Source organism: Camellia sinensis, chromosome 5 (assembly GCF_055761805.1).
Source record: "Camellia sinensis isolate YWXY chromosome 5, ASM5576180v1, whole genome shotgun sequence".
NCBI classification, from domain to species: domain Eukaryota; kingdom Viridiplantae; phylum Streptophyta; class Magnoliopsida; order Ericales; family Theaceae; genus Camellia; species Camellia sinensis.
In genome coordinates, this window is record NC_138965.1 from 146,926,870 (window position 1) to 146,998,958 (window position 72,089).

The 72,089-nt window shown below is 37.0% G+C and overlaps 2 protein-coding genes and 1 non-coding gene across 4 annotated transcripts; 2 read left to right on the forward strand and 1 right to left on the reverse strand.

Moving 5' to 3' along the window:
- The first annotated feature begins 1,445 nt into the window (after positions 1-1,445).
- Positions 1,446-23,214, forward strand: EDR1 (Protein kinase superfamily protein). 2 transcript variants are annotated; one of them, XM_028231810.2, is made up of 14 exons: positions 1,475-2,081; positions 2,701-3,123; positions 6,006-6,109; positions 9,093-10,261; positions 10,705-10,745; positions 11,684-11,768; positions 13,727-13,815; positions 14,066-14,166; positions 19,393-19,471; positions 19,566-19,664; positions 20,915-20,983; positions 21,103-21,152; positions 22,210-22,386; positions 22,744-23,214. In XM_028231810.2, the coding sequence occupies exons 1-14, from the start codon at positions 1,656-1,658 to the stop codon at positions 22,877-22,879; spliced, it is 3,048 nt and encodes a 1,015-aa protein (XP_028087611.2). In that variant the 5' UTR covers positions 1,475-1,655; the 3' UTR covers positions 22,880-23,214. The 2 variants fall into 2 exon arrangements, with proteins under 2 accessions (XP_028087612.2, XP_028087611.2); XM_028231811.2 differs by lacking the exon at positions 11,684-11,768 and having other exon boundaries at positions 1,446-2,081; positions 13,747-13,815.
- Positions 23,215-26,261: 3,047 nt separating this feature from the next.
- LOC114288314 (uncharacterized) lies at positions 26,262-30,625 on the reverse strand. Its single transcript, XR_014331178.1, has 2 exons — positions 30,365-30,625; positions 26,262-26,664 (listed from the first exon to the last, which is right to left on the reverse strand). It is a non-coding gene; the product is annotated as an uncharacterized LOC114288314 (transcript).
- LOC145791766 (uncharacterized) lies at positions 30,509-54,105 on the forward strand. Its single transcript, XM_082872203.1, has 9 exons — positions 30,509-30,521; positions 48,715-48,803; positions 50,066-50,194; positions 50,458-50,898; positions 53,010-53,101; positions 53,188-53,287; positions 53,389-53,484; positions 53,576-53,680; positions 53,782-54,105. The coding sequence occupies exons 1-9, from the start codon at positions 30,509-30,511 to the stop codon at positions 54,004-54,006; spliced, it is 1,290 nt and encodes a 429-aa protein (XP_082728329.1). The 3' UTR covers positions 54,007-54,105.
- The last annotated feature ends 17,984 nt before the right edge of the window (positions 54,106-72,089 follow it).

Genomic DNA, 72,089 nt, shown 5'->3' on the forward strand with positions numbered 1-72,089 from the left:
GGTTTTGGTGGTTTGAATTATTTTTATATTTTAAGAACCACAGATTGTAATACTTTATGTGGATGAGGCATGCTGTGATTGTAGTATGTGGATGAGGCATGCAGTGATTGTGATATTCTAAAGTTTCAAACTTTTTTACTTTGGATGAGGCATGCAGTGATTGTAATATTTTTTTTAAGTCATTAACTGTAATACTTTTTTTTTTCTTTTTTTTTGAAAAAATGCACAAGTTAAATTATGTTGAAAATTTATAAAATTTTAAACCGCCAAACCGCTTCGCATCCATCCGCCAAATCGTCAATCCGCTCAATCCACATCCGCTGGATTGGCGGACGGATACAGATTAATTTTTTTCAATCTGTCAATACGACGGACGAATTGTGAATTAGAGATTCTGTGGCCACAGTCGACCCACGCCCGCCCCTAGATGGAGTGGCAAGATGAAAAAGGTGTAGGGTGGTGAAGAAAAGTAGACGATGGGTTGCGCAGGTTAAGAGAGGGCAGTGAAAAACATGGGTTTGAAAGAAAGGGACAAACAAGCCTGTAAAAAAAAAAAAAAAAAAAAAAAAAAAAAGGACAAACAAGTAAAAAATATACCAATTAGTATGCTTGATTTCAGTTTTTTAAATTCAGTTTTCTAAAAATTAAATTTTTTATTTTTTGTTTTTTGTTTTTGTTTAAAGTGAATATTTTTAAAATTTTAAATATATTTTTTAAATTTTTTTAGATGTAAGTTATTTAGATGTATCTAAATAGTAAAATATTTATAAAAAAATATTTTAAAAAATTAATAAATACACAAAAATACAAAAAATGTAAATTTTAGTTTTTTTTTTGTATTTAGTGTATTTTTGAAGAATTTTTTTCATAAATATTATATTTTTTAATTGTATTTACATTAGGTGTGTTTAAATATTAAAAAAATTTACTTAAAATATTTTAAAAAAACATTGAAAATATTAAAATACTAAAAAAAAAAAAAAAAAATTTTTTAAAAATCAGAACCAAATAAGCTAAATATTTTTATAATTATTTTTTATTTCATATCTATTTATAATGAGTAATGATAAAGATAATTAAAAAAAAATCATAAAATACTTTATAAATTTTTTTATTCTATTAATATATGAAAAATATTTATAAAATATTTCATAATATTACTCATATAAAATATTTCATAATATTACTCATTTATAATTATTTTCTCAACTTCCTATTTTTGTTTTTTTGTTAGTATTTAATGTAAATTTCTAAAAAAAAATGGAAACAAGGATAGAATCACGAACACTCACGCGGTTAAGAAAGCAAAGTCCCTCTCTCTCTCTCTCTCAAGTGGGCCCACCACAATCACCAACCCACGCGCTAGTTTGCGCGTCAAACTCCACACACCTTAGCGTATGAAAAGGTCCAGGGTATTTCCGTAATTCCACTCAAACTCCGCGTCCATTTCTATACCGTCCATCATATACACAACACAACTCCATTAAAGTTTTCCCTCCTTTCTCTCTCACCTTGGTCTTGACTCTCCTCTAGAGAGAGAAAGAGAGACTAATAGAGAGATATAGAGAGAGAAAGGAACAAAAAGAAGGTAATATAGATATATAGAGAGAGAAAGTGTAGAGAGAGAGAGAGAGAGAGAGACTGCGGAGGGAACGATGAAACACATTTTCAAGAAGCTTCACATAGGGGGCAATCACGACCCTAATCGATCCAACGAAGTTCCTTCGACTGTCTCCCCTACATGTGGCTCCGATCATCGCGTAGCTTCTTCCGGCCAGACCTCCGCCCAATCTCCGGCGAGTCCATCGACCTCTTCTTCTCCTTCTACCGCCGTCTCTCCGGCGACTGTGACGACCACTCCGGCCGAATCGGCGGTCAATACGCAGGACTACTACTCGTCGGAGGAGGAGTATCAGGTTCAGCTAGCCCTAGCTCTGAGTGTTTCGGGGCGGGAATCTGGGGACGATCCCGAGAAGGATCAGATCCGAGCTGTGACGTTGCTGAGCTTGGGGCGCCACGGGAGTAATTCGATTCGGGAGAGGGATGAAGCTGCTGCGGATTTGTTGTCGCGGCAGTACTGGGTGAGTTTGGTGTGGTTGAATTTTATGAAATTTTTAAGTGTTGCATGTACTGAATTATACTCTTGTGAGCTTGATTTAGTGGGTTTTCTTTGTTTTTGGTTGTTAATTTGGCTTCGGATTGGGCAACTTCATAATCTAAGTAGTTTAGGTCAGTTTGATACAACTTGAATTTTGATAACTCGGTGTCCGACCCACTGGACCGACTAATCGGGGCACCAATCTCGCCGTCCACTGGACCGACTAATTGGCACACCAATTATACCGTCCACTTGCGGCGTGGATTGACACTATTAAATTATTTGCACCTAGGAGGTTTCGAGTGAGCGCACAGGCCCAAGGTCTTGACCACCAGGCAAACCATTTGAATGTTGCGCAGTATGCCCCATTTGGGAATTGACTATTTTATCTGGTATCTTGACTTTTTATGAAAATATGTACCGAAAGTAGACGGAAAGTAACAGAGTAATGTGATAAACGTATAATGAGTTTTTTGCTTTTTGTTTCCCCAACTTTTGTAGATGCTTTTCAGTGTTAGTTGTTGTAAGGCAATAATTACTCTGCCAATTTGTTTATAATGAAAAAAATAATGTAAGTTTTCTTTTTGTTTTTGTCTCATCAGGGTTATAGTGTCCTTGACTACGAAGAGAAAGTAGTGGATGGTTTCTATGATGTATTTGGGCTATCCACAGATCCAGCAACCCAAGGGAAAATGCCATCTCTCGCATATCTTGAAACAAACCCTGGTAGTTCTGGCTTTGAAGTTATTATAGTTAACCAAACAATTGACCCATCGCTGCAAGAGTTGTTGCAGATAGCACACTGTATTTCACTAGATTGCTCAGCTGGTGAGGTTAGTGTTCTGGTACAGAGGCTCGCGGAACTTGTTACAGATCACATGGGTGGGCCAGTAAAGGATGCTAATATCATGTTAGCAAGGTGGATGGAAATAAGCACAGAGTTGAGGACATCTCTTCACACTAGCGTGTTGCCTATTGGGTCCCTAAAGATTGGGTTGTCGCGGCATCGTGCTTTACTTTTCAAGGTAAGCTATCAGAATGTCATTTGCCACTGCCCTTTCTGGGGGGACAGAGCTTATCCAGTGTAGACTATTCATTGCTATTCTGATTTTGGAATTTTAGGCCTAAAAGGATAGGTGCCATGTGAGATCTTATTAGATAAGTACTCTGCAAGAACTTATACCTTCCAATCTTTGGTGGTTACATGCTAAACTATGGCAATATAAATATTTTCTGCTTATTTCCAGGTACACTAAGCATGTGGCAATTGTGCTTGAATAATTTGGCTGCCCCTATTGTTAAATTAACCAAAGTTTTTAAAGGTGAATGCGTATCTTGAGGTATTTTACCTCTCGTGAGGCAAGGCGTAAGCCTCAAGGCGTTGAGGCGTAAGCATTTCAAATTTTAAATATTAATACTTAGTGAATAAATTAAATATTTTAAAATAGTAAAAAAATGAAAAACAAAATTAAATATAAATGTAAGTTTGCCTTCAGTGAAAGTGAATTGATATTTTTAACTTTAGTGATCGAGCTTCTCAACCATTTATTGTGTTTTTCTTGATTTGATCATTTACTTAATTTTTCCTGTTAGAATATAGTTGCAAAAAAGGATTCTTTTTATTTTTTGTTTTTTTAATGTTTAAGCAAGTTTAACAAAAGCCCAATGCAACCTCTGCTGCATATGCATACTCTCATATGCTTATGCACAAAAAGCGTACAAAGCACAACTAAAGTGCATGTCTCAAACTGTGATGTGCAAGCCTTTGGGGAGTAATGCCTAAAATCAAAGCCTTGATGAGTTTTACCTTAGCCTCGAGGTGAGGCGAGGCAAAGCCTTTTACAACTTTGAAATTAACCCCTTTTCTCCAGCTTACTATTTTGCGTTTGTATCATCCATATCCAAGCCGTATCCAATCTATCTGAGGCCAATGTAACACTGTTCACAGTACCCATGTCCACTGGATAGGACCACAAGGGTAAGGGTGTGGGATATGTATCAACCACCCATAGCCAACTTAGACACTTGATTCTCCCAAAGCATTCTGGCATCTTCCTCCTCTGTTTTTGAATGACATAATATTTTTCCTAAATCTCATTTAATTTCAAGTCATCTCTTAATTTTTTATACGGATATTATATAATGTGCAATATATATGTGTTTGAGATATGTGCCCGTTTAGGAATGTTTGACATTTTGACATGTCCCCATACCTTACAACTACACCCAAGTTTTGGATACATATCCCATAACTTAGGCTGATGATTGCACCCTCACCTGCACCAGCACCACCCTATGCTCGTACCCTAAGTCTAGATAACATAATCTAAGCCGTGTTTGAAAGTGAAAAAAACTAAAATGATTTTTGAATACTTTTTTGAACGTATTGGATACATTTATGGCATCTTTTTGGAGTATCTGTCCTTCATAGAGTGGTTAGTCTGCAATATACACAATGATAAAAGGCACAAAATGCATCTATGGATGTATGATTTAATCAAATTTATATAGGAAATTTAGTGCTTGGGACACTTAAAGCCTAGTAGGTTAAAAAAAAATAAAATTGAGTGCCTTTTAGTATATTTCATGATATTGAAAATTTTTGCCAATTCTAATTAAACAAATTCCTCTTGATTCATATTGAGCAAATATTGGTTTTTAGGGAAAATTACACTGACCTCCACTGAGGTTACTACTGAATTTCATAGACATCTCCATGTGGCTTTTAAAATGACCGCACCACCATACCCGCCAGCCCTTCCACCTCATATACGGAACTACCACCCCTGTTTCAGCCCCAACCGATAAAAGCTTCAGCCAATAAATGTGATCTTCATGTACAGAATTGTGAGGACCAATAATGGTTCCTGTCCAAGAATGCATGTAGATGTCACCTCTATAGTTCACAATACCATCTCCACCCGCTTCTTCATGCTTAAGTTCTTCTTGCAATTTGAAAGCTCGAGGGACCACGGCACTCGATCCTCCTAAGCCAAACATCATTGTGACTATACAATTTTGCCTTAGATGAGTTGTGTGGAGATCAATCTATTCAAGGGGGGAAGATGGTGGTGGTGCATAGTTGGTGGATGGTTTGATGGTGGGTGAGGAGTTAGGGAGTAAGTCTCTGGGGAGAGGGGTTTGATGGTGCATGGTTGTGATGGTGGGTGATTACATAGTGAGTTGGTTTGGGGAGGGGCTGGTGTTGTATTGATCTAAAAAAGAAGGGTGTTTTCAATATGCAGCTCATGCAAATACTTGGTCGTTGTCGCTTAAGAGAAGAAGCTAGTTTTCTACTTAGATCCAGAAAGGGAGAACCTGAAGATGAGCTCAAACCAGCAAAAGGTAAGGGATCAAGAAAGAAAGAGAGATGTCCAAAATCTTTTGATATCCTGTGGAGATGGTGGAATGGGTTAGGGAAGTGACGGTAAGGATGTGTTAATATCAAGGGCATTTTTGTCTTTATAATGTGGGGACAATAAGGGCATATTAGTCTTTTAAACATATTTGGTCTTAATGTCCAAACATAAGAAACAAGGGAAAATGCAAAATGAATTTGAAATTTATACTGCTCTCAGCATCTTTCGTTTGTCATAGTAACAGAACAGTCAATAACAAAAGGGAGAATCTAAAACTAACTAGTGAAGCAAAAGAGAGGACAATGTCATTTCAGCAACTAGAGGGGAGGTCCTTGAAATTGTCAGTAACCTCAAGGAAGGTCCTTGAAATTGTCAAGAACCTCAGGGGAGGCCAGTAGTGTAATTTGCCCTTGTTTTTATTATACAAGTACTTTTCTAAATTAGGTCATATATGTTCTTAGGGTTTATCTTTTTCTTATCATGTTATTGTAATATTCATATTGGGAACATGAGCTGTGCTTTTATTTTATTTGTTGTCTGTAATGCAGGTATTAGCTGACAATGTTGGATTACCTTGTAGATTGGTAAAAGGTAGTCATTACACAGGTGTTGAAGATGATGCTGTCAACATCATAAAGTTGGCAAATGAAAGGTAAGGAGCTGAGCTTTTTTCAGGTTTGTTGGTTTTATGTATCATATGGTGGGTCCTTTGCACCATTTGGGCAACCCCATTAAGTGTATTGGAACCTTATAATGCTTCTGACATATTGTTCTGCATTTCTAATACTGTACTACAAGACCTGCAATTTTTTCTCTGAGGAATTTTCGGTTCTTAACATTGAAATTCTCTTCAGTTTTCCTACCTACTGGGTTTCTCTCATTGGAAACTAATTCTAAACGATTATGCAATTTATAAATTTCACATCAGATTGTTCACAAATAATTGTTTTTCTTCTTTTACTTTAGTTGTTTTGGTTTAATGTTGGAACTTAATTGTCTGGTTAAAATTGGAACTGAATCATAGACTGTTAGCCTTCCATGAGATCAATTGTTTCCTTCTTATGTACTCACGATGGGAAGAGTACATATGAAGCCATTTTCTATGTGAACATCAGGATATGTATCTGTGCTTTGTGCTCATATTTGAGATCAGGGAAACACATTTAGGCCTTGTTTGGGATAAACTAAAAAAGCCAAAAAGTCAAAAAGTTACTAAAAAAGCTAAAAAGCTAAAAAACCTATACTATTCAAGGGTAGCTTGTGGAGGAAGCCACTAGGACAAAATTATTATTTTACCCTTTGAATTCAACTATCCAAAAAGTCAAAAAGTTAAAAGTCAAAAAATCGAAAGGGTAAAATTGTCATTTTGGATTTTGCTACAGTATTTTATTACACATCTTTTCGTAAAAAGTCCAAAAATTATCCCAAACGTACATATTTTTTTCTCTACTTTTTTAACCAAAAAATTAAAAAGTATACTTATATAGCACATCCCAAACAACTACTTAGAATTTTTTTAATAAAAACAATTATTATGGTTCTCCTTAGCTACTTGCAATGTTGAGCTAGTGCTGTCGTGTTGTGTGACTAAAATATTTAGGTGGTGTGTTTGTTTCATTTTATTTTATTTATGCAAGAAATTCTTGAAATAATTCTTGTTTCCTTTTTTGGTTACTTTTTCTAGTTAGTCCATCAATAGCAAATCATGTGCACTCTGCATCTTTATAACTGGGGTAAATTACACTTTGCACCCTTGCACTTTGCACCAAATTTTACTTTGGCCCCTACATATGAAATCATGACAGTAAATTCCCTGCACTTCTGGTCAAATCTCACGTTGGTCTCAACACATAAAGTTGTGACAGTCAACCCTGTGTATTTTCAGTCAAATCTCGCTTTGGTCCCTACACAAGTGTCAATGTCCCATTTCTGTTACTTAATTGTTTAAATCTTTAACAGAATCTAATCACATGACAAGAATGTGACTACGACATGAGGGTAAGAGAGGAAAATCATCTATATTTTACACCAACACACACACTTTGTCCCAAAATTTACATCAAATTTCGATTGTATTAGGCTAAAACAAAATGCAGATTATGAACGATTAAGAAGAAGAACTAGGGTTGCGTTTGGTAGACTTTTGTAAATATGATTTGAGAATATGAGTTGTATTTTGAGTTTGTGAGTTTTGAAATTATGATTTGAGTGTAGAAAATTTGTTTGGTGAATTAGTTTTGAAAAGAGTTTTTGAATTGAGTGATGTGACATAATTTTTATACAAAAACTTACAACTCATAACCAAACACAACCCAAAATTCTATTCAAAACTCATAAAAAAATTGAAAATATTTTTTATTTAACATATAAAAATAACAAGTGCAAAAAAAAAAAAATTTAAAATAAAATAAATACAAGAACACTGTTCCAGTCAACTGGCCGGATGACCGGCCGGACGTCCGGGTACACTATTTTTCAAACGTGAGTGTGGAAATGTGTTTTGAAAACCGTAAACAAACGCCACAGTCGAACTTGTGTGTAGAATCATGATTGAAAAGCTGTACCAAACACAACCTAGGATTTTGCATAAATTGGAATTATGAAAATCACTTTGGTCTGTATACATGAAATTGTGACAGTTAGCCCTCTGTATTGTTGGTCAAATCTCACTTTGGTCCCTACACAAGTATCAATGTTCCATTTATGTTACTTAATTGTTTTAATCTTTAACCGAATCTAATCACATGACAAGAATGTGACTACGACATGAGGGTAAGAGAGGGAAATCATCTACATTTTACACCAACACACTTTGTCCCAAAATTTACATCAAATTTCAACTGTATTAGGCTAAAACAAAATGTAGATTATGAACGATTAAGAAGAAGAAATAGGGTTTTGCATAAATTGAAATCATGGAACTCAGTTTTTCACAGTAACACAGTTTTTTGTCTATTCATTTTCCTTTCTCTTTGATTTCTTTGTTGCATTTTTTTATTATCTCAAAAGCTCTATTTTCTTACATCGTCATCCCAATTTTTAGCATACGGACACATATATATTGTATTATATACCTCTCACATGCTTATCACGTAGGACAAAGTATATTGTTAGGAAACATGGATGATTTTCCTCTGTTACCCTCATTTTGTAGTCACATTTTTGTCATATGATTTGATTTTGTTAAAGATTAAAAAATAAAATAACAGAAGAGAGAGATTGACACTTGTGTAGGGACCAAAGTGAGATTTTAGCAAAAGTGTAGGAGGTTGACTGCCACGATTTCATGTGTAGGGACCAAAGTGGGATTTGATCAGAAGTGTGTTATGATTTCATGTGTAGGGTTCAAAGTGGGATTTGGTGCAAAGTGTAATTTACCCATATAACTGAGTTCAGCAGTATCATTTTTAATTGGCTAACTGAAATGCAATTCACAATTTTATATAGATGGTTGTTAATTGTTTATATTTTAGAGTCTAGACAACATCACTTAAGCAGAATTACTTGCTGTGGAGCTTATTCATGCATACAGATATTTAAAAATCCATACAATCACATGTTTTTATCTGTTTCAACTTTCAAATGTTTGTCTGCATATTCTGAGTCTGAATCTGATGTATATGTTTTGCTTTCAGTGAATTTTTGGTTGATCTCATGGGAGCCCCTGGGACACTTATACCAGCCGATATTCTAAGTGCAAAGGATACATCATTTAATTCATTCCATCCAAAATTAAGCAAACTTCCAACTCTTCAGACAGCTCATGACTCTGAAGTTTTTTACCCAATACCGAGGCCACTACTTGGCGACTTTGAAGGCAGCAGTCAAAGCTCTGTGGTTGAAAATAGTTTGCCACTGGGTAGAAAGGCAAGTTCTGAAAAGACTGTACTCCCGAGTGCAAGTGGTGATACTGGGGTTGGTTCTTCTGGAATTAATAAAGTAGCTCCGGCTAAACAGTTAGATCATGTTCCCTCACTGGCAATTGGAACTTCTCTCCATAAAGGCAGTCGTGGGCCCAATGCATCTGGTGATGGTTCAAGGTTGAATGTTAACATAGTTCCTTATAACCAGAGTACCACAGAGGACTCCAAAAATCTTTTTGCTGATCTTAATCCATTCCAGATAAAAGGATCTGGCAAGGCTTCTGTACAGAGCAATCCTGCTTGGAATAAAGTTGATGAGTTTCGAAGGCCGAAGAATGAACTTGTCTCTGGTCGACCTCCTGCATCATTAATGTGGAAGAATCGCCAGGCTTGCAATGAGGTCCCTACAAGAAAAGAATATGATTTTGCGGAGGGACTCCTTCCTAGAAATAATCGTGAAGTTAATGATTATAATATGTCATCATCAGCTTCTACCAGTTCTACTGGATCAGAAAAAGTCTACCCTAATATTCCAAAATTACAGAATAAGAATTATCCTACCCATAGAGATATCGGGGACAAAAAAATTTCGATTGATGGCAATTCATTGTTAGCATCTATGGAGAGTCAATTTAATAGGTTTTCTTTGGAGGATAATTTAAACATTAATCATAAGGAAGAACATCACAGGGATGAGGAGGTTCGGCAAAGTGATGGGTTACACATGGCAAAAGAACATGGAAGGAATGCCATTGGAGTACATGATCATAGGAAGTATACACGTGATAGATTTATGGGGGCAAATTTAAAACTAAAAGGCCCAGAAAGTCCAAGCTCATCAGTCGATTCTAGTGCAGTTCAGGCTGATCCGGTAATGGATGATGTTGGGGAATGTGAAATTCCTTGGGATGATCTAGTAATTGGTGAAAGAATTGGACTAGGTAAACATGACTGTCCAAGCTCAAATTTTTTCTGTTTTAGTTCTTGCTGAAAGTGATGCTTTTGAGAGTTGTGCGCTACCTCTTAAGCTAGTGCATGTTCAAATCAACTGTTTTTGTCGAGTCCTCTAAAACTTTAATATAGCATTAATCTGGCTCCTCGGGACAGCTTTTCATTCAAGAGTAAGAACCTTTTTCTCCTTCCATCAGCAGGGTCTCTGTATGCTTGTGTGTGTGGTATTAAAGAATGAAACAAATTAAAGGTGGATATCAATGCGGTTGCCGTTATTATTATCACTATTTTCATTGTTGTCATCTTCTCATCACCAATTTTATCAATATTTTTGTTGTTAGTATTAGTAGGTTTGTCAATCTATCTATCCTGCTTCAGAATTTTACTTTATTTTTTAAAATTATATTTCACATTTTCCCCCCTCCCCATGTAGGTTCATATGGAGAGGTCTACCGTGCTGATTGGAATGGCACTGTGAGTACTGTGACTTCTGCTACTGCTACCAATTATTATTATTATTATTATTATTATTATTATTATCCATCACTTGTGGTTCTGTCAAGGGAACATAAACTATTTGCTTGATTATTTTGCGCTTTGTAGTGTCTTATTTTTTAGGTTTTAAAAGTACTTCATGTAAAAGAATTTATGTACCTTGTTTGTTTATATTTTTCATGTGCCAAACATTTTAAAAGTGCTGTATTTGATATTCTAAAATTGTAGATCACATGTTGTATTCGTTTGTCTTTAGCTATCACCATTACTCTGGACTAAACCTGAGTTATCAGAATGTTTACTGCTTAGAGCAACCAAAGTACTCTTCTGTTTTCATATTACCCTAATCCTCTAACCCTCCTTTCGTTGATAAGAAATAGGTAATCTGGACAACCGATTCTGTTTTCATTGTTTGGATCATATCAAATTTTGTGTGCTTTTCCTGCTTTATTTATCCATCACAGTATCTGAATGTTATAAGTACATGGTCTTCTATGGCATATTTATCCTAAATCTCCCTTTAAGGTGGCTGCAAACTAGTCAGATATCCTGTGAATGTCATCATTAGCCTTTTTTGTGAACATGCTTGAACCATATTAACTGATCCTTTTATTTGGAGTAAATTACACAGGTCTCCCTAGACTAATGGTGAAAATACAGTAAGCCCTATAAGTTTGGCATAATTGCGTGGCATACCCATCTAATAATTGTAGAATAAATAGAGCTAACAAAATATATGAAATTATTTTTTGCCCTCGCATATTTTGTGTTTTAAAATTTTAATTTAGCTTCAATGAAAAATGATGTAATTACTGTTCATTGTCATCATCATCTCCATTTTTTGGCCCTAACCATCAGGCCAGTTCACGCTCTCTCCTCCATCTGTTTCCTCTTTTTCCCCCTCCTTTCCTCTCCAGCTTCAGCAGTGGCTATACTCACAACCACCCTACCGGTGCACAGCCACAATCGCATGGACAGGACCAGCCACAGGCCGCCACCATGGTATGAATGCTGATTGATGACCAAACAAATTAGTGAAGCATTTGTGCAAGCATTCACTTTACCATTCTCAAAAAATTCAGCAAAAACTTTCACCAATTCACTCTTAATAAACATCCCAACACTCTTGAAAGACAACCATAGTAAAGCCATTAGGCCTTTGAGCCTTATCCCTTTCATTCTAAAAAAATTGCCAATTTAATGTTCTCATCAAAAGGTCTCTCCAAACAACTAGAATTACTAACCTTGATTGGAGACCACACCAAAACCTCAATCCCTAGCCTTTCTACCCCATACGAAGAGTACAAACTTTAATAAAAGGAAAAAAATTCTATTAATTATCTGGTATTCCCTCTCCACAAACTTCCTAGAGTCTCTTTTCAACCTCTTAATAAATTTCTTTTCCCTTTTCCCATTTGCAACCCTATGAAATAATTTCGAAATATTATCCCCTCGTTTAACCACTTGATCTTTGTTTTTTGGGCTCATGAAATTTGCTCCCGAAACATCACTTTCTTAAATTTGACCTTTAAATCCTATCTTTCCTTCAGACGAGACTCATCAAGACCTCCCTTTGCTTCTAAACTACCCAACTCTTCTACTCTTCTCAAAATTTCAGTTTTACCTCCTTCAAATTACCAAACACTTCTTATTCCAACCCTCAACTTATCTTTCACTGTTCTGAGTTTGTTCATAAATTTAAAACCTTCCCACTCACAAACCCTACAATTGCCACACCACTCCTTAAAGTATTTCTTGAATGATTGATGCTCTAACCGCATATTCTCAAATCTAGAAGGAGTGAGACCCCATTTAAATGGACAACTCTCCAAAACAAAACCACATGATGATGATTCACTGCTACTCGAGGAATCACCTCCAGTCTGACACTTAAAAATCTTTTTTCTGACTCCACAGATTATAGAAATGTGTCCAATTTACTACACACCAAATTAGTTTGGAGATTTGATCATGTGAATCCAACATTTTGGGAGAGCATAACTAAACCATAAAGACATGCTTTGGGTAACCCTATTCCCATTGAGCTTCTCCAAGTCCAACCTAATGACACTAAAGTCACCCTCCCTCTTCCACCAATTGGGAGAGCATAAACCATAAAGTCAAGCTAACTCCTCCCATCAAGAATTTCTTAACCAAGGGCTATTAGCGTCATAAACTCCTGAGTCCTGTTAGACGGAAGAAAGATTACCTTTTGCTTCTAGAAAGCCCGAGAGAAAGGGTTACTTTCAATCCATTCTATCGCAGTCTATCCACTCACTATTATTTACATTACTAAATCTTAAAAGACAATGAACACTCCCCTACTATCATTTCGAGCTCATCAACCAACCTCTCATCTTAAGCAATTAAAGCCCCCAGGGCCAGATGTGTCACAAGAAGTTAAAGCCGCTGATCTCCTATGTCAATCAATTTTCTATCTAATACTCTAATTTTTGTTTCTTACAAAATAACAATATCTGGTTTTGTCCAACAAAAGCGGTCATGACTGAAAATGCTATTATAAGAGAAGCGATGTTGTAGGCTTTTAACAATCTCGGTGCTGTGCATGGAATGCATTAAATATTAGTTCAAAATACTTTCATATTTTCGTCTTGCATTTGCAATTCATGAATGTTTTGAATTATAAGATTACTCATGACAATTCACAAGTGAATTTTTTTTCACCTGCTTTTGCCTTTGTTATCTTTAATTGTTTCATATTGTCAACCCTGAACCTTGTTAGACCTATGCTGAATTTTTATGTTAATTGCACAAATTTTGCTTCAATTGATTTCAAAATTTATTTTATGTATAATATATTTACATATATATAGATAAGTAAATAAACTTATATATTCATTTGGCAGAGCCTTTTCATGGGGGCATAAATTTATTCTTTTTGTTAATTTTGTAATGCTTTTCCCTGAAAATGAATTTTATAATTTCTAATTCTCTGGCAGCTGGATTGTTCTTGATGCAGGAGGTTGCTGTGAAGAAGTTTTTAGACCAGGATTTCTCAGGTGCAGCTTTGGTTGAATTTAGGAGTGAAGTAAGAAATTGCCCCTGAGATTTATATATCTATTCTCAATATATGTGTTGGCTAAAAAAGCGCCATGGCATGGACTCATATTTATCATATTGAGTGTAACAGAATCTCGGAGAATAAATTTTTTGGTCGTTCTCCCTGTTCTGTTTCAGATTGTTTCCGAGGTTTAGAATGAATGTTTCTTTGCACTAAGGCTATTTTTTTTTTTACCAAGGGAAAATCATTGACCAAGCACCATGGTTTTGTATGTCAGGTTCGCATAATGCGTAGATTGCGTCATCCGAATGTTGTTCTTTTTATGGGTGCTGTCACTCGACCTCCAAACCTTTCTATTGTCACTGAGTTTCTCCCCAGGTATAATGGTTTGCTTATCTAATTATATTATCTGATGATTTGAAGTCCCCTTTAAAGAAGCATTGGTATGTCCAATATGAATTCTGCAATTTTAATGTCATTTTGAACCTGAGCGGGTCAACCTAAGTATTAATTGTAACAACTAAACATCTTTGTTTTCACTCTTAGCCTACTGTTTTCCCCTGTTGTTGATGGGAAACTCCAAAACTGCAATTGGTCATCTGTCAATTTGGGCCTCTGTTAGAATTAGGATCAAAAGTCATGGAGAATTCTTCATATTTTGGATCTTGTGATTGTTTGATTGGTTTCTTCATTGCGAAGCGGATCAAAAATCAAGAATCTGGATGGAAGCTTCTGGATGTTTAAGGATGTGTTTGGACTTTCTGATGGATTTGAAGGTCCAATGACAATAATAAGTTTCTACTTAAACACCCAAACCAAACCAAACCAAACCAAACCAAACCAAACTAAGCCTTAAGTTCCATCAAATGGGGTCGGCTACATGAATCTTTCTTCTCTACTCAACTCTATCAACGACCATTTGATTAGTCAAATTAAGGAGATTCATATCTCTATTTACTACACTCACCCACATCAATCTAGATCTCTCCGTGTCCCTGCCCCTGCCCTTTCCCCTAACACTTTTATCTACCATTACCGTATCACATCTCTTCACTATTGTCTCTGTTGGTCTCCGTTGTATATGACCAAATCTCAATCTATTCTCTCAACTTATCTTCTATCGGTGCTACTTATATCTATTCACGAATATACTTATTCCTAATTCTGTCTTTTCTAGTCTTGCTATACATCTACCTTAGCATCCTGATCTCAGCAATACTCATTTTATCTACATGTTTCTTAGTTGCCAACATTTCGTTCCATACAATATTGTTGGTCTAATAGCTGTTCAATAGAACTTTCATTTTAGTCTAGTGGGTACTCGTTTATCACACAATACCCCAGACACACTCCTCCACTTAAGCCACCCTGCCTTAATTGTATGGACCACATCCATTCCAATCTCCCCAACAATTGTGATAATCGATTATAAATAACGAAAATGTTGACTCTTAGATAGTTCTTGGTTTTCAATCTTTACTTCTCCTCTGCTTTCATTGTTACTGTTACTAAAATTACACGCCTTGTTCTCTGTTTTAATTTTGCTTATTCTAAATTTTTTAGATTTAAGTATTATTCTCTAAGTGTCTAACTTAGTGTTAACTCCTTCTCTAGTATCATCCACTAACACGATATCAGCTGCAAAAAGCATACACCATGGCACATCATCTGGAATATTTCTTATCAACTCATTCATAACTAAAGCAAAAAGATAAGGATTTAAGGTTGATTCTTAGTGTAACTCTACAGTAATTGAAAATTCACTTGTCTCTTCACTAGACGATCTAATAGTGGTGACCATATTTTTATACATGTCCCTAATCACATCAATGTATCTTTTTGTCACTCATTTCTTCTCTAACACCCACTCGATTATATCCCAAGGCACTCTATCATATGCTTTCTCAAGATCGATAAAAACTATATGAATGTCTCTTTTTTTCCCTCTATACTTTTCTATTATTTTCTTCAAAAGATAGATCGCTTTCATTGTTGACTTACCCGACATAAATTCAAATTGATTCTCTGACACCTCTGTGGTATCTCGTAATCGACGTTCCATTATTCTCTCTCACACTTTCATTATATGACACATTAGCTTGATTCTTCTATAGTTATTACAATTCTGGACATCTCATTTATTCTTATAGATTGGCACTAAAATACTCTTCCTCCACTCTTCTAGCATTTTCCAAGTTAACAAAATCTTGCTAAATGACCTAGTCAACCAAGCAATCCTCTTTTTACCCAAACATTTTCAAGTTTCAATAGGAATATCATTGGGTCGTAAAGCTTTATTCGATTTTATCTTCTTAAGTGCAATTTCCACTTCAAAGTTCTTAATCTTGCGATAGAACTTGTAGTCTTGGTTTTTTTTATTACTGGCTACATCCTCCTTTTTTAACCTTCCTTCATGTTCCTCGTTTAATATCCTCTCAAAATAGTTATTTCACCTCTTCTTAATCTCATCATCCTTCACCAACACTTTAGAATCCTCACTTTTGATGTATTTAACCTGATTAAAATCTCTTGTTTTCTTCTCTCTTATCTTAGCATGTTTGTATATTCTCTTCTCTCCCTCCTTATATCTAGTTTAGTGTATAGGTCTTCATAGGCCTTCAACTTAGCCTCTCATTATTTTTTTGACCTCCTTATTAGCTAATTTGTAGCTCTTAATATTTTCCTCAGTTCTATCATTCTGTCACTTTTTAAAGTACTCTTTTTTCGTCCTTACTACCGCTTGAACTTCTTTCATCCATCACCGAGTTTCCTTGGAGCTGGGTCCCTTTCCTTTTGATTCTCCGAAGACTTCCCTTGAGATTCTTCTCATATAATTGACTATCGAGTTCCATATAATGTTAGCATCATCTTCCAAGTCTCAAGTACCCTCTATATCCATTTTCTTCTTAAATATTTCTAGTTTTCCCTTTTGTAGCCTTGCCATCTCGCTCTACGACACCCACTATTCTTCCTAGCTTGGTATTGCTCTTTAAAGCTTAAATCTAGTACCAAGATCCTATGTTCGTGAGGCTCTTTCCAAGAATCACCTTACAGTTGCTACATTTTAGACGATCCACTTTTCTTACTAAAAAGTAATTTATTTTGCTCCTAATTGACCCACTCTTAAAGGTTATCAAATACTCCTCTCTCTTCTTATACGATGTGTTGGCAACCACTAGGTCAAAAGCCAACGCAATATCTAAAATACTCTCTCCAACCTCATTTCTATCTCCAAAACCATACCCATCGTGAACCCTCTCATAACCTAGTTTATCGATTCCTACATGGCCGTTGAAATCTCCACCTATAATTAGGTTCTCTCCTACGGGTATATCCTATAGTACCTCATCCATTTGTTCATAAAAATCTCTCTTAGTTTAATCATCTAATCCTACTTGGGGGGCATATGCACTAATAACATTCACTATATTCTCTCCAATAACTAGTTTAACTAATATAATCCTATCACCTTTCCTAATGACCGCAACTACATTTTTTACAAGACCCTTGGCAATTATTATTCCTATCCCATTCCTGTGTCTATCCTGGCCAGTATAATATAGTTTAAAACCGGTATCCTCTATTTCCCTAGCTTTCTCATCCGTCTACTTAGTTTCTTGTACACAAGCTATACTAACTCCTCCTAATCTTGACATCTACCATCCCATAGTCTTACTAGTTAAAGTTCTTACATTCCATGTGGCTACTCTAAACCTATAGTCTTGGACTAGCTTCTTTATCCGCGCTTGTCCAGAAAAACTCGCAACCTTTGCTTATTTTTCACCGCACCCAGACATTGATACAACACTTCTTTCTTACTTTTAGAAACACCCGAAGACATGCGCAACGTGTCACTTAAGGGGAACGACCTAGCACTTGAATCAATTCAAAGTAGGATTCATTTTCATAACACACAACCCTCTTCCTTTATCCAGGTTTGGGACCGATGGAGTTGTTAAACAGCCTCGGTAGAGTTTTCTACTTAAAACACCCAATAAAATAAATTTGAGCAATTGATTTTATATTTTTATTTTTCAAGATGTTTGAACATCTTGCAAGTGTGAAGATATGTCAATTTTGAGTCTGATTAACAATAATGCAAACATGTCAGCCTATATTTGGGTATATTTTGGTAAATTATGACCTCATGATACCAGACAATTTATGAGAAACTTTACAAGTTGTGCCTTGGAGTTGAAGTGAATAAATCTAGCTTACAAAATGTTCTATTAGATCCTGATTTACTTTTTTACGAAGATCAGTTTATACACTTATTCCCACTTAATGAGTTCTCGAATGGATATTTGAATTGTGAGATAGTGGAAGTTGCCTTCATAAACAATATATGAATGAGATTTTTAGTGGAATGCTGTCATTAGCACCCCATCAATTATTTTGGACCCCTCATTTCTTTGGACCTCTATTTATAAATTTTTTAACCCTTAAAATTTCTTCTCCCCCCAAATAATACAAAAATTATCTTTGTGAAAACATTCCACCCATTTAATTGAATGCACACTTTCACACCCCAAAAAGCCTCTCCCAAAAATTCTAACAAAACCACGAAGGTGATTATTATTTTATCTCCACATACTTGTTCATGACCTGAGAAAATAATGTAGGGCTTTTTGTTGTTGATTCAAAATTCCCCTTTTGTGGGTTTTGCGATCTCCACAAATTTCGATTATTTGTTCCCGAACAAATAAGAGATGTTCTGTTACCTGTTCCCGAACAAATGAACAATGTTCGGACCTGTGTTTCCGAATTTTGGTCATATGTTCGGGAGTTCAGTTTCAAAAAAATGAGAAACAATTTTTATTATTTTTGCTATTTTTTTAAGAAAGTTACCCCTCATAGAAGGTCAATCTCCTCTGAGCTAAGAACAACATCAAAGCTATGAACCTCCTCTTAGTTTTTATTGTTGTACTCCTCTCGTTTCTTGGAGTTGTGATTGTCGGGAAAATTTCTACTCATTGTCATTGCCGGAGAAGTGTAGGTAATCAAATGGTTACCACTGCTACTGCAGAATATTGCTGTCAAAGGGTTTTCAAGGTTTTGAGGATGGGTAGGTTTTGAATGTGGGATTTGGAGAAGATGGATGGATGGGTGGATGGTGATGGAGGTGGGTGCTCTCATAAATCCTAACTCATGATGTAGTGGGTGCTCTCATAAATCCTAACTCATGATGTAGTGGGTGTGTGGGCTTAATTGTGAGATGGAGTGTTCCAAAATTATTGATGGCATTTTTAGTAATTTCATTTGAGGTTATTATTGTAACAAAAGAAAAACTAAAAAATGGAGAGTTTAAAATAATTGATGGAGTGCTAATAGCAACACACTTTTTTAGTATTGTTGTTATTTTTTAAAATAGTCTTCCACATCCTCACATTTGGAGTTAAGAAGATGAGTGGTCATGATTAATTGTCGTCCAATGTAAGTAATTGATAGGACTACCAATATACAACTCAATTCTACACCCCTTTATACCAATCACTTGGTTTGACTACTGATATATAATGCACGTTTCTTAAATTCTGTATTTTTGTGCTTCATGTTTCAAGTATTGTGAGATGATTCACTTTCTGAGTATTTTTGGATTTCCAGAGGAAGCTTATATCGGATTATTCATCGTCCTAATTGTCAGATTGATGAGAAGCGTAGAATTAAAATGGCTCTTGATGTGGTATGAGATAATTAACTAAACCTTTATTTTTTTGTTTTAATCCCAAATACATCATTTTTATACTGTATATAATTTTGATGGCCCTATTCTGCAGGCGAAAGGTATGAACTGCTTGCATACCAGTATACCAACAATTGTTCACCGTGATTTGAAGTCCCCAAATCTGTTGGTTGATAATAATTGGAATGTCAAGGTATTGTTTCTCTCAATTTTTCGGCATTTACTTGGCTAGTTGTTGAAATCACTGCCTCGAACTCAAAGCTAGAATTTGGCTTGTTAAGACTGGGAAACTATGAAGCACGGGTACTCCAAAAATAGTGCCGTACAAGTACCGGGTACTTACCGGGTACGGGTACGCGTACCAGTACGGCGGTACGCGTACTCGGTACGGCGGTACGCGTACTGGGTACGGCAAAAGAGGGTCCGGTACGTTTGGTTCATTCGGGTACGGCACGGGTACGCCACAGGTACGCCATGGGTACGCCTTAGGTACGCCTGGGCCTTTTTTTTTTGTCCTTGCAAATTAGCAATTATTATTATTATTTATTATTTTTTTTTGGTGCCCTTGCAGATCAGTAATTTTGATGTTTCTCTGTTGTCCTGTCTGTTTGTATAAATTGTATAAGCATATCAACAAATGATTTTGATGTTTTTAAAAAGCAATTTGAACAAAAAAAAATAACAAGGCCTATAAAGGATAGTTATGTGTATGACTATGCATTATGCTTTTACTTCAGATCCTCTTAGAATTTCTTTATAAAATCTTTAATCATAACAAACTTTTAAAGTTTATGTGTAAAATATTAAAAATTGATACTGTATTAGTTGATTAGTAGTGGTTGGGAATGATGCAATTTTATGTATTATGCAAATTGCAATTGACAGCCTGCCCCAATTGAGAATTTTTTTTCCTTTACTGTTGGCAATTAACTTTAAATCTTTCTTTGGTCTCCTGTTATTTCTTTGGTCTCACCTTATAAAAATAGCAAATTGATGAGCAAAAAGAAAGATTTTAAAAATAAATTATGATCACAAATTCACAGTGCATAACATGTCAAAGTGAGAGATTTTACAAATATTATTTTTAACGCTTTAATGGTTTTAAATTATAGGAAAATGAGTAATTTTTTATTTAGTTTTGATATTTAATTTTAATTTGTAGGTTGGATCCTTTAATCATAATTATATTTAAAAAAAATAAAAAAATATCGGCGTACCGCAACTGTACCTGTATCGTACTTTTTTTGAGTTTTGCCGAATCGGCGTACCCGCACTCGTACCCGTACTCGTACTCGTACCCGCACCCGTGCTTCTTTGCTGGGAAACAATCTTCAGCAAGCTGGTTTCTGGGGTAGACTTTTGCCGTTCACGGAGTAGATTCTTTGGTTTCCTGTTGATGGTTGTATTTCTAATTCTTTCATATTGTTACTTCTAACCCTGCAGGTAGGTGATTTCGGGTTGTCACGCTTGAAGCATAACACGTTTTTGTCATCCAAATCGACGGCTGGAACGGTGAGAAACTCTAGTTAGCATTTGAGGATTAGTTCTAAGATCTAAATCACGACTTTGCTTCATATATTTGCATTCTTTTTCTCAAGCTATTTCTTCTGAAGTGCTCTTTCTTGCTTTAGCCGGAGTGGATGGCTCCAGAAGTTCTCCGCAATGAACCTTCAAATGAGAAGTGAGTTAATTACTCATTTTTCTTATGTTGATGAAAATCGATGATCATCATGAAGTTTCTGTTTTGCTTTTATCTTTATTCAATGTCTTTCTTTTTGCACTTGGCAGTACGTATGCCAATTACTTAATTAGCTTGCTCATGTGCGCGCACAAAAAAAAAAGGAGAAGGAAAAGGAAAAGGAACAGGAAAGAAAAGTAAAATGAATGATTCTCATGTATTGGTTCTAGTTTTTAATATACATATTTACAGAAAATATTAATTATGCAAAATAGATGATCTACTTAATGCTTCGAAAAAAAAAAAAAAGGTATGATGCTGAAAAACATGACGACATTTCAGGGGAGCTATTGTTACAACAAAATACGAAAGTGGTTTTTTTTGATGCGCCACTCGACAATCACTTTTTAACCAAACGTGACCACTTAGACATTTAGGCCTCGTTTGGGAATTGGCTTTTTTAGTGGTTTTTTGGCATTTTATGAGGTGGAAAAAAGTTAATATGTTTGGGAATGACTTTTTTTAGTTGTATCGAAAACTCTGAATTACTGAGATGTTTTGACTTTTTTTTTAGTGACTTTTTGGCTTGCCAAATGGGGCCTCAGATTCCGGTGTAATTTTATTTTATTGTACTAATTAGGATGTAGATATCATCACAGAAGTAAGTAATATTCGGCTATTGTAGTTAAATCTTTGGGCTATTTTGTTTGTGTGGTGACTGCAAAGATTCACCGTTATGTGATGTAACAAATCTTGTACATTGCTATTAACCAGTGGACAAAAAATAGCATTACCTAGCTTTCACTAAAGAGGAAGCTAATTTAACCGACTGGGGCTAGCTCAGTTGGCCAGAACCCCAACACCTCACTAGGAGATCAAGGGTTCGAGACTTGACAGAGGAAGACTCCGCCTTCACTAGACTACGGGAAAAGAGGAAGCTCAATTTAGTTCTCTCATCCAATGTTTTGGAAATGTATTTTTGGAAATGTATTTTAGTTGTTTCTCCCTTTCACTATAATTTAGTTTTGGAAATTTATTCTCTCACATGTTTATTTTGCAGGTGCGATGTGTATAGCTTTGGCATCATTCTATGGGAGCTTGCAACTTTGAGATTGCCTTGGAGTGGGATGAACCCAATGCAAGTTGTGGGTGCGGTAGGTTTCCAAAATCGTCGTCTTGACATCCCCAAGGAAGTTGATCCTTTGGTTGCTAGGATAATTTGGGAGTGCTGGCAGACGTAAGTTCCTATAAATGTACTTTAAGGCCACGTTTGATTCGTGGATAAGGGGACGGGATTGGATTAAATAATCCAAAGATAAATTATCCCACATTTGGTTTAAATTTTCTGACTCAGGATAACTAATCTCGAGAGTCCTTTTATCCTTCTTATGCAAAATTATTTTGTACCAGGCAGAGAAGTGGGACTCTATTTTTGTTGCAAAATTTCCAAAATACCTTTATTGGGATAAATTATCTTGAGATTGTAATCCCACATAACTTATCTCGCCTAATCTTCTATGTGAATCTGTACCCGAAGTATACACCTTGAAATCTATACGCCACGACTAATTTCTTCCTTGGTAATTTTTTCCAGTGATCCAAACTTGCGGCCTTCATTTGCACAGCTCGCGGTGGCTCTAAAGCCATTGCAGCGTCTGGCCATACCTGCCCATTTTGATCAGCAAAGTTCTCCTCTTCCACAAGAGATCTCGGTGAATACCACACCTTGAAATGCCTTGGTTCCTCAAATGTGAATAAGGTGACATTTTGCTTTGTGTGAACTCTACACCGCATTATGGGGTTGGAAGAGAGGATAATATATAACGGTTTAAGGAAAGCGTTGGGGGTAATGATTAGTGGTTAATCGAATGAAGCCATGTATCGCTGCTGTTGCCCAAAGACTGTGGCAACCCCTTTTTTTTTTTTTTTTTGTAAAGTGGGTGTGCATAGGTTTGGTATTGAAAAATGACAATTTGAGATGTAAATACCTTTCTTGAAAGAAATTGCCAAACAATTTTATTTTTTTGTGAAGATTTAAATAATTATGTTTGTAAATTTGGTCAAATGGGTTAAGGATTGATCCTCTTATTTGTCCAGCTGTTGTGATTTATTGCGAGTGACTGAAAGGAGGGACTTGAATTTTATGTAAAGAAAGGAGAGATCAACCATGAAAATGAAGGATTTCAAAAACCTGACCTGTTGATTGGGTAATTATTGGGTATTATTGGAACACTATTGCATACATGGTGATCCAAAACTAATGTCGTGGCGGGAAATACGGTAAATACAGGGAAATAGGGAAATACATGTAAGATATGGTGACTAATTTTTGTTAGATAATTGGTGATAAGGGATGATCCGCTTTGAGTTGCAATTTTTTATTTATCAAGAGCTCTAAATATGCAACTTTTTATTTACCAAGAGCTCTAAATAAGAAACGTGACATGGTATGGCGGTACTATCTAATAATATAATTTTGTTGACTAAGGGTATAATTGTTATTAGGTTTTTTGTTCTCATGTTTTAAAATATTTATATTTGTTAGATTATGTCTTCTTTCTTAACATTTTTAGAGTTAATCCTTGCATGATTATTTTGCCGTTAAAAGAGAAAAAAAAATAAAATAAAAAATTCTTACATGTAAAGTGATTTTATCGTGTATTTTGACAAGGAAAAAGTGAGATTTAATATTAGATGGCATGTTTTAAAACATTTATAATAGTTGTCGGATTATGTACCTAAATGTTATTTAGAGTGTACATAAAGGGCATAACACGTATACACATATGTAATCCATATTTTTTAAGCAAACCACACAACAAAATAGTCCCATTATATGCAAGATAAGATTACACAGATAATTGAAATTTTTTAAACTCCACAAAGACAAGAGTTGCATTGAGACTATGGTGTGCATATTGGTCTGCTGGCTAACTTTTTTTATTTTTATTTTTTTCCAGAGTTTAAGATTAATATTTAAGCTGATAAAGCCAATAAAGATGACTTTTTAAATTTATTTATTGAATTAGTTAGACTTGAAAATGTTATTTATGACCCAATCTGACTTGATCATTACTAGTAATATATTATATATTAGTACGCAAATTGATATATAATTTACTTGGTATTATTTTTTTAAAAATAAAAAATATGCACTTTAGATGATAAAATTATTACTAACATTTTAGCTTTATAATATTTGTTTATATTAATATATGAGTTTGCGTTAGATGGGTTGGAAATTGTAATAATTAATTAGTAAATTTTGATAAAAAGTTTATCTCAGAGGGAGTATAAAGTATTAGATTTATGGTAAAATCTTATTTTATTAAAAAAAAAAAGTAAAATCTTATTTGGTGATAAAGATATGTTGAAAAGTCATGGAAAAGTCATCAGCGGCAACAATTGAACAGCCGACAATAGCAATTGGTGATGGTGAGGTTGAGAAACGTATAATATTTAATAAATAGTTATCCTTTTCAACAAATTGTATCATTTTAGTCCAAAAAGATTAGAGCTTCTCCCAAAAAATTTAAAAATAGACTTATGATCCGAGTGCTCTATTAATTATATTGTGTTTTGAGAATTTCATATAGGTGATTTGCCTAACTAATAGCAAGGTTCTAAATAATGGCATGACCTTAAAAACAAAGAAATGATTAAAAAAATAACAATATAGCACTAAATAGGCACATGTCGAGTGGTGATAATTTTTCATTTTAAGACTGTTTGGAAGAGATTTAAAAGTTCAAAATTAGACCGGTTCAACCTTATTTTAGCATTTCTATTTATTCACCCCTAATTGAAACGTTATATCTTTATTTCTTAATTCAAGATTATACAAATATCATTTTTCTCACAAAACATAAAAAATTTACATATCAAGAGTAAATTCTCGATTATTCTACACAAATCCGCAACAGATGTACATAATAATGATATTTATACAAATGATGAAAAATATTGGTGAAATTCATCAAATTTTCCACGAAAGACATGTCTCAAGGGTCTTCAGGAATATAATCGGTAGATAGAAAACTGTAGACAACCAAGTTAGGAATGGCAACGGGCCGGGGCGGGGCCGGGGACCCCACTCCCCGTCCCCGATCCCCGAAGGTTAAAATATCCCCGTCCCCGATCCCCGGCGGGGGGAAACTCATCACTCCCCATCCCCGTCCCCAACGGGGATCGTGTTTCCCCGACCCCGAAAAATCCCCGAGGTTTTTTTAATTTTTTTTTTATTTTGTTCAAGAACAACAAATCAACATAGCAGATCTGAGTACCAACAATCATCATCAACAGATTTAAATTAAAAAAACAATTAATCTGAAAAAAAAAATGTTTTCATTATCATCAACAGATTTAATTTATAAAAAAAAAACAATCTGAAAAAAATATATATATACATAATCATCATCTCAACAAATTTAAACTAAAAAAAAAATTGAAAAAAAAAAAATAGATGTACCAACAGATCTGAATCTGATACAGATCTAACAGTAACAGATCTGATCTGAGAGACCGTGGCTGTGGCGAGATCAACGGCGGCTGTGGCGAGATCAACACAGGTATTAGCGGCTATGGCTGTGACCGGCGGCTGTGGTTGTGGCGAGATCAACGGCGGTGGTGGGACACGCCGACTGTGAGAGTGAGAGAGTTGAGAGAGAAGAACGAGAGGGTGAGTGAGAAGAACGAGCGGCTGTGGCGAGATCAACGGCAACGGTGAGACACGCCGACTGTGAGAGAGAGAGAGTTGAGAGAGAACGAGAGGGTGAGTGATAGAGTTTGAGAGAGTGATAGACTTGAGAGAGTGATCTTTTAACACAGGTATATATTATAATGATATACTAGATATATATTATAATATATATTATAATACAACTAGTGAATCTTTTAACACAGGTATTAGCGGGGAAATTTCGGGGAAAATTCGGGGCGGGGCCGGGCCGGGGCCGGGGCTCATGAGCCTATCCCCGTCCCCGGCCCGAAATTGATCGGGGAGTGATTTTTTAATACCATCCCCGTCCCCGTGGGGATATTTTTCGGGGAAAAACCACTTATTTCGGGGTCGGGGGATCGGGTCCCCGTCGGGCCGGGTTTAAATTACCATCCCTAAAACAAGTCCTGAAGATCCCCCTTAAGAAAGCTGTATTTCCTAAAATGCCCCTCCTTCATAAACCCAGCTTTCTCCAACACCCTCTGAGAGCCCTTATTCTCTACATCCGCATAAGCCTGCAACCTCACTATATCAGGAAAGTCCAAAAACACCTAAGACAGTGCCATCTTCGCCGCCTTGGTTGTGATCCCCTGCCCCCAGTACCTCGCCGCTATGGCGTACCCTATGTCCGCCCTGCACCGATCGTCGCCCGATCCAGGGAAGATCGATACGAATCCGATCGAACGGTCGTCGATGCAGATCGATCGGCGCCAATGGTGAGGAATGCATACTTCTCTGATGAAAGTCAACGCTTCTTCTTTGGACGTGATTGTGTTCCATCCAAGGATGGATCGAGGGGGGCGGGGGGGGGGGCGGCCGCACCCCCAAAAATTTGAAAAATATCATATATTATACTAGAAATTTTAAAATAATTTAAAATTATAGGAGTTCGCACCCACAAATTTTTTTTAGATAATTTCAAAATTATATAGAGTAGCCCCCAATTTTTTAAACTATTTGGAATTTTTGTTTTTTTGAATTATTTAACATATATAATAATTTATTTTAAATTTCATGTGTATGTATTTTTTAAATTAAATCAAAATGAAAACAAAATTTTAAACACTTTAGTGGGTTAAAGTGTAAATATGAAACTTTTAAATATATATATATATATATATATATATATAATATACAATCCAAGACTTGTTGGGGAAGCTTAAGAAGCACTAAGTCTAAAATAAAGTAAACAAAACAACTGAGTCTGAGAGGCAGCATAAGAGAGACGACCGATACGGAGTTACGGAGTGCAACGCAACGCCTAGCCCAGCCCTTGTCCTGACTCCTCAAGAAGGTAATCAAATAAATTTGCTCTCAACTTTAATATTCTCATTGTTGATCTTTGTGACTTTTTTGGGATTAAAGTTATATTATATCATATATGGGTTTGCTTTTTGGGGTTTGCTTTAAAGTTATATTATATCATATATGGGTTTGCTCTCAACTTTAATTTGCTTTAATTTTTTGGGAAGGGTATTAAATAAATTTGCATACAGTTGGCTCAATTGTGAGATAGTGATGGATTGAGCTTACATTATACTCATATTTCTGTCTATGTTGGTTGAAGTTTCAATAATTTATGTCTGAGATTAATTGGAATTTATGCAATATGTTTTCTTTTTTTTTTCAGTTAGTTTTTTGAGCTTATATTATACTCATATTTCTGTCTATGCAATATGTGCCCCAATTGTCTGTTAGTTTTTTATTCAAATACAATTATTATTTATGTCTAAGAATTAATGGACTTATTTGAGGTGATTGTTTTCATATTTATGTTTGTTGATTGAAGTTTGAATATGGGTGGTCCAATTGTCTGCTAGTTTGTGATTCAGGTACAATTGTTAAGTTAATCATGGCGAACAAAAAAATTGATTTCTTCTTTAAGAAAAGAGGTTCTGAAAATATCGTTCAAAGTTCCACCAATAATGTTGAAACTTCAACTCCTTTGGAACAACGTCCTTCTAAACTTCCAAGAGTCGAATCTAAAGATGTTGATACATCTTCTTTGGTGAGGGATCCGGGGTTGCGTTAACAAATATGGGATTATCCGGTATGTGAACGTGATGAGATCAGACGTGCTTATATCAAATCCGGGCCATATCAACCCAAGGCTCCGAACAATCAACCTTTTGAAACTGATAAGAATGGGCGTCGTTTTTTAGATTCTTGGTACAAGTTATTTCTGGATTAGTTGGAATACTCTCCAACAAAAAATCGAGTGTTTTGCCTTCAATGTTTTCTTTTTACTAAGCCAACTGGACGCCCTGGATCTAGTGCTTTTACAATCGAGGGATTTTTTTCTTGGAAGAAAGTCAATGAAGGGAAGAATTGTCCTTTGTTATCGCATTTGGCAAGGATCCTAACTCATCGCATAGAGTTGCTATCAAATGTTGTTGTGATTTAACAAATCAAGCACAACATATTGAGGCAATTATTGAAAAACAAACTTCCATACAAATTGCTAGAAATCGTTTGCGATTGAAGACCTCGATAGATGTGATTAAATGGTTAACATTCCAAGCCTGCGCTTTCAGAGGTTGTGATGAACGCCACGAATCTAACAACCGAGGGAATGTTATTGAGTTGATAAAGCTCTTGGCTTCTTATAATGAGGATGTGGCATCAGTGGTTTTGGAAAATGCTCCTCAAAATGCTTCCTATCATTCCCATGGGATTCAAAAGCAGATTCTTAGTATTTTCTCTGATAAGATACAAAGATTCATTCGTGAGGAGATTAATGATGGGAAGTTTTGCATTCTAGTTAATGAATCTGAAGATGAATCGAAAAGAGAGCAAATGGCAATTGTTTTGAGATTTATTGATAAATATGGTTTTATAAAAGAACGTTTCTTTGACATAGTTCATGTGTTAGATACCACGTCGGCAACTTTGAAAGAAGAAATTTGTATTGTCCTTTCTCTTCATAACCTTAGTGTGCAAAATATTCGTGGTCAAGGATATGATGGTGCTAGTAACATGTCTGGAGAATGGACTGGGTTGCAGGCTCTATTTTGTGCTGAGTGTCCATTCGCATATTATGTTCATTGCTCATCGGCTCCAATTGGCTTTAGTAGGAGTATCTAAACAGGTTATATCTATCAATCAATTTTTCTCTTACTTAACTTAAGCAATTAATATAGTTGGCTCATCTTGCAAAAGACATGATCAATTAAGAGCTGCTCAGGCTGCAGATATTGCTGAAAAGCTTGCCATTGATGATGAATTTGAGACTGGTAAAGGAAAAAATCAGATTAGAACATTGAAACGAGCTGGAGATACTCGATGGGGTTCTCATTTGGGTTCCATTTGTAGTTTGATAAACATGTTCAGTGCTACTTGTGCAGTCCTAAGAAACATAATTAATGATGGAAGCAAATTGAATCAACGAGCTGAGGCAGATGGAGTTTATGATTCCATTACATCTTTTGAGTTTGTCTTCATCTTACATCTTATGAGGGATATCATGGAGATTACTGATGATCTTTGCCAAGCTTTGCAAAGTAAATCTCAAGATATATTAAATGCAATGCATTTGGTGTCTACAACGAAGATACTTATTCAAAAATTTAGAGAAGATGGATGGGTTCCATTGTTGGAGAAAATTAAATTATTTTCTAATGATCATGGTATACAGATTCCTGATATGAGTTGTCCTTATAAAGGAGGCCGAGGTCGGTCTCGTTCTGAAAGAGATCAGCTCACCATGGAACATCATTTTCGAGTTGATATTTTTATGGTTACAGTTGATTCCCAGTTACAAGAATTAAACAATAGGTTTAAGGAAGATGTAATGGAATTGCTTGTTCTTAGCTCAGCTTTGGATCCTAGGGATGGTTATAGATCATTCAACATTGAGGATATTTGCAAACTTGCAGATAAATTTTATCCCATGGATTTCTCCGAGCAAGAAAAATTGCATTTGAAGTATCAGTTGGAAAACTATAAGCTTGATATTTCCATACTTCCCGAGTTTTAGAAGCTGTCAACCATTTCTGAGTTGTGCCAAATGTTGGCAAAAACAAAAAAGTCGACAAGTTATCCTCTTATTGATAGATTGATCCGTCTTGTGTTGACTTTACCTGTTTCAACTGCTACATCAGAACGTGCATTTTCAGCTATGAAACTCGTTAAGTCTAAATTGCGCAATAGGATGGAAGATGGTTTTCTGGCTAGTTACTTGATTACGTACATTGAAAAGGATATTGCTCGAGGGTTTGATGTAGACTCTATCATCGATGCTTTTGATATTATGAAAGAACGTCGAGCTCAATTGAAGATGCCTAATTTTAGTAAATAAATGCATGTAGAAATAGTTACTACTTTTTGTAAGTGAATATGGGCAAAAAAATATTCTCAATTGTATGATCATCTTTTGGTACTCAACTATGTTGACAAGGAATATATAGTTCAATATTTTATCGTAACATTATTGGTTTTTTTCATACTAGTAGAAATTGGTATTGAATTTCAAATTTTATTAGTTAGAGGTTAAACGTACTTTGGCCCCCCAAAGTCATAATCCTGGATCCGTCCCTGGTTCCATCGGATCGAGCGAGTCACTCGATCGTCGCCGGCCCATAGTATGAAATCGTCTACGCCGGTTAATCGGAATGGACGGAGAGTGATTGTTGATGATGAATTCATGGTCACCAGAGGTGAGTGATCGTATGTTTTGCAAATTTAAAGACAACTGTTTTTTATTGTGAATTTTTTATGTGATAGAGTTGATTTCAATTTATTTATTTATTTATAAATAGGATGAATCTTTATATGTAAGAGTAATCTTAGTGACCCAATGTTTTACAAATATTTTTATGAGATGTCTCAGGTACGATTCACATGAGGTCCACACCATGTGTTTCACTTTCACATGAGGCTTTTAATAAAAATATTTACCTTGTTTGTTTTCACTTTTCAAAAAAATTTATTTTCTTATTTTTTCGATTTTATTTTTTTTATTTTTACTGAATTTTTTTAATATTTTAATCAATTTTTTTACTTTTTAGACACACCTAATATAAATACACTTAAAAAGTAAAAAAATTATAATTTTTTTTTAAAAATTCACTAAATATCAAAAATACAAAAAAATATAAGAATTCAGTATACTTTTTATATTTTTATGTATTTATTAATTTTTTAAAATATTTTTTCACAAATTTTTTACTTTTTAAATACATCTAAGTAAGGGGTATCTAAAAAAGTAAAAAAAATGTTTAAAATTTAAAAAATATTCACTAAAAACAAAAAAAAATACGAAAATCAAAAAAGTCAATTTTAAAAAAATTTAATCCAAAAAATTCAAACCAAACACACTGATTGGTATAATATTTTATATATAAACACAGTTATATCTTACTTGTTTATTTTTAATATTTTATATCATGGAAAGTACATAATAATAAAATATTATTTGTTTCATTAAATTTTTAATAATTATCTTTAACTAAAAAAAGTGAATTATGAATAATAACTACTGAACACACTACTCAAATGGGCAGTCTTTTAAGTGGTGTTGTAGATGTCTTTACGTTCTACCAACACTCATTCAGAATATTTGGCGGATAAAAGTAAAGGCAGGTTATACGTTACCTTTCTCAACAATCACCGTTTTTAATTTTATTCATTCGAATTAAAAATTGGTATAATATACTTCTTTCATCTTTTAAAAATTTTCAATGTAAGTCTTGTATCTCTGTTTTATTAACAAAAGAGTCAGAGAAAAAGTATATAATGTGTAGATGTTATATTTATAATAAAAATATCTTTTATGCTCTGTTTGGTTGAAGCATTTAAAAAGAAATTTGAAAAAAAAAATGTGTGAAATTAGGTGAAATGTAGGTATATTTTATTCACATTTTATCTGTCTTTTTTTATTTTTCTTTTCAAATCTTTTCTCAAATCTCTTAACCAAACACTACGTTAAAGATCTATCGCAAATATGAAATGTGCATATTATATGCACTTTTTTGATCTATTTTGTTAACAAAATAGAGACATAAAGATTAAATTGAAATTTTTTAAAAGATGAAGGAGGTAAAGTGAAAAATGGTATTAGTTGAGGGGATAAAGCGTAATTTGCCCTAAAAAAAAATAAAAAATTAGTGATATATATGGCATTTCTAATTATATATATATATATATATATATATGAAACTTAAGTTTCTTACGTAGATGCACGGTGGAGGTAAAATAAAATGGTCAAATAAATTTAATAATATCTATTTATATATTATATAAGTGAAAGGAAATTTTTAATGAGAAGGCCTTGTGAAATTCAAAACTCTCATACTATTTTTTTAGAATTATTATTTTTTAAAGGGCTTTTTATTGATAAATTTCATTTAAAAGTGTTCTAACATAAGAAGTCTATGAAGAAATTTTTTAACCCACTTAGTCTCATGTATTTATATTTTTATTCCATAAAGTCTTTTTTTCTTGATTTACATTATTTTCTTAGACTCTTATGCCCTTATATTTAATATTGATATTTAATGTTGGGGGAGGAGAGAGAAGGGAAAAGACTAAAGCATAGGAAATTTCATATACAAATTAAATAATATTGATGTTATTATTTTATATTATTATATAATGTGAATATATTTTTAATTGACAATAGATTAAAAATAACGTGAACATTCTCTCTTATCTGATGTGAACGTTCACAACACCTTTCTGAAAAAAATCTCTTTAATCTAATATAGTGATATGAACGTTCACAACATGTGAACCTTCTTATTTTTAATTGACAACACATTAAAATAACGTTCATTATATTTTTAGTTAACAACACATTTTTATTCACAACATGTAGTGACGTGAACATTTACAACATGTGAATATTCTCTCTCATCTAACATAGTGATGTGAACGTTCACATTCGTATGTTTTAGTATGAATATTCACATCATGTAATTAACAATACAATGACAAAAATTCATTTCAAATTAATGTGAATATTCATTTCAATTGCATGATGCGAATATTTATATCATGTAATTGACAACACAATGACAAAAATTCATTTCAAATTAATATGAATATAATGATAGTCAACATCTTGATACATGAAAACTTTCAAAACATAATGACAATCAACATTAATAGAGGGTAGGAGAGATTGAGAGTGTTTTGGTTTTCTTATCTCAAATAGAACCTAATGAAATAATAAAAAATAATATGGGTTAGATAAAATAAAACTCTTAAAAAGATGATTTATCAAAAAAGCTCCATTTTTTAAATAATAAGAAAAAAATTCAATTGAATAACTTTTATTGAATCATTTTAAAAAATAGTAATTAATCCATTAAAAGGAAAGTTAATTAATGTATTTAAAAATTTAAATAACTTTTATACCTTGATTTACCTATTTCAAAAGGAAATTTAATTAATTCATTTTAAAATTTAAATTTGAAAGGAAAGTTTATTAATATATTTAAAAATTTAAATAGCTTTTATGCCTTGATTTACACATTTCAAAAGGAAAGTTATCTATTCAAAACTTTAAGGACTTTTCTCATGTGTGCCTTGCATATGGTATGCAAGGTACTTACACCCTTCTATTTTGCATTTACACATTTATATGTATTGGGTTATATCAAAATATTTGGAAACTTACACATTGGTGACCTGCTAAGCAGGTCACTTTCCAGGTAAATTAATAAAATAATATATTATATGACTAAAGGTGTAAATGGTCACAAGAAAAGTATAAGTTTTCAAGAAAGGCGTAACTGATTACTGAAAAGTATAAATCATTTACACCTTTTATGAACACTTACTCCTTTTGTGTAAGAATTTTTGGCATAAGATTTATACCTTTTGCTTCGAACATACACCTTTTGTGGAAGCCCAACTTAAAGCTTTTCGGAAGTCACTTATACCTTTTGTGAAAAAATAAATTCATCAAATTTACACCTTTTGCTTCAGCTTATACCTTATCGTGGAACTGCTTATATTTTTTTTGAAAAGTTACTCCTTTTGTGAAATAATTTTTCTCATAAGATTTATACTTTCTTTTTCTTCAAACTTACTCCTGTTGTGAAAGAGTATATAACCACAAAAGTATAAATGTTATGCCAAAAATTCTTACACAAAAGGAGTAACTTTTAAAAAAATATATAAGCACTTCCACGAAAAGGTATAAGCTTAAGAAAAAGGTATAAATTTGATGAAATTTTTTTTTCACAAAAGGTATAAGTGACTTCCGAAATAGGTTTAAGTTGGCCTTTCACAAAAGGTGTAAGTTCGAAGAAAAAGTATAAATCTCATGCCAACATTTCTTACACAAAAGCAGTAACTTTTCAAAAATGGTGTAAACATTTTCACGAAAAGTATGACGGAGTAACATTTCAAAGCGTTTATAACCAGAAAAGGAGTAACAAAGGGTTCATTTCAAAATGTTCGTAAACACAGAAGGAGTAACATATGTCCATCTGAAAGTAGTAAACAGAGAAGGAGTAACATTTCGAAGTGTTCATAAACCCAATTGAGACAACCACTGAACAAATCAAAGGGTCGTGACCCCTGCTGACCACCCAAGCGTCGGTGGGCTCCGGTGCTCACAGCCATCTGAGATCGGCACCTCCACTGGCACCGCCGCCGCAAATCAAAGGTTTTTTGAAAGATTGGCTATCGATCTTGGTCTCTCTGTGTCGATGTCGGTCTGTCTCTGTCGATCCCTGTTTATCTCGGTCTGTCTCCAGCGATCTTGGTCTGTCGGTGTCCATGTGGGTCTCTTCTCTGTCGATCTCTGTCGATTTCGGTCCCTCTGTCGATCAGTGTCCATCCAGGTCTCTATGTCTATTGAGCTCAGTCTATCTCTCTCTCTCTATCTCTCTGTCCGTTGCTCTATATTAAAAACGGTCTCTATGTCTGTCGATCTCAGTCTGTCGATCAGTTATACCTTTTGTGGAAAAATTAATTCATCAAATTTACACCTTTTCCCTAAGCTTATACCTTTTTGTGGAAGTGCTTATATTTTTTTTGAAAAGTTACTCCTTTTGTGTAAGAATTTTTGGCATAAGATTATACCTTTTCTTCGAACTTACACCGTTTGTGGAAGGCCAACTTAAAGCTTTTTTGCAAGTCACTTATACCTTTTGTGAAAAGATAAATTCATCAAATTTACACCTTTTGCATAAGCTTATACCTTTTCGTGGAAGTGCTTAAATTTTTTTTGAAAAGTTACTCCTTTTGTGTAAGAATTTTTGGCATAAGATTTATACCTTTTCTTCGAACTTACACCGTTTGTGGAAGGCCAAATTAAACCTTTTTCGGAAGTCACTTATACCTTTTGTGAACAGATAAATTCATCAAATTTACACCTTTTGCTTAAGCTTATACCTTTCGTGGAAGTGCTTATATTTTTTTCGAAAAGTTACTCCTTTTGTGTACGAATTTTTGGCATAAGATTTATACATTTTATTCGAACTTAAACCTTTTGTGGATGCCCAACTTAAAGCTTTTTCGCAAGTCAGTTATACCTTTTGTGAAAAAATAAATTCATCAAATTTACACCTTTTGCTTCGGCTTATACCTTTTCGTGAAACTGCTTATATTTTTCTTGAAAAGTTACTCCTTTTGTGAAATAATTTTTCTCATAAGATTTATACTTTTTCTTCAAACTTACACCTTCTGTGAAAGAGTATATAAGCACAAAAGTATAAATGTTATGACAAAAATTCTTACACAAAAGGAGTAACTTTTAAAAAATAGTGTAAGTATTTTCAGTAAAAAGTGTAAGCTTAAGCAAAAGGTGCAAAATTAATGAATTTTTTTTTTCACAAAAGGTATAAGTGACTTCCGAAATAGGTTTAAGTTGGGCTTTTACAAAAGGTGTCAGTTCGAAGAAAAAGTCCAAAGTATAAATCTTATGCCAACAATTCTTACACAAAAGGAGTAACTTTTCCAAAATGGTGTAAATATTTTAACGAAGGAGTAACATTTCAAAGCGTTGATAACCAAAAAAGGAGTAACAAAGGGTTCATTTCGAAATGTTCGTAAACACAGAAGGAGTAACATATGTTCATCTCAAAGTAGTAAACACAAAAGGTGTAACATTTCGAAGTGTTCATAAACCAATTGACACAGCCACTGAACAAATCAAAGGGTTCGTGACCCCCGCTGACCACCCAAGCGCGGTGGGCTCCGGTGCTCACAGCCTTCTGAGATCGGAAACTCCACTTGCATCGACGCCGCAAATTAAAGATTTTTTGAAAGATTGGCTATCGATCTTGGACTCTCTGTGTCGATGTCGGTCTGTCTCTGTCGATCCCTGTTTATCTCGGTCTGTCTCCAGCGATCTTGGTCTGTCGGTGTCCATGTGGGTCTCTTCTCTGTCGATCTCTGTCGATTTCGGTCCCTCTGTCGATCAGTGTCCATCTAGGTCTCTATGTCTGTTGATCTCTCTCTCTCTCTCTGTCCGTTGCTCTATATTAAAAACGGTTCTCTTTTACATTGACATACTTGGTTGGATTTGGGATCGGAGTCGCTATTCCAAGCCCTCCCAGACTCGTCTTCTCTGAAACGGAGTTCTACTGGGAGAAAGGCCAAGCCCTCCGAAACGCCCTTCTCTCTCACATTGCCATTATCTGAACAAGACAAATACAGTGTGATTGGATTTTAGGAACTTACAAAAAAAACGGAAGTTGGACGTTTTGCGAAGTTACTTACATCTCTTTGTGGCACAGATCTATACGTTTTCTCCGAACTTACACCTTTTGTGAAAGTCCAACTTAAAGCTTTTTTGGAAGTCAGTTATACCATTTGTGAAAAAATAAATTCATCAAATTTACACCTTTGGCTTAAGCTTATACCTTTTCGTGGAAGTGCTTATATTTTTTTTGAAAAGTTACTCATTTTGTGTAAGATTTTTTGGCATAAAATTTATACATTTTCTTCGAACTTACACCGTTTGTGAAAGCCCAACTTAAAGGTTTTTCGGAAGTTAGTTATACCTTTTGTGGAAAAATAAATTCATCAAATTTACACCTTTTGCCTAAGCTTATACCTTTTCGTGGAAGTGCTTATATTTTTTTTTTGAAAAGTTACTCTTTTTGTGTAAGAATTTTTGGCATAAGATTTATACATTTTCTTCGAACTTACACCGTTTGTGGAAGGCCAACTTAAAGCTTTTTCGCAAGTCACTTATACCTTTTGTGAAAAGAAAAATTCATTAAATTTACCCCTTTTGCTTAAGCTTATACCTTTTCGTGGAAGTGATTATATTTTTTTTGAGAAGTTACTCCTTTTGTGTAAGAATTTTTGGCATAAGATTTATACCTTTTCTTCGAACTTACACCGTTTGTGGAAGGCCAACTTAAACCTTTTTCGGAAGTCACTTATACCTTTTGTGAAAAGATAAATTCATCAAATTTACACCTTTTGCCTAAGCTTATACCTTTTCGTGGAAGTGCTTATATTTTTTTTGAAAAATTACTCCTTTTGTGTAACAATTTTTGGCATAACTTTTATACCTTTTCTTCGAACTTACACCGTTTGTGGAAGGCCAACTTAAAGCTTTTTCGCAAGTCACTTATACCTTTTGTGAAAAGATAAATTCATCAAATTTACACCTTTTGCTTAAGGTTTTACCTTCTCATGGAAGTGCTTATATTTTTTTTGAAAAGTTACTCCTTTTGTGTAAGAATTTTTGGCATAAGATTTATACATTTTCTTCAAACTTACACCTCTTGTGAAAGAGTATATAACCACAAAAGTATAAACTTTATGCCAAAAATTCTTACACAAAAGGAGTAACTTTTCAAAAAAAATATAAGCACTTCCACGAAAAGGTATAAGCTTAAGAAAAAGGTGTAAATTTGATGAAATTTTTTTTTCACAAAAGGTATAAGTGACTTCCGAAATAGGTTTAAGTTCGCCTTTCACAAAAGGTGTAAGTTGGAAGAAAAAGTATAAATCTCATGCCAACATTTCTTACACAAAAGCAGTAACTTTTAAAAAATGGGGTAAACATTTTCACGAAAAGTATGAAGGAGTAACATTTCAAAGCGTTGATAACCATAAAAGGAGTAACAAACGGTTCATTTCAAAATGTTCGTAAACACAGAAGGAGTAACATATGTTCATCTGAAAGTAGTAAACACAGAAGGAGTAACATTCCGAAGTGTTCATAAACCAATTGACACAACCACTGAACAAATCAAAGGGTCGTGACCCCAGCTGACCACCCAAGCGTCAGTGGGCTCCGATACTCACAGCCTTCTGAGATCGGCACCTCCACTGGCACCGCCGCCGCAAATCAAAGGTTTTTTGAAAGATTGGCTATCGATCTTGGTCTCTCTGTGTCGATGTCGGTCTCTCTCTGTCGATCCCTGTTTATCTCGGTCTGTCTCCAGCGATCTTGGTCTGTCGGTGTCCATGTGGGTCTCTTCTCTGTCGATCTCTGTCGATTTCGGTCCCTCTGTCGATCAGTGTCCATCTAGGTCTCTATGTCTGTCGATCTCAGTCTATCTCTCTCTCTCTCTCTCTCTCTCTGTCCGTTGCTCTATATTAAAAACGGTTCTCTTTTACATTGACATACTTGGTTGGATTTGGGGTCGGAGTCGCTATTCCAAGCCCTCCCAGACTCGTCTTCTCTGGAACGGAGTTCTACTGGGACAAAGGCCAAGCCCTCCGAAACGTCCTTCTCTCTCACATTGCCATTATCTGAACAAGACAAATACAGTGTGATTGGATTTTAGGAACTTACAAAAAAAACGGAACTTGGACGTTTTGCGAAGTTACTTACATCTCTTTGTGGCATAGATCTATACGTTTTCTCCGAACTTACACCTTTTGTGAAAGTCCAACTTAAAGCTTTTTTGGAAGTCAGTTATACCATTTGTGAGAAAATAAATTCATCAAATTTACACCATTTGCTTAAGCTTATACCTTTTCGTGGAAGTGCTTATATTTTTTTTGAAAAGTTACTCATTTTGTGTAAGATTTTTTGGCATAACATTTGCACCTTTTCTTCGAACTTACACCTTTTGTGAAAGCCCAACTTAAAGGTTTGTCGGAAGTCAGTTATACCTTTTGTGGAAAGATAAATTCATCAAATTTGCACCTTTTGCCTAAGCTTATACCTTTTAGTGGATGTGCTTATATTTTTTTTGAAAAGTTACTCCTTTTGTGTAAGAATTTTTGGCATAAGATTTATACCTTTTCTTCGAACTTACAACGTTTGTGGAAGGCCAACTTAAAGCTTTTTCGCAAGTCACTTATACCTTTTGTGAAAAGATAAATTCATCAAATTTACACCTTTTGCTTAAGCTTATACCTTTTCGTGGAAGTGCTTATATTTTTTTTGAAAAGTTACTCCTTTTGTGTAAGAATTTTTGGCATAAGATTTATACCTTTTCTTCGAACTTACACCGTTTGTGGAAGGCCAACTTAAACCTTTTTCGGAAGTCACTTATACCTTTTGTGAAAAGATAAATTCATCAAATTTACACCCTTTGCTTAGGCTTATACCTTTTCGTGGAAGTGCTTATATTTTTTTTGAAAAGTTACTCCTTTTGTGAAACAATTTTTGGTATAAGATTTATACCTTTTCTTCGAACTTACACCGTTTGTGGAAGGCCAACTTAAACCTTTTTCGGAAGTCACTTATACCTTTTGTGAAAAGATAAATTCATCAAATTTAGACCTTTTGCTTAAGCTTATACCTTTTCGTGGAAGTGGTTATATTTTTTTTGGAAAGTTACTCATTTTCTGTAAAAATTTTTGGCATAACTTTTATAGCTTTTCTTCGAACTTATACCGTTTGTGGATGCCCAAGTTAAAGCTTTTTCGCAAGTTAGTTATACCTTTTGTGAAAAAATAAATTTATCAAATTTACACCTTTTGCTTCGGCTTATACCTTTTCGTGAAACTGCTTATATTTTTCTTGAAAAGTTACTCCTTTTGTGAAATAATTTTCCTCATAAGATTTATACTTTTTCTTCAAACTTACACCTTCTGTGAAAGTGTATATAAGCACAAAAGTATAAATGTTATGCCAAAAATTCTTACACAAAAGGAGTAACTTTTCAAAAATGGTGTAAGTATTTTCAGTAAAAAGTGTAAGCATAAGCAAAAGGTGTAAAATTAATGAATTTTTTTTTTCACAAAAGGTATAAGTGACTTCCGAAATAGGTTTAAGTTGGGCTTTCACAAAAACTGCCAGTTCGAAGAAAAAGTATAAATCTTATGCCAATAATTCTTACACAAAAGGAGTAACTTTTCCAAAATGGTGTAAATATATTAACGAAGGAGTAACATTTCAAAGTGTTGATAACCAGAAAAGGAGTAACAAAGGGTTCATTTCAAAATGTTCGTAAACACAGAAGGAGTAACATCAAGTGTTCATTTCAAAGTATTCGTAGTAAACACAAAAGGAGTAACATTTCGAAGTGTTCATAAACCAATTGACACAACCACTGAACAAATCAAAGGGTTCGTGACCCCCGCTGACCACCCAAGCGTCGGTGGGCTCCGGTGCTCACAGCCTTCTGAGATCGGCAACTCCACTTGCACCGCTGCCGCAAAGCAAAGATTTTTTGAAAGATTGGCTATCGATCTTGGACTCTCTGTGTCGATGTCGGTCTGTCTCTGTCGATCCCTGTTTATCTCGGTCTGTCTCCAGCGTGGGTCTCTTCTCTGTCGATCTCTGTCGATTTCGGTCCCTCTGTCGATAAGTGTCCATCTAGGTCTCTATGTCTGTTGACCTCAGTCTATCTCTCTCTCTCTCTCTCTCTGTCCGTTGCTCTATATTAAAAACGGTTCTCTTTTACATTGACATACTTGGTTGGATTTGGACTCGGAGTCGCTATTGGAAGCCCTCCCAGACTCGTCTTGTATGAAACGGAGTTCTACTGGGAGAAAGGCCAAGCCCTCCGAAACTCCCTTCTCTCTCACATTGCCATTATCTGAACAAGACAAATACTGTGTGATTGGATTTTAGGAACTTACAGGTTTTCGGGGGAAAAAACCGAACTTAGACGTTTTGCGAAGTTACTGACATCTCTTTGTGGCATAATATTTATACTTTTTCTTCGAACTTACACCGTTTGTGAAAGCCCAACTTAAACCTTTTGTGTAACAATTTTTTTCATAAGATTTATACTTTTTCTCCGAAGTTACACCTTTTGTGGAAAAAAAAATACATCAAATTTACACATTTTCCTTAAGCTTACACCTTTTCGTGGAAGTGCTTACACCATTTTTCAAAAGTTACTCCTTTGGTGTAAGAACTTTTGGCATACCATTTATACTTTGTCTTCGAAACTTACACCATATGTGAAAGCCCAACTTAAGCTTCGTCGGAAGTCACTTATACCATTTGTGAAAAAAAAAAATTCATAAAATTTAGACATTTTGCTTAAGCTTACACCTTTTTGGGAACATATTTACACCATTTTTGAAAAGGTACTCCTTTTGTGTAACAATTTTTGGCATAACACTTATACTTTTTCTTCCGACTTACACCTCTTGTGAAAGACCAAGTTAAAGCATCTTCGGAAGTCACTTATACCTTTTGTGAAAAGCAAAATTAATGAAATTTACACGTTTTGCTTACGCTTACACCTTTTTGGTAACATATTTACACCTTTTTTGAAAATGTACTCCTTTTGTGTAAGAATTTTGGTCATAACATTTACTCCTTTTGTGCTTATACACTCTTTCACAAAAGGTGTAAGTTGGAAGAAAAAGTATAAATGTTATGCCAAAAATTCTTACACAAAAGGAGTACCTTTTCAAAAATGGTGTAAGTATTTTCATGAAAAGGTGTAATCTTAAGAAAAAGGTGTAAATTTGATGATTTTTTTTCTTCCCAAAAGGTGCAAGTGACTTCCGAATAAAGCTTTAAGTTGGGGTTTCACAAAAGGTGTAAGTTGGAAGTTAAAGTATAAATGTTATGCCAAAAATTCTTACACAAAAGGAGTAACTTTTCAAAAATGGTGTAAGCCCTGCCATGAAAAGGTGTAAGCTTAAGCAAAATGTGTAAATTTTATGTTTTTTTTTATCACAAATGCTATAAGTGACTTCCGACGAAGCTTTAAGTTGCCGCTCACAAACGGTACAATTTCTTGAACAAAAGGAGTAACTTTTCAAAAATGGTGTAAGTATTTTCACGAAAAGTATGAAGGAGTAACATTTCAAAGTGTTCATAACCACAAATGGAGTAACAAAGCGTTCATTTCAAAATGTTCGTAAACACAGAAGGAGTAACATCAAGTGTTCATTTCAAAGTATTCGTAGTAAACACAAAAGGAGTAACATCAAGTGTTCATTTCGAAGTGTTCATAAACAAATTGGGACAACCACTGAACAAATGAAAGGGTTCGTGACCCCCGCTGACCACCCAAGCGTCGGTGGCCTCCGGTGCTCACAGCCTTCTGAGATCGGCACCTCCACTGGGACCGCCGCCGCAAATCAAAGGTTTTTTTTCTCTCTGGCTATCGATCTTGGTCTCTCTGTGTCGATGTCGGCCTATTCTCTGTCGATGTCGGTCTCTCTCTGTCGATCCCTGTTTATCTCGGTCTGTCTCCAGCGATCTTGGTCTGTCTGTGTCCATGTGGGTCTCTTCTCCGTCGATCTATGTCGATTTCGGTCCCTCTGTCGATCTCGGAGTGGCTGCTCTGTCGATCAGTGTCCATCTAGGTCTCTATGTCTGTTGATCTCAGTCTATCTCTCTCTCTCTCTCTCTCTCGCTCTCTCTGTCTGTCCGTTGCTCTATATTAAAAACGGTTCTCTTTTACATTGACATACTTGGTTGGATTTGGACTTGGAGTCGCTATTCGAAGCCCTCCCAGACTCGTCGTCTCTGAAACGGAGTTCTACTCAGAGAAAGGCCAAGCCCTCCGAAACGCCCTTCTCTCTCACATTGCCATTATTTGAACAAGACAAATACAGTGTGATTGGATTTTAGGAACTTCCAGGTATTGGGGGGAAAAAACGGAACTTACACGTTTTGTGAAGTTACTCACATCCCTTGTGAAAAAACTTACAGTATTTGTGAAAAGGTTACACATTTGTGAAATAATTTATTTTACAAAATTTAGACCTTTTCGTTGAAATACTTAAATCTTTTGTGAGATGTTACTAATTTATTAAAAATCATGTCTATTAAAAAATTTACACGTTTTATTGGAACTTACACTTTTTATGAGAACAGAACTTACACCTTTTTTGAAATAAGTTACATCTTTTCTGAACATGCTTACACCTTTTATGGAAATCTGAATTATATTTTCCTAAATTTTAAACCTTCAATGGGAAGTTACACCATTGTGACATATCTTTCATGTTTTGTGAAAACTACATACATGTTTTTGAAAATATACACCTTGCATGGAAGGAGTATTTGAATAAAATTTATACCTTTTGTTAAAAACATAAACCTTTTCTGAATGATTACACCTTTTTGTGGGAATGCTTACACCGTTTCTGAATGGTTACTGCTTTTGTGAATAACTGTTTTCATAAAATTTAGACTTTTTATGGGATATTACAACTTTTCTGCCAGCAAAACTTACACCTTTTTAAAAAATTTACACCTTCTATGGAAAATATGTTTTCAGCAAGTTTACACCTTATTTTAAAAGCTTACACCTCTTCTAAAAAGGTACTCCTTTTGTGAAGCAAACATGTTTAAAAAATTGTACACCTTTTAAATAGGAGTTACATCTTTGGTGAAGACAGTTAGACCTTTTTTGAAAATTTACACGTTTTATGGAAAATAAGCTTTTGATAAAGTTTGTTAAGGCCGTTTGGTAACACTTACGTTTTCAGTTTTATGTTTATATTTACAAAAACTTAAAAAACTCAAATAAAAACTTGTTTGGCAAAATTTTTGATTTATAAATTAGTGGTCTCAGTTTATAAATTTGGCCAAAAAATAAAAACACAAAAAATGTGTTTCCATTTTGAGCTTTCAGTTTTTTTTTTTTACCACCCAACACTAGCCACCACCCGCCACCATTTTCCACCACCGTCTTCCGCCTCCGCCACCACCACCCACCCCCACCCCCACCACCACCACTACTGCCCACCACCCACCACCCACTTGCCATCCAACCGCCACCACCCACCACTTGCCATTACCATCCACCGCTCGCCACCACCACCTACTTGACACCACCACTCACCACCCACCTGCCACTACCACCTGCCACCACTAGCCACCCACCACCACCTGCCACTCACCTGCCACCACCACCACCCACCACCACCATCACCTATCACCCACCTGGCACCCACCTGCCACCACCACCCGCCACCCGCCACCACCACCACCCACTCGTTACCACCTATCACCCGCCACCGTCACCCACCCACCCACCCACCACCACCACCACCACCATCCGTCACCTACCCGCCACCACCCACCACCACCCGCCATCCGCCATCCGCCACCCACCTGCCACCACCACCCACCACCCGTCGCCACCACCACCACCACCACCCGCCACCGTCACCCACCCACCCACCATCACCACCCGCCACCACTCGCTATCCGCCACCCACCTGCCACCACCACCCACCACCCGCCACCATCACCACCACCACCTACTCGTTACCACCCACCAACCGCCGCTGTCACCCACCCACCCACCCACCCACCATCACCACTCGCCACCACCTACCACCTACCACCTACCATCACCCGCCATCCGCCACCCACCTGCCACCACCACCCACTTGCTACCACCCACCACCCGCCACCGTTACCCATCCACTCACCACCACCACCCACCACCCGCCACCACCACCACCACCCACTCGCTACTACCTGCCACCATCACCCACCCACCACCACCACCACCACCCACCACTCACCGTCACCACTTTCCACCACCGTCTTCCGCTGCCACTTGCCACCACTCGCCATTTCTCACTCTTTTTTATATTTTAAATTTTTTTTAAACATTTTGTCAATTACCAAATGCGTTTGTAGTTTATGTTTTTCAAAAAATAAACAAAAACTAGTTTATAAAATTTTTGTAAATATAAACTGAAAACGTAAACGTTACCAAACACACCAAGAAATTATTTGACAAAAGGTATAACCTTTTCAAATATGGTGTATGTTTGTCCGAAGAAGGTGTAAATGACCATAGAAAAGATGTAAGTTTTGTTTTTCACTAAAGGTGTAACTTGAAATAATAAGTGTAAATTTTACGAAAAAGGTTTTTCCACAAAATGTGTCATTTTTCAAGAAGTTGTAAATATTTCCGAGAGGAGGTGTAAATTTTTAGGAAAGGTGTAAACTTTAGGAATAGTTGTAAACTTTGTGAGTTTTTACAAAAGGTACAAGTTCCCAAGACCAATCATCGAAGCTGAATGTTTCGTTTTTACAAGAGATATAAGTTCCCAAAGAAGACCAATCTCAATGAAAGCTGAATGTTTCGTTTTTAGAAAGATCCAAGGTGTAACTTTTACTAAGAAAATTAATGTAATGTAAAGATATAAAGTTCCAAGGTGTAACTTTTATGAAGAAAATGAATTTATAAATGATGTCAGTTTTCATTAAAAGGTGTCGGTTGTCAGAACAAGTATAAAACTTTAAAAAATCCCGAAGTGTTCAGAAGATGTGTAAGTTCCGTCGGCCCGTCCGTCTCTCTTCCATCTCGGACCTCTCTCTTTGTTTGTCTTTCTGTCTGCCCGTCTCTCCGTTGTTCCATTTCCCCGTAGCTGTAGGGTTTTACAGAGAACAATATTTGAGTGCTGAGCTTGAGTTCTTGGGAAGGCTAGCCATGGAAGTGGATGCGTAAATACTTTTTTTGAGTTGATTTTTGTCGGTGGAGCACAACCGCAAGGGTTAATCGAGCACCACCGTCGGTTCGTCTGATCCGGTTGGTATTTCCTTTATTTCATGCTGGTACATTATCTGTCTCCTTGTTTGTCTTCTATCATTCGTATATACCTTCACACCCAACCCGAAATCGACCCAATAGGAACTGTTCTGTACTCCATTTTGGTATTTTGTGCTATTCGAATAGGAACTCTTCCCTCTGCTAACTGAAATGGACCCAATAGGAACTGTTCTGTACTCGATTTTTGTATTTTCTCCCTTCCGAATAGGAAGTCTTCCCTCTGCTATCAGTGCTGCAAGTTGAACACAGGTATGATAGTAGTTAGCAACAAGCATAAAAGGTGTTCTGCATTTACATGGCGAACTTGTTAGGTTGGGTTATATATAACGAAAGAAGACTTTAAAAGAAATTTGTGTAATGTTGGCACGGGAAAAACAAATTTTTTTTTCGAGTAGCCAAAAAAGCAAAAATAAGAAACTCGATAAACAAACAATGACTAATCTTGTTTCCGCAACAGGTAGCACACTCGGTTGAATTGTGCTTTAAATTTTGTAGTACTCGGTGATTTTATATTGCCAGAACTTATGTTTAGAAACAATCTGTGGTACACGGACTCTTCAAAATAGATCAAATACTTGTGTCGGACACCTGAGAGTCGGACAAGGGTATGGGATATGTGTCGGATACTTTTCAACGGACACTTCTTATATAATTGTATAAAACACAATTATTATATGTGCAAATTATTGTGAAATTACTATAAATGTGATTTTGACACCGTGAGTTACATATAGTACCATTTTATGGCACATATTAGATTAAAAATATGATATTTTTTCCCCACACCGTGTACCATTGAATGTAGGGTTAAGATTTAATGAGTCGGACCTGTACATACATACCGCACCTGGGACCCGTACCCGAGTCCGTGTAACACAGTAAACAACTCTTTCTTTCAGTGCTGAAGTTCATGCATAGTTGACGGTATTCAACTTAAAACATAGGAAAGCCAATTGAAAGAGTTGAAATGAGGATGACGATTTCCAAATTTTGTAGAGAGCTATTCGTTCCCACACCCAATTCTGAATCAAGAGTTGGAGCATTCACTTTCATGGCTAGCCTTTCCAACAACTTAAGTGGCCGGAGACGATGGATGAAAACCAATACCTTCTCCCCACCTGAGTCGGACAACCCTAACAGATTAAGGAAGAAGTTTGGCTTCAGTCCTTGTCTAATATCCAACTTTTCTAACATGTGGTCCATCCGGGCATCGTCAATGCCCTCTGTTTCTGTGGTTGATGTGTCTGTAGGTGAAATCTTTAGGAGGGATCTCAACTGTGCGTGCACATACAGTGTGCTCCCATCCCAGGTGATGTTCAACTGCTTAACGAAGTTGTTCAGTTTTTCAACTTCACGAACTGTCGTAAGGGTGACGTGAAGAAATTCAGAGAGGTCAACAAGCCCAGGCAATTCACGAAGAAAATCTAATTTGTAGAAATGGACAACCTTGCCTGTCATTGCACGCAACTTTTGAATGACGGTTACCTTTCTATTGAAGTTATCATCTTGCATATATATACAGCAGTTACATTTGAAGAGGAAGGTAGCTGTCATTCATGAGTTGCGGGCTGTCTGGACTTTATTGAGCGAGTTCATGAATGCGTACTCTCATTTGTCTTTTTTATGACCTTCGTGCAGAATGAGAATGGATGGGTACGTTAGTAATATTTTTTGGCAGGCAGTGACAGTCTTGCTTGTTTCATTGTCACATACAATTGATGAAACTTGTTTGTACGCCCGGAAAAGTATTCTTCTCTGATCTGCCCACTGTCTGAGCACCCGAAGGTAATGGAGCATGGGCCAGGATTGACCCACCTCGATTCTCTGCAACCAAGTTGCTCAGTAGGAAATTGAAGCCCTCAACTTGATGGCTGGCCTTGCCAACAACTTAAGTGGCCGGAGACGATGGCTGAAAACCAATACCTTCTCCCAACCTGAGTCGGACAACCCTAACAGATTAAGGAAGAAGTTTGCCTTCAGTCCTTGTCTAATATCCAACTTTTCTAAGATGTGGTCCATCCGGGCATCGTCAATGCCCTCTGTTTCTGTGGTTGACGTGTCTGTAGGTGAACTCTTTAGGAGGTAGTTAAGAAGTTGAACATCACCTCGGATGGGAGCACACTGTATGTGCACGCACAGTTGAGATCCCTCCTAAAGAGTTCACCTACAGACACGTCAACCACAGAAACAGAGGGCATTGACGATGCCCGGATGGACCACATCTTAGAAAAGTTGGATATTAGACAAGGCCTGAAGCCAAACTTCTTCCTTAATCTGTTAGGGTTGTCCGACTCAGGTGGGGAGAAGGTATTGGTTTTCAGCCAACGTCTCCGGCCGCTTAAGTTGTTGGAAAGGCCAGCCATCAAGTTGAGGGCTTCAATTTCCTTGCTTGTTTCATTGTGACATACAATTGATGAAACTTGCTTGTACGCCCGGAAAAGTATTCTTCTCTGATCTGACCACCCGAAGGTAATGGAGCATGGGCCACGATGCAGCCACCTCGATTCTCTGCAACCAAGTTGCTCAGTAGGAAATTGAAGCCCTCAACTTGATGGATGGGGTTTCATCTGGTTTTTGTGCCTGGGATGAGCACCAATTTCTGTCACAGAAGAATCGTGTCCTGATTGTTTAACCCCGTCATGAAATAGTTCAGTTGCTTCTTTGTCATTTGTAGTTGGGCCTTCATAAAAGTATGTGCGTGTAGTCCTTCAGCCCTAAATGAAAAACACAATGTAGTCCTTCCTCTTGAAGATTTGGGAAATTATGCATTTATCGCTTGTACACATAATTGTTTTAATTGTAAGCTATGTGAACGAAATGCAAAATTTCCATGTGTGCCCTTTCTTTTGTCTGTTTCAAAATCTGTATATATGTTGGGAAATTCTGCGTGTTGTTGTCTGTGTTTACGCAAAATTTTAAGGTTAACAGCCACATGTTGCAGCCGTTTGTTTGTGTTGTTGTAAATATTGATTGCAATACTTTGCAGGAGTTGTCGTCATTGCATCTGATGGATATTGGTCACCTCGCACCAACAATGTTAGTTTTCTCCTTAAAGACTTGCTACCAGTTGGTTTCGTACATATGTTTGTAAACAAACGAAATCCATCACCAAGGAATACGCTGATTTTTTTCTGGATCAATTCTTACAGCAGCCCTTGTACTTTTGTGTTTGTGTTATTTGTTTTGCAAAAATTTTGAATGGCCTCGCTTTGCACCATCAATTTTGAACTTTTGTTTCAATTACGTCCATTTGATTTCAACTCTTCACTGTTTTGTATCAGAAAATATGCATATACGTGGCAACTGTACTTTTTGTTGTAGTCAACTTATAACTTTACTGAACTTACATAATCTCAATCAATTGACATTACAATCTTTGTTTTAAAAATGACAAACGGCATTAGCAATTTGACCGAAAATGTCCACGACATTTGAAATGGACTGTCACAATTTAGGTAGTTTAAAGTGCATCGATCGAAATTAGACAACGGACAAAATGTGTACACCACCCCTGTAATTCTCCCTTCCATCTAATTTGTATGATTTGCTCTTTCATAAGGGGAAGGAAAATATTGAAGACAATTGCCGAACAACATATCCAAATGTCTAACATTATCGCTGGCTCTTGTCGAAAGCGGCCAGTTGCACCATTCATTTGTTACAGGTACTAGTTGTTTATTTTGACAATCTGGAATTACATATTTCGTACTGAAATTACGCGCCTCGTCGAAGTTCAGTTTGTGATGTTTCAAATTGGTTTTGTTCCGCATGTCTGAAAATGTTTAACTTGGTGTCGATTCAGTCCCGGATGTACGAAAGCTGTCTTATGCCGATTTCGGGGCCAGCTTGACATAAAAACTTGCATATATATATATATATATGTATTCATATTTCACATTTAGTGATGATAAGCTTGACGATGCTTGCATGCAGCCAGCAACAATTTAAGGAAATGCAAGGGCCAGACAACACTCGACGAAAAATGGTGAGTGTTGAAATCTGTATTCTCTATAATACACTATGATGGAAACACATCGCTGGGTTGCTATCCACACGTTGTATTGAATGGTCGTAGTGCGCTTGTGATTGTTTCGCGTTTGTAGGATTGTAGCATGTAATAATGTCACCTTCCTATTGTTTTTGTAAATTTCAATTCGTTGTAAAAGTCCAGCTACGTTTTGTCGCTGACTTTTTGCTGCAACTATTATTTGTATTTGCAATCTTATTTAATTACCAACAATGCACACGGATTGCGTTTGGCATAAAGTTGTAGTTACAGTAATTTCGGACTCATAGTTGTTACTTGTCTTGTACGTCTGTCATTTTCTTGGTTAAAGACTAGAAAGGAGATTGGGGAAAGGTGGAAGGCACTCCCCTCTGATGAGAAAAAGAGGTTTGTGGAAATGGCTAAGGCGAGCACTGAGGAACACGCCAAAGTAGTACCATGTGCACTGAAGTCTGAAAAGGTCATTACGTACTTCATGTTTTCGTAAATGCATTTGGCTAGGTCCTGCTTTGCTGACATTGTTGGTTGTATTTTTGTATTAATTTAAGGGTAAAAAATGTGCAGGGTAAAAGGCAACTCCGCATATCATTGAAGTCAATTGTTGAGCTAGTTAACCGGTTCAACGAAGCACAAAAGCAGGCAGTCATTGACATTGGGTTTGCTGGCCTCCTGGGGATGAAGTGTACACGTATAGATCACGACTTGTGCGCATGGTTGGTATAGAACTTCGATCCTGACAGTAGTTCATTGAATGTTCATGGTTGTCAAGTCAGGCTCACGTGTAAGGCAGTTAATGTTTTATTGGGAATACGGTGTGAAGGCGATGACGTGCAGTTGGCTGGGTCATTGGAAGCATATCCCAATATCTACGATGAGGTTGGAGTTGTTAACGGAGTCATTCCTTTGAACAAGTTGAGACTTTATCTGACCGAGACTGCTGGTGCGGAGGACGAGTTTCGGCGGAAATTTGCGCTGTACGTGTTGGGGGCCATGTTGTGTCCTACCACAATGACCGGGTTGAAGCCATCGTTCATTCATGCCGTGAAGGACGTGAATCGTATGCGAGCTTGTAATTGGGCAAAGTTGACACTGCAATTCCTTCACAACGGTGTTCGGAAGTATAAAGGTCATCGCGGTGCAACTGGATGTGTTTTCCTGCTAATGGTATGCCAATACCTTGAATTTTTTTTCCATTCCCCCCTTCATGTGTTTCATGCATTGTTCTGTCATGGTTCAACAAATTGGCCTTGATTGGGACATACAATGGTACCTGCTTTGTGAGTACGACAAACAGCACTCTTCCTGACCAAGTATGGTACTTGCAGAAATAAATTTTGTGTGACTAACGTCATGAATTTAAGAACAAAGAGTACAGGGCAAAAAGTATACTGAACCTCAATGGAGGAACCAATTAAAACTACGTTGCGAAGAGGGGAACATGTACATAAATTTTTTTTCTTGGTTTCATCAATAAAGTCCTTGGTGTGCTGTACAATTTTTTCCCCAAAAAATATTGCATGATATGTGCCTATAAAGTTGACAGCATCCTCAACAAAATCGGTATGCTATGTACGTTCCACTGCAAAATTGAGAATAATGAATGTCATTGTTACTGAATATAGTTCATTTCTGTGGGAAGAACAACTTAATTATGGTGTGCCCCTTAATGTCCACAGCTGTTGTACCTTGATTGTGTTTGTCTGAGCTCGACTACGACGCGGTCCACACCTCGGCTTCATGATTGGGGTGATACCCAAATACGGGAGACGCTGCGACGTATCAGAAGGAAGCAAAATTTCCCAACAATTGCGGTAAGCACTCCTACCACTGTGCACATTTCACACCAACGACCCACTTGTCTTCAACATACAATGTCAGACTTCATTTATGCGTTTCTATGATTAGGTGGAGTTTGATTACAGTAACGCCGATGATGCTGACATGGATGCATGCCATGTCGAGAACCAACAAACAGGACAGTACAATGAAGTCCGTATGAGCAATTTGGAGTCCAACATTCGTGAACTGAAGGAAATGATGAAGCAAGTTCTCCACAACCAAACAGATTTAATGGAGATGTTGCGACATTTCGAAGGCAAGCAAGTTGTTCGCAATGACAAGGTAATCCATCCAAGCATTACGCAATTTTCACACAGTTGAGCCACATCATTTGAAGATGGTTTGTAAGACTAAGTTCACGAATGTGTATGTATAATTAGGTGGAAGGCAATGATGTGTGTATCATTAACCTCTCCTCCAATGTTGCTCAACTGAAGGAAATGTTGAAGCAACTGCTTCAACGTTTCAGTTTGGGCTGCAACGAACCGTTCACTGAACAAACCAATTTACGTGAACTGAAGCAAATGCTACACCACCTCATCGAAGGTATATTCTCTACACCGCAACCGGCAGGCGTGGCCAAACAGGGTGTGGACCCTGCTGTTGGAGTCGAGGCGCATGAGGATGGCGTGGTCAAACCATCGGACGAAGTTAACCCAATGGAGTGTAATATTTCAGATGTACAAGGGGTGGATCACCAACAACATATTTTGAAGGGAACCTTGGCAAGGGACAAAAGTCATTTGCATGATGGGCACAAGCTGAACATCGAAGAAGGTGGGGACAACAACAAGAAGGGAGGCCTTCAGTCAGGGGAAACATATGAAACTGAAGATAAATACAGTCCTGACCTTCAGTCAGTGGGCGTGAAGAACGTGGCGTGCGATGTGCATACTTCTCCTACTAAGCTTGGCAAACCATTGGGAGCAACTGGAATCGTTAGAGGAAGTGCAAAGGGAAGACGAAAAGGAAAAGGAAAAGGAAAAATGTGCGGAAGTGGAGTTCAAGCCACTGAGGTCGGGGATATGCAATTGTGCATCGATAGCAAAACAAATAGTGGAGTTAACGACAACAGTTCACCTGTGGATGTTGATGGTGTGGACAACGTGAACAAGGTACAAATACTGCCTTTAATGCCCCACAAGTTGTGAATACCCAATTCATGCCCACATCAATAATGTGAATCAGTAATTTTACAATCATCTGTGTTGTATTGTACTAGTTGTCAAAGAATTGCATGTTTGCAGTTATGACTGCTGCCATATGTTAGTACACATTTCTAACAAACTCTGCACCAAACATCACAAGTTGGGAAAACTCTGAGGCTCACAGTTTTTACATCATTTCACGTTTTTTTTTATGACTACAGACCTTGTAATATAAGCTTCAATATTTTTATGAAATGTGTACTGTTAGTTGGCTGTTTATTTTTGTAGGACTCGTTGACGATGTTGGACAGCGAAGGGTTGTTATCGGCGGAGGAACAAAAACTTCTTCACTATGTATTTGACGATAGCAAAAATGAAATGTATTGTTTCATTTACTACTTGTAAATTTTCAATGATAGTCCACTGTGAAATAACTATCGTTCTAAGGATCATTTATTGCTTGTAGGGACATTGTTGTTTCCATGAATCTTCATGGACGGGCATGTGAAGTTGGCACCCGGCGTGACATGCGCACGCTCAAACCAGGGTCGTGGCTATCCGACACTGTAAGTGTTGGCTGCACAAATATGAATCTGCGTTTTTCAGTACCCCTAACTCAGAAACCTTTCTAATCAACTTGCCTTGTGTCTTGCATACAATGTTCCAGCCAATCAACTTGGTGGTGGTGCAATTGACTAATCGACAGAGGGATTTACACAATGACGGGAGGCACACTGATTGGTTCTTTCCCGTATATCTGTCGGTAAGTAAGTGTTTAAAGCTACGTTGTGTATTGTGTATGACATATTTTGACAAATGTTTCCGTCAATGACCTTTACGCATTACACATGCAGACTATGATTCTAAATAAAGATATGCAACCTCTGGACCATGAACATATCGTCACATCATTTTTCGGACATGACAGATACACTGGTGCGATTGATGCATGCCAGAGGGTAATATCAATGTTCATCCCGTTATATTAAAACGAAAATATGAAAGCCATTACATGTTTGCATGGCCTCTAAACAAGGTCTGCCGTTGTGTTTTCGTGTAGATTTACGTGCCTTTCAATTACAGAGGAGTGCATTGGTTGTGCGTTAAAATTGATATGGTGGACCGTGTAGCCTACCTATTCGACTCAGTCCCATCCAACCGACCGAACAAAAGGAAGCTAAATGCAGCTAAAATTTTGGTATGTCCTTCTGGTGCATTTCTGAACACTACAAAAAACTTGAACATCCTTTACGTAAACCAACTTCAACCTTGTGGAACAGGTTGAAACTATGCACGACTTGCTGCAACTACACTTTGGAAATGATTATGTTACAGACGTGCGTACCTTCCACCGCTGCATGTTAGACGAGAGGCCAGTACAACAACTGGACGAGTAATCCACAATCCCTCCCTCACATTAATGTCTAAGCTGCATGACTGACTTAATGAACCTATTACGTATTGACGACAACTTTAATGTGAAATTATTTTTGTAGCACGTTTGACTGTGGGATGTTCGTCATCAAATTCATGCAGCAACCTGATTTAAGCCCCGGTCCACACAAGGTACATTCTACCGCTTAATTTCTATTTGTCAATCAAATCCTTCCTCGTACGTCCTCCAATTTTAACTGATTTGTCTTACGATTTTTGTGGACAAAGTTCGCTCCCTCTGTGCGTCATAAGTTGTTGGTTGACATCGTTATGGATGTCAATGATGCAAAGATCGCAGAGTACCGGGAGTGCCTTCATATGAGCAATGCCACAAGCTAGGCCAGTGATGGGAATGGGCTGCCAGTACGCCAGTAATTTGGGTGGCAATAGGACTTTAACTAATTTTTTATTCTTTGATTTCAATATGGATGTTAATTATGGGTCCCCAGTATTGTTTTTGCTGGACGATGTAAATATGGACCAACTGTAAACACGGATCAAACATGTCGATGTAAACATGGATCAAACATGTCGACGTGGCTGCTGACTTAGTACTATTTTGTTTACGCATGTTTCTTGTTCGGATGAATGCGACTGTAACTGTATATAATTTATGGCTGCTTTTGTTACCGAAGTTAATTTATAATTTAATTACAAAAAAAGGAAAATTAATTTTCAAAAATGAAAGAAACCACATTATGAATGAAAACTCAATACTCTTCGTAGGTAAGTTATATATCAGCCCATTAGCACATATGACTCCAGCCAAAAAAAAACTTTCATGGCTTACAGGGAAGGATAAAAAAAAAATAAATCAAATCTACATATCTGCTGCATCATCAGCAGCGTCTTCTGAAGAGTTGTCCGTACTGTCTGACTGACTGTCCTCATCCATTGTCTTATCAGACTTCGCTTCGTCCGCCGCCAATTTGTCATCGGTCAGCCAATCAACGTTCTGCTTGATAGCGCCGACTTGCCGCTCCAAACTTGACAACCGTGTGTCCATTTCATTCAGCCTTTCGTAGATAGCTTGCAACTGCTGGAATACAGGAGCAACATGAGCTTCAACAATAGCTTCAATCTTGTTCGAATCGGACATTTTGTAGGAATATGTGTATGGTTTATTTTACTGACTACTTTTTTAAAGGAATGTACAGATTCATAATATTACACAACACTACGCTGTAAGTATTTGTAATATATGGTACATGACTTGTATGTTTGCAGAAGACCTCATGCATTGTGACATACATCGTATTAATTTCTCAAACTGGCCGAATTCATCTTGCAAAAATTCGTTCCTTCTTGCATACACCAAGTCATCCGTTCAGTACCCCTGATCGTCCATTATTTGGCATTTCCAACACACATGCATTGTACCTTCCATCAGTACTATCCCACTGTCATTGATTTCCACACCCACAGTTCATCATACAGTCACATTCGTCATTTGTATTTGTGCCCCAACCCAATTACATGTCTACTCATCCATAAAGGTTAGCAAAATTGCTCTTATCAGATACATATGCCGTTCCAATTGCACCGAACCTTTAAATGCAATACCCGCAGTCATTAAGTTGCTTTTACGCAGTTTGGGTAGTTGTTGCCAACAAACAACAATAAGTGTGTTCACGTCTTTAAACCTACCACCAACGTATTAATGACTATGGGTTGAAGGTAATTTAACATTTACTACCAACCACCAAAAAGTTTGCAACCAGTGTTGTTTCCTTTGCATTTGGGTTTGTTTTTGCGTCCATATATTCTTCGTGAACCTACGAAAACAAAGTTGGACTCAATCAAGAAGCTTCACACCTATGGATGCACACCACGGTAAACGTGGTCGTGGACAATCACTTGCAACGGCTGGAAGCTCCCGACCGAAGTCACCAGAATTGGATTATGCAGGTGGGTATATTGATTCCTTCGGTGATCGACGTTTCTTTGAAACAGGGTTCCCACTGTGGAGTTTTGAACCTCTACGGGATTACAACTGCACCCCAATACAAGATGCTTGCCTGGGGAAGTATTTTGGAATTCCAGTTTCACTGTTTGCCAAACGAGTTCAGTGTGAACACCACTGTCGATGTGCTTTTCTGAAGGTCACAAAAGCCCGATCGGTTGAAATGCAGCGGCAATTCCCTCATGTCAGCGACTCCCAACTTAGGCATCGTTTGCAAAGTGAGGTTGATCAAATGACTCGTCGACTCATTAGGAACTCACAGATAGAGGACGCAAAGGCAGAGTCGAAGATACATGGATCAAACCCGGCATCTGCGATAAAGGCTATAATGGAGGATCCTGCACTGGTGTTGGACCCTGACCTTTCAGATTACTCAGACTCCGAAGTTGTTGATTTGAGCGAGGATTAGCAGACCTGGACATGTGTATGACATAGTAAGCGTAGTCTTGTGAGATGGCATCGTCGCGCGAAAATAAACGACTTAGAAACTAACAGACCGTCATACTCTGCTAACCATTGCAACGGTGCATGCGTTAACGTCTTCATCAAAATGATTTGTTGAAGGTATTTTTTTGGGTCACCGTCCTCGACTAAAATCTGTCTTATGATTTTTGTTGGTACGATGACAAGGTAATTTTTTTGTAATGTCAATGACCGATATCAGAAACTATCATTAACCTACGTTTTGTTGATTACTTCATGTTTGTGAATCGTTCAATATGGACAACAAGGTTTAAGTGTCGGAATCATTGACTGGAATCACAAGCTGTAATTGCAAACAAAAATTGTGCACAACCAGCCAACGGTCTCATACACTCTTACCATCAATATGGGCACAAAATGTTTTGTTTTTTCAAAGACGACGGTTGTATGGAAGCATACCCCATGGGGTCAACCTGTGCATTACCAATTTTTCTCCCATTGTGCATTGTTATGAACTAATCAGCTCCCCTTCAAACAAAAAAATATACAATAGACCATGCAGAAACAGAGTATTGATATTCATTAATGAAGAAGTTAGCACGATGGTGAAGAAATGTACCACGCATCCTATATCTGCTTTCAACTTGCTAACAGATAATAGTTGAGGCCACAGATAAGTGACAAACAGATACTAGTTGACAGATAACAGATTTGCCAAATCTGTTAATTACAAACAAACCTGCAACACATAACAGAAGTTGTTCATTACAACCAAAATTGATGCACCCAGATAAGAGAACCTGCAACAGAAAACAGGCCACAGATAAGTGACAATGCACCGAAAAAATTCAGTCATCCATAAAGCATCCACAAAATTCATCCACAGAGCATCCACAAAAATGAATCCACATACCATCCACAAAATTCATCCACAGATCTGCCAAATAGCATCCACAAAGCTCTTACAATGACACCAATGTTTCCCAAAATTCATTACAGACTAACATTATAAGTCACATCATAATAACTTATAAAATTCATTCCGTACATTCATTCCATAATAAAATTCATTCCACAAAGCTATTAAGTAAGTTACATAAGTTACATCATAATAAAATTCATTCCATAAACATTACTTACATAATGAAGTACAATACAACAAAAACTGGTACAAACTTTCATTCAATTTCCCAAAATACAAACAAGTACGAAAGTTACATGATCAAGTACAAAATGATAGAAGGGCTGTGCTACATCCCCCGAATTTGGGGGCCCCTAATCCCCCGAAAAATCAGAACAAGGCAAAAAAAAAAAAACATGCCAAAAACGACGTTGCTTTGGGCATTAGGGGGATTAGGGGGGGCATTTTTAGGGGGACAAATCATTTCTCAATGATAGAAAATAGGAAAATGATTTGTCCCCCTAAAAATGCCCCCCCTAATCCCCCTAATGTCCCAAATGACGTCGTTTTGGGCAAATTTTTTTTTTTTTTTTTTTTTTTTACCCATTTTTTTTTTTGCCTTGGTTTGAAATTTAGGGGGATTAGGGGGCCAAAAATTAGGGGCATGTAGCAAGGCCCTAGAAAAAATAATGAAATACACCATCGCTTTGATTATATTTTCTATCCTTTCAAGCCTTCGACCATGGTCATTTCCCAAGTCATGAAGCCTCGTCCTTACATCGTTGAAGTGTTCTACTGTTAAAGCATCACCAGCTCTAGTGTTGGAAGGGATTGTGGACATAACGCCTTCATCATCTTCAGCCACGAAGTTGAAGTAATTGCAATGGGGAGTGGGAGTGGTACTCTACAATGCATGACAATTAGTTAGTTGAATACGACAAATATTACTGTGACTACTAAAGGATTAAAATTTCCAATACATACTTACATATTTTGATGGGCAAACAAAGCACAAACGCCCTTCATTTCCATTCTTATTGTTCTGACAATACGTATGGCAGCGGTTCTTCCACAATTGCACAGCCTCGTTTGTAATCTTATGTTGCTAATGTTAGAAGAAGAAGCCATTTTTTAAATCCGCATACACGAGAAATTTGTAGTGGTCTGCTATGCTTCTGTTTGATGGGGTTAATAGCAGGTCTAGCTTAATTTGAGGGACAGAGTGTGTCTTTACTGAAAACATCTATTTGTTCAAACTGCCATGTTTAATAGCATTTGCACAAACATCGCAGCTCAATGTACACACGTAGCATTTTGAAACTGAACAAATACAGCAGTTTCAAACATAGCATTTGTGATTAATTACACACATGTTACACACATAGCATTTTCAATCTGAACAAACATGGCAGTTTTACAAACATATCAGGTCAATGTCAAGTAAATTATCAATCACACATGTTAAACAACTATTATGAACAAATCATGCTGAAGTGAAATGATTAGGGGCAGATTGTTGGAGACTGTGATTCAGTAGTTATCAAACTAAAATAGTTATCAACAAATGACACATGTGATTTTCAACAAAGCACACTGAAATACTTATCAACAAATCAGTAATAGTTATGAACATTTAAGTTCAGTTTGATAATAGTTACCAATGTTGATAATAGTTAATTCAAGTCACGCAGCTAACACATTAGTTGATAGCAGTTCATTACAACAATTCATGCGTGATTGACAACAAATTCAGCAAAATCACATTATCAATCACACATTGAAAATTACACAATTATATGCATTCGTTCAACTAATTATCAATCTGCATAATCATGCTATGTTCTGCAAAGATGTGATCCTTTCATTTTATGTTGGATCAGTTTCTGCGTATTCATACTACGTTCTGCAAAATTTATACTTTAACTCTAAAAGGTAAATGCATAAATGTTCGTCACAATATGTGCCGCATTTTTCAAGCATACCATTTATCTATCTGCATAACAGTAATTTTCAAATATATTTTGTGAATCACAACCCTAACTTTTTTATTTCAGCGTTTGGAGGACGAACCTGGTTCATCTATGGCCTGAAAGCCCACGTTATCGTCAACAAATTCCTTCTCTACAGCCGATGGTGGTCGCGGTCGAGCTATGGTTTGCGAAGCAGAGAAAATGAGGGCTACAGCGGTGGGTTGGGTTTACGAGTGGGTGGCCGTCGGGAGTGGTCGCCGGTGAGGCTGGGTTCGGTGGAGGAGGAGTGTGTGTGACAGTGAGGGGGAGTGAGAATGAGATTGAGGTGTATACTCTGTATAACCTGTATAGCAGAGCGGGAAAACGGAAATTTATGTTTGGTTTGCATTTGGGAGACGAGTTTTAAAGAAAAAAATTTCTAAAAAATTGTTTGGTTTTAGTTTTGTAAAAAAAATTTCAAAATCACTTTCTCTCGCTTACATATCAATCAATCACTTTTTCTCTCTCCTCTCTCCTTTCCAATCACTTTTTCTCTCACACATATCTACTCAAATTCTCCTAAAATATCAAATCATCCCAAACTCCCAAAAAAACAACTCTCCCAAAATACACAACCATTGTTAACATAAATTTCAGAACATAAACCTTACACTTTTGATCATTTACCATGTGTATTATCAAGAAATCAAGACAAAATGACATACCTGAATCCATTGATGAACGGTTAAACGGAAGCGTGATTATCAATGAACTCTTTGTTATTGATTATGTTATTGCCTTCTAATCCTTTCCCCTTTGGTGCCTTATGTTTTTCCTTGAGAGGATTTAGAAAATAAAATGGCAGTGTTCTTCTTTTTTCAGCTTTTTCACTTGGGAAGGAATAGGGACCATAACCTTTTAAAGGTTGTAATTGGTTTTCAAAACTGAAAGGTTGTGGAAGTTCAAAATGAATGAAAACCAACTTTAACCATTATTGATTTTAATTTCTATTTATTGGTTTTCAAAACTGAAAGGTTGTGGAAGTTCAAAAGGAATGAAAACCAATTTTAACCAATATGTTTTAATTTCTATTTCTGCCTCTCATAGAAATAGAAATTATACAACTAGCTAGTATCTACACATTAGGTCCATAACACATATACCCTTAAGCCTATTAACTAAATGAATCACTTAAATTGTAGGCTTCTTATAAATGATAACACCACATTTAATTATGTGGTCCCATTGAGACATTATCTAACAATCTCCCACTGGACCACATATGTATCCTGAAAAATGTGCTTAACTTTACTGAGCTCAGAAATTTGTTATCATAACTTGAGGGTATCCAAACAATCTTGTCCATTAACTATATTAATATAGGATCAAAGCGGTTTTCATTACATCAATCGTAACTCGACCCACCAATGGTCACGTATACTAATACAGCTAAATGACATAGATCAATCATGGATGCGTAGCATGGAAATTACATGTGATGTGATCCATACATGCCTATTTCCAACTGGTCCTACTTAACTTTATTGAGATCAATACTTCACAATACGTAACAGAGCGTAATAAACAGAATATTTCATTTCTGCAGAAATTAATCAAATTACATAGATAAAACTCAAGGCTGACATAAAGCAGTAATATAAATACAAACTCCCACTAAACCAGAATGTTCTCAAATAGAACAACACCCATCTGAGCAGTGTGCTCATGAAAAACCTTGGGTGGTAGTCCCTTCGTAAGTGGATCCGCTATCATGGAGTTTGTCCCAATGTGCTCTATGGAAATCTGTTCACTCTGCACTCTTTCTTTTACAACTAGGAACTTGATATCAATATGCTTTGATTTTGTCGAGCTCCTGTTGTTATTTAAAAGAACAAACCTTAAAAATTTTTAAACTCTCTCCCCAAATTTTTTTTCAAAAACAACTCTCCCAAAAACAAACCAAACAGTCTTCATTTTAATTTTTAGTCCATAAGCCAAAAAATCACTAACAAAAGATAGAATGAATTAAGACTGGGACCCCCTTTCCCCGTACAAGGATCCTCTCCTTGCAAGCCCCTCCTTGTGCCCGTCCTTGCAGAGCCTTCGGGCCTACTTTTAGGCCCAATTTTGATAATCCAAACCGTTCATATTTTCTGATTTATTCAGTATATCATACCTGTAAAAAATCAAGTTGATTTATTCACTCTCTCTGCTTCCAAGTCCCTATGGAGCCTCCCTTTCTCCTCCCTGCCTTGGCGCGCTCGCCCTCCAATTCCCTCTGGAGATCGCCCACTCTGCTATCCACCTCGTCCTTCTGCCTGACCAGCTCCTCATTATTTCTCATAGCCTCTTCATGTCGCTCGACCGCGGCGGCACAGGCTCTTTGGGCCTCGTCGAACTTCTTCTGCTGGCCAGCAAGTTGGAACTCGAGCGACACAACCTGGCGGCGTGTGTCCTCCAGCTCCGCCTGAACCGTTTGCAGCTCAGTGTGAGCACTCTCCCAACTTGCACTCTTCTCCTTCAACTTTGCAAGCTGGGCCTTGGCCTCATCTGCCTTGAGTTTGGCACCCCCCGCCTTCCTCAGCAGGGCCCCTGCTAAGGTGGTTACCTCCATTTGAGCAAAGTATAACCCCCTTAGCAGCTCAGCCTCGTTGAATCTGGAGGCCGAGCGCAAGGCTGCCTCTTCTACAATCCCTACAAGGTGATCTGCCCCTGCTCTGGTTGGGCCTTCTTCTCCCTCCCGCCGCCCTGCGGTCCTACCGACTCCTCCTTCTTGAGGTACAAGACCCCCCTGAGGCTGTCCCTCCCTCCTTGGCCCAAGGCCAACAGCCTCATCCTCCACTTGCCTTTCGGGGATGACCTTTGCGCCCCCTACGGCGATCGCCGCCACCACTGGCACTACCTTCATGACCTTTGAGGCAAGCATTTATTACGACAACACCTCTCCGTCGGAATAGGACCCCCTTACCCTGAGCAAGGTAAGCTACAGTATAGGCTTTCGGCAAGGAGAGCAGGTCGGAAGGGACAACGAAATGATGAGAAAAGGATATAAGCAAATGTTGTAGACAAGAAAAAGGTTAAGTTCTCTATCTGGAATCCTCTCCCATATACTCTGCTTCTTTCCAACAACTTGTTCGTCGGAGAGTTCGCTGGGGGACTACTCCGTTCCCCGTTGAACTTGCCTGCAGGTTATCTGGTGGGCTTGATCATTTGGACATGGGCTGGAGGAGCTTAGACCTGTCTGATCCATACACTGGGACGAACAGCATTAACACATAATCAGTGCAAATTTCCTGTCACAAACATCATATCCAAGTACAACAAAATCTATTACTTTGAAAACACAAAAAATTAAATTTAAAAAATATGAAAATACTAAAATAACATAAAAATAGCAACTTCCTAACCACCTTTTAGGGCTGGTTTGGCATGTTTACAAAAAGCCAAAAGTCAAAAAGTCAATATTTTTACTTGGATCACATTATTTTAAGTCACATCACCTCTCACACACATCATTTCAACCCCTAACCCAAACGGAACTCATATTTCACAAAAAGTGAAAAAATACATTTATTTATATTTAAAAAGTGAGGAAAAAAATTGGACTAAAAAAGTGCAATTTTTGTCTTTGTGGATGAAAAAAATGTGGATGTTTGGGTTAACTTTTTGACTTTTATAAAAAAATGTGTATTACAAAATTGTATAAATTAATGTGTAAGGCAAAATTAGAATTCGGAATTGTGTAGGCGTAATTTTTGACTTCCTGTGAATAGTAATAACTTTTTGACTTTTTGGTTTTTTTCCCCAACTTGCCAAACTTGGCCTTAATATGTAGTGTCACGTACGTTTCCGTTTCCCTCCCAAATTTGGAACAAAAACCAAAGTCGGCAGACAGCGCTTTTGAAATCCCACAGACGCAGTACTTTTCATGATGACACACATGCCATAGCCTTTCTAATCTCACCAACTCATTTCCATTTCCCATACAAATTTCGGCTACTTTGCTGTCCCTCCTTCTCTCTCCATTTCGGTTTTGCTGTCCACCTCCAGTAACACACTCTCTCTCTGTGTCTCCATTTCGACTGCGCCAGGTTGCCGACGGTAACAGTCACCATTTTCTCGGGCATGTGTGAGTCTGTCTATTTTTTATTTCGGAGCACATTATTATTATGACCTACTATGTTCCACTCGCACGACATTACCATTTATGAACTATGAAACTGTTCCTCCTTAGGTAATTGAAACCATACGTACGATTAGGTATACAAACTACATGGGTGACAAACTGATATTGCCATTGAGGAGTTCCAAACTGACAGACGGTCTTGGTTGAGCAGTGTAGTCGGGTTTTTATTTCTCTGCATGAAGGTAAGTTGCGTATGGGTGCTGTTGGGTTGAATGTCCGATGTGGCCCTGTTTCAAGTGTGCGCATTGGTTGTTGATTCAGGCTTCAAGTCGTAAATACTATAAATCGAGTACAACATATGGCCAATTAATTTTCGTAAAACAGTGGCATGCCATATCTGCATAAATTAACGACAACATATCGTAGTTGAAAATAAACGAAAAGTACCACTCGTACAATGCACGTACGACTCAATGGTCCGTTGATTGTAAGTTGTTAACAGTCAATTTCGTTTTGTTACAATGTGGGAGTAACGTTCTTTCTGCATCCTTATGAATATTGCATGCAATTCTTTGCAGGAATTATCGTAATTGGATATGGGCGACATGTCAGACAATGCGATGCAACTGTGAGTTTATGTTGTTCAGTATTTGATACAGTTAGGTTTGCAAGGTTATGTTTCCTGTACCTACTAAATACCACGGTCTGTTCGTGTATGGCATATTGTGCCGTTATGTACTGCCATCAGGAGGTTGTGCGATTTGAGTTTGACACATTTGCGATAGCCTCAAATTGCACCATGAATTTCGTGTAATGGATTAAAACTGTGTCGATTTCTTACCAGAATATGTGCACATACGGCACATGTCGCGTATTCTACGGAGAGCATTTGTGAAATCCATAATTCACTGAGTTATACTAAACCACTTCGGTTCATCATTTTCGGTGACAACGGAAAACGACGTTACCAATTTCACGAAAATGGCACAACTTTTGAAATGGGAAGGCAAGATTGACTAACTTGAAAGTTAACCGACGAAGATGATAGGATGCACAAAACGTACATACCACCGATGTAATTTGGCCTTGAACAAAATTTCATTTACGCTGATATTTGTTACAGGCAAAGGAAAACATTGAAGGCAAGTGGCAAAGGTTCAGGAATGGAAAGGGTTGACATTACCGAGCCCCCTCGTCGAAAGCGGCCACTTGGGCCATTTATTTTTTACAGGTTCGATCCGTGTCCTTCAAAGCGGCTCACAGTACGAATCCCTCTCGTCAGAAACATGTGACAGTATTTTTGCACAATTCTGCATTACATATTTTGAACTCATAGCTTGCGCCTGTGCAGATTTCAGTTTGTACTCACAAGAAATTAAGATTTTAGAGACCAAAAGTAAGGGCCAAAATAATTTGGACCATTTATAATTGTTGTTGCAGAAATGATGTGGTTATTATATTTTTAGCAACCAAAATTGGACATTACGGATGCATTATTATGTAGTTGGGACCAAATTTGTTTGTGTCACAAATTGTGTACGTATATGTATATATATCCATCCATATCTAACATATACTTGCGCCGAAAATGACAATGGTTGTAGCCAGGAACAATTCAAGGAAAGACGAGAAGCAGACAACCCCGGACCGAATATGGTTAGTGTGCAGACATGTAGTAAGTAGAGTACCGTGATGGAAACACGTGACTGCTGTGATAGCAAAGTATGGACTTCTATTCCATGCACGCACCAGTCATGTGCTTCTATTGTGTCGCATTCAGCGATTTCCAGCAGTCATAGAAGCCATATTGCATGTTCTTATAAACTCCGATTATTTGTAAAATTCCATGTCCGTTTTTATTTCAACTGTGTGCGAAATAGTAATTTGTATGTGCAAACATATGTAAATACTAGAAAATGTGCACACATTGCGAGTGATACAACTTTTGCTGACAATTATTTTGGACTTACAGCTCCTATTTGTCCTGTATGTGCGTCACGTTGGTGTAACACTTACAGAGCCGAAAGGATATTGGGGAAAGGTGGAAGGAACTCCCCTGTGATGAGAAGAAGAGGTTTCAGGACATGGCTAAGGCAAGTGCCAAGGAACTGGGCGAAGAAGTTGCAAAGAAATCTGCAAAGGTACTTACGTGCTTAGTGTTTTCGTAACTGCATTTGGGGAGGACCTGCTATCGACACAATGTTGGTTACTTTTTTGTATTAATGTTCACGTTAATCACATTGCAGAGTAAAATGCAAGTCCGCATATCATTGAAGACAATTTTTGATATCGTGAACCGGTGTAACGAAGCACAAAAGCAGGCAGTCATTGATATTGGGTTCGGTGGCCTCCTGGGGTTAAAGTGTACCCGTATAGATCACAACATGTGCCAATGGTTGGTACAGAACTTCGATCTCGACACGTGTTCGTTGACTGTTCATGGCCGTCACCTGAGGCTCACCTGTGAGGAAGTGCATGTCTTATTGGGTATACGGTCAGAAGGCAATGACGTGCAGTTCACTGGTTCAATAGACGCATATCCCAATATCTACGAAGAGGTTGGAGCTGTTAAAGGAATCATTCCTTTGAACCAGTTGAGAGTTTATCTGACTGAGAGTGATGGTGCGGATGACGAGTTTCGGCGGAAGTTTGCGCTGTACGTGTTGGGGGCCATGTTGTGTCCTACCACAATGACCGCGTTGAGCCTGTCGTTCGTTCATGCCGTGAAGGACGTGACCGGTATGGGGGCATGTAATTGGGCAAAGGTGACACTGCAATTCCTTGTGAAAGGTGTTCGAAAGTATAAGATGAAACTTCAGCGCCAGGCAACTGGATATGTTTTCCTTCTAATGGTAACGTAATCGACCGTTGTTTGTTTGTACCATGCCGATTACATATTTCATCCATTGCTGTGCATATGGTTCAATAAAATGGCAGTTGTTACGAAATACAAACTTACCTGTTATTGAACAGCATGACAAATATACCTGTACGGGCCACATTTTTTGTAACCACGAAAAGCTTATCTTTTGAACCGGAAAGCTGCATGGGGATTCTGCCATCGAGACACATAAACACATACATATGATTGTGTTGTAAGTTGTATGCATTGTTAGCGAATACGGATTACTTTGCTCGGAAGTGTATAGTAAATATCTTTTCCCTCTTACAATGCAGCTATTTTACTTGGATCGTTTTGCCCCTCCCTGCAAGAGTACGTCGGCTATTACACGTTCCATCCCTCGGCTAAATGATTGGGGTGATGCCGAAATACGGGAGACGAGGCGACTTATGGGAAGGAAGCAAATGTTGCAGCAACATGAGGTAATCAACCCATTCGTTCTGCACATTTGACAGCATTGCCCCACCTGTGTTATGGATAACGGTGACAGACAGAATATGTGTTCCTATGACTAGGTGACAAGCACCGACAAACAGTGACCCATTCCTTAGCGTACGTCATATTTTCAGTTTGTCCCTCCCTATTTACTCTGAAATACTCGAACTTTTGGGGGAAAAACATGAAGTTTCCATGTGGACGATGTTGTAGCCTTACAAATTCAATTTTATGTACTACTTCTGTTACGAAATGAATTTTCGTTAAGCCCTGAAGTCAGATTTTTGGAAAAGCTTGAAGATTTTGGTTTTTTAACCTTGTAAAAAGGTCAAAACATTGTCGTTCAGTTATTGTTAGTTAGTTTGTAATTGAAAGTTTCTCTTTGTTTATGTAATTGGGAAAAGGTAAAGTGGTAAACATAGGATCGACTGTGAAGTTTTTATCCACACCAGATGAGCATCATTTACAACAACATTTTTTTTCCATTTCAGACGAATGGAGTAATTAATTTTTATTAGATATATTTAATATGTAAAGTGTGTACACATATGTTGTGTGCAACTTAAGAAAGCAGACGGAAACTTTACGATTCACAGTTGAGCTCGATTAACGATTCAGTGCATTACCATTTTCATTTATGATTTGAATCCTGATTTGACAACTATGTTAGGTGGAGTTTCATCCAACAAAAGCGGAAAGCAACAACATTGATGACGCAATTGACACACACCATGTCAATAACAAACAGAAACCACGGATTGATGATGTTCGTTTGAGCAAGGTTGAGACCGACATTGGTGAACTGAAGGAAACCATGAAGCAAGTGCTTCACAGCAATGCGGAAATAAGGGACATGTTGCTCAATTTTCGAGGGAAGGAAGCTGTTCACAATGCAAAGGTAAGCAAAACCAATCAGTACACATGCTTCACACAGTTCACAGAGGTTACTTGAAGATGAAATATCGTACCAGGTTAATGTATGTGCTTGTGTGATTAGGTGGAGTCGACTGAAAGAAATTGTAACATTAACATATCCTCCAGCATTAGTGAACTGAAAGGAATGCTGAACGAACTGGTTGCAGCTATATTGTCTGGGAAACAACCGTTTACTGAACAGACACACATTGCTGAAATGAAGCAAATGATGCAGCAAGTGCTGGCAGGTTTATCGGAAACAGCACAATTGGCTCGCTCAGAGGAAAAGGGTGTTGACCCTACCATGGGAGTCGAGTTGCATGATGGCGGCGTGGTCTTCCCAAATTATTATGGTAGCCCAAATGAGGGTAATGTTCAAGATTTACAGGGGGTGGATTGGGAGGACAATTATGTGAATGGAATGTTGTCCAATGAGATAATTGATATGCACGTTGGCCAGTTGCGTACCGTCCAAGAAGTTGGGGACATGCACAACAACCGTCGCCTTGCGTTGAAGGAAACATACGCAAGCGAAGAAAGCAAATCTCTTTCAGTTCAGTTTCTGTCCATGAAGAACGTTGCAAAACAGAGTTTATCTTCGTTTGATGATTTGTAAACCTTGCCACCAATGCGAGGAGAAGCAGACAATGTGCATCCTTCTGCTGGTAAGGTTGCCCAAACATTGGGAGCGGGACAAATTGTAACAGGCACACGAAAGGGAAGAGGAAGAGGAAGAGGTGTTGAAGCGACAGACGTAGGGGATATGCATTCGTGCAACGATAGCAAAATAAGTACTTGACTTACTGCCGAAAAATTCCCAAGTCGCCACATCACTTCACCTTTCGTATGTTTCATTACCAATTGATGCCGACAGCATTACTGATCATAATAGAACCATTATTTGTGTTGTATTTTAATATTTTTCATTCTACTGCAAGTTTGCAGTAACAAATGTTGTACAATTGTCTTACAGATTTCGGACAAACTCCTGTCCAAACTGCACAGGTTGGACAAGCGGTTCTGTTTAGAGGTTAGACATCGCTTCACCAATTTTAGATGCATAAGGATGTGTTATGTACTTTGCAAATTACATTTCTGAACAGTGGTGAGTTAGTTAATTGTTTATATTAATAGGAGGAGTTGATGTTACTTGATTGTTTATATTGATAGAAGGACTTGATAACACTGGAGAGCAGAGAGGTTTTATCAGCGGCCCAAGACGAAGTTGTTGACTCTGTACTTGACGACAGAAACAATGAAAGGTATGGATGAGTTTAGTACTCGCAATTAACCTGTTCCGTAGTATTTGTGAAATAAGTTTGAATTCCAAAATTTTCATGTGTCGTGCTATGTTTATTTGATTCTTGTAGGTATCAGTTCTTTAATTTTTCATTCTCTATGATTTTGATGGGTTTATGATGGGTTTATGATGGGTTTATCCATGTCGTATGTAGGATTGTCTTTGAATTTAATGCAGTGGGCTACGGAAAGATCAGTGGCTAAATTTCCTGTCTGAAGTTTTCTTCTTTTAGTCTTATCCTGCACACATGTACCTATTGGGAAAATTGCAAACCACTGATATTTTCACAAAAATATTTACACATTCATGGAAACCTTTATAATTTTAATTATGAAACTTAATAAAGTTTACCAATGATTTGCAAATTTTTTTGAGAACTTATAATGAAGTGCAATTTTCCCTACCTATTTTCTTCTACTCTGCTTACATTTTCCATTTTGATCATTTTGGGATATTGTTTGCTCTAGTTTGTAAAAAACGTGTTTCTTTTTTTTTAACTTGCTGACCTGTAAATGAGCATTTCAATTTTCACATATTATTTTAGCAAATACTATTGGACATGTCATGAGTTGTAATATCTAAAACTTTGTCTTTTCATTTTGTTTTTTAAAAACTTAAAACTAATCTTCATTAGATTGGAGCCTAGTAGAATCAGGAATATCTGCCATAGTTGTACAACAGGAAAAACTAATCTTATGTTGTAGAGTTAAGCCAGATACGTTTAAGTTTTACTAGGCTGTAGGTTGCTTCTTACTGATTGATGTATACGTTTTATGTAGGGACATTGTCGTGTCTATGAATCTGCATGAAATGCCTTGCGAATGTGCTACGCGACGTGACATGCGCACGCTGAAACCAGGGGCATGGCTATCCGACACTGTAAGTCGTGGCATCTGACAATGTTATTTCCACTATATTTGCATGATGGACATATCCATGCAGGGACATTGTTATTTCGTATTACATTTAAACAAATGGCAAACCTTATTTCGCAAGTTGCCTGGTCTGTTACAATGTTCCAGCCAATCAACTTGGTCGCGGTTCAATTGACTAACGGACAGCGGCAAGTACACAAAGACGGGAGGCATACTGCGTGGTTCTTTCCAGTATATTTGTCGGTAAGTAAGTGTTTTAGGTCGGTTGTGTATTGCAGAAGACATATTTTCAGAAAACTTTGGCTGACTGAACTTTACACACTAAACATGCAGACTTTGATACTAAATCAAAAAACTCAACCTCTGAACCATGAAAATATGGTCAAATCATATTTTGGACATGATAGATATACTGGGGTGCTTGATGCATGTGAGAAGGTAATATGAATGTCCATCCCATTGAAGCGAGTAGATTTAATATGGACGTCGGTAATATGAATGTCGATCCCATTTACTTGAATGTCAATGTAAATATGAAAGTGCGTACATGTTCGCATGCCCTCTAAACAATGTCTTCACTTGTGTTTATGTTTATGTGTAGATTTACATGCCTTTCAATTATCGAGGAGTACATTGGGTGTGCCTAAAAATAGATATGGTAGACCGTGTGGCGTACCTATTTGACTCATTGGCATCCGCCACACTGGACACCAACAAGCTGAACACAGCAAAAATGTTGGTATGTCGTGCTGAATTTCACAAATCTACTTCCACACTGTCACATCCTTCACATAAACTAACCGTCTCATTCTGCAACAGGTTCAAACAATGCATGCCTTACTGCAACTACAGTTTGGAAATGAATATGCTGTAGACATGCGTACCTTTGAGGTGCACATGTTAGAACAAAGGCCATTACAACAGTTGGACGAGTAATCCACAAACCCTGCGTCACATTGACTTCACTCTTGAATCACTCATTTAACGAACCTGCTTATATTTTACGAGAAACTGAATGTTACATTTCATTTGTAGCACTTTCGACTGTGGGATGTTTGTGATCAAGTACATGCAGCGGCCTGATATACCCAGCGGTCCACACAAGGTACATTGTACCGCTTAATTTCCAATTGCGAAATAAATCCGTTTATTCCCTACCGCTGTAACTGTACCTGATTTGTGTTATTCGCTTTCTGTACATAGTTTCATCCTTCTGTGCGCCGGAAGTTGGTGCTTGACTTCGTTATGGATGTGAACAATACAAAGATGGGCGAGTATCGTTCGTGCATGTGATTGATTGCAATTACAACAAATAGTGCAGCGATTTTATCATGGCCTGCCAGTACGAGTGTAATTTCGATGCCCAACCACAACTGGATTACTGCATCAGCTTGTCGTGACAACTTTTTAGGTCGCAGCTGTGATAATACTAATTTCCCACGCGTATTGATTGTACACATAATTCCAATGTTTGGGACTCGAACAAACGAGGGAAAGTAGTCATGTTTGTTTGCTTTTATCGTGGCCTGTACGTAATGTGATACACATAATTCCAATGTTATGGGTACAGTACAGAACAAACAATGCAATGTCATATTTGCCCAAATGACTATAGTAATGTTTGTCCAGTGCAATGTGATATTTGTCCAACAAACAATGCAAGTTGAAAGTAGTAATGTTTGTTCGCTTTTACCACATGAATTATGTTTGTTCGATTTTTTTGAATGCCATGATTTTGTCCAAAACAAAGTAAAAAAAAGCCCACAGAACAAACAAATAGCGGTGACTATAATGCACTTTGAAGGGGAATTGATTACTTCATAAAAATGCACAAACGGTGAAAAATTGCACAAAAAATAAAAACAACCATACAACAGACCATTAAAAACACAGAGTATTGATATTCAATTTTTTTTTTTGTTCAGCAAAACAAAAAACTGTATTGATGGAAAAGCACATACAAGGTGTCAATGATACATCAACAAAGAGGAGGTTGGAGACCAACGAAGAGAAACAAAAACAGAAGGAAAACAATAAGAATGTAACTCCAAGCCCATCCTCACAAAACCACATAACAGGGCAACCAGATGAAACTCCAAGGCAGCATGAACAAACTTCAGACCATACAGCCACCATTGAGACTTG

Bases quoted from the DNA above. Each gene is read 5' to 3' on its own strand.
- EDR1 (XM_028231810.2), top strand. From the start codon at position 1,656: ATGAAACACATTTTCAAGAAGCTTCACATAGGGGGCAATCACGACCCT. The intron at 11,769-13,726 runs GTATGAATGCTG...ATTCTCTGGCAG, and splicing joins AGCCACAGGCCGCCACCATG to CTGGATTGTTCTTGATGCAG. The intron at 19,472-19,565 runs GTATGAGATAAT...CCTATTCTGCAG, and splicing joins TTAAAATGGCTCTTGATGTG to GCGAAAGGTATGAACTGCTT.
- LOC145791766 (XM_082872203.1), top strand. The intron at 48,804-50,065 runs GTACATATGTTT...TCTTGGTTAAAG, and splicing joins ACTTGCTACCAGTTGGTTTC to ACTAGAAAGGAGATTGGGGA. The intron at 53,485-53,575 runs GTAAGTAAGTGT...TTACACATGCAG, and splicing joins TCTTTCCCGTATATCTGTCG to ACTATGATTCTAAATAAAGA.